The sequence below is a fragment of the Selaginella moellendorffii genome, unplaced genomic scaffold, assembly GCF_000143415.4.
Source record: "Selaginella moellendorffii unplaced genomic scaffold, v1.0 SELMOscaffold_0, whole genome shotgun sequence".
NCBI lineage: Eukaryota > Viridiplantae > Streptophyta > Lycopodiopsida > Selaginellales > Selaginellaceae > Selaginella > Selaginella moellendorffii.
Window position 1 is genome coordinate 5,706,193 of NW_003314261.1, and position 60,948 is coordinate 5,767,140.

Consider the following 60,948-nt stretch of genomic DNA (forward strand, 5'->3'; position numbering starts at 1 on the left):
GAGGCTAGCTATGCGATCAACATTTAGTCAAAACTAAAGTGAAGACCATAAGATGGACTCATATCGGTACACAACCTCCTCATAGACAAAACTATAGTATAGATAAAAGTCAACTCTAACCCCCTTCACTAGTTTGTATTGGCTTTTGAAATGGAATGGTTTTCGGGCAAAGTGATCAACAGATAAGCCATTGGAAAAGTCTAAGAAAATTTGTAGAAAATTTTCCATCCTAGAGAAAGAATGACTCTCAGTCCAGGAATGCAAACTTTCAAAACTCAACCAACTTCCTCTTACCAACAACTTCACAAAAGTTCACCTTAACATCAATTCTCATGACCCAATAGTATGCTTAAGCATTGAACATCTTTGCCCATCTAACCGATATCCAACACTGACATCCGCAAAGTGCAAAATGAACATCCAAGGCTTGATCACGAAGACCACATCTTTGGATATCCACATTGCACTAACACTTTTCTTCAACCACCTTCAAGATCCAATATGAAGCCAAAACATTAACAAGAAAAATGATATGGAAAATCAAGGTTTAAGGAGAATTCCTCATCACTCGAATCAACAATGCCACTTCCACTAACACAAGTGCTAGTGATGTCAATGCCTCAATTACACACCTTCTCCATCCAACTGTGAGACACAAAATCCCTAGGCCCCAAAGTGGAGCCGGAAGGGTGCCACGTGGTAGTGGCCGAAGTGAAAGCCAAACAAGCGTAACACGTTTGGACTAAAAGCTCCAACTTGATAGGTCGAGAGTGGGAGTGGAACTCCCAACAAAGTGCTCGAGGAATGAGCACGAAGCGAGCAATAAGCGAGGCTCTAAAACGGGACCCAAAAAAGGGACTAACACATGACATGTGGAAGTGTTCGAAATGGACCCGAGATAGAATCCGAGATGGACCCGAGGTGGAGTCCGAGATGGATCCGAGATGGAGTCCGAGATGGACCTGAGATGGAGTCCGAGATGGACCCGAGATGGAGTCCGAGTTGGACCCGAGATGGAGTTCGAGATGGACCCGAAATGGAGTCCGAGATGGAGTCCGAGATGGACCCGAGATGGAGTCCAAGATGGACCCGAGATGGACCCGAGATGGACCCGAGATGGACCCGAGATGGACCCGAGATGGAGTCCGAGATGGAGTCCGAGATGGACCCGAGATGGACCGAGACGGAGTCCGAGATGGACCAAGACGGAGTCCGAGATGGAGTCCGAGAAGGACCCGAGATGGAGTCCGAGGTCGAGACTGAGACCGGGGCCGAGACCAAGACCGAGACCGAGACCGGGACCGGGACCGAGACCGAGACCGAGACCGGGACCGAGACCAAGACCGAGCCCGAATCCGAGTCTGAGTCTGAGTCCGAGTCCGAGTCCGAGTCCGAGTCTGAGTCCGAGTCCGAGTTTGAGTCTGAGAGGGTGAAAGCCCAAAGCGTTTGTCTCCCAAACCCTGGGGGGTTTGGTGAGCTCCAAAAGTATAGTAAAGGGGAGGACTGCAGTGGAGCCAGTTTGGCCAGGAAAGGCCAGTTTGGCCCAAGAAGGCCAGACCCAGTATTGGGTGATGAACTAACCACTGGGAAGTCCAAGACTAGAGTGAATATGAATCGACAAGCAGGGTAGCTTAGTGAAGTGTTCAAGAGCCGGCTCTAGTTTCCCCAGGGAGATCGACTAGCCGATGCTCTCAGTCCAAGTGTGGGTGGCACTACCTACTTGGATATCTGGTGTGGCTCAACGGAACCTCACTCTAAGCCTATGGCTAGAGCATCTAAAGGTGGAAGGTGGGAAGAGTACCCACGGGGCTCGCGTAGGGCCACGGTGTTCCGAAATGTTGTCCCGAAGTCCCAAATGGGTGTAAGGAGGAGGAGCAGTCCTCTAGTGTAGTGATTACAGATACGGTCACATGGTGAGGAAGTCCCAGAGGATAATGGGACTTAGTGGCCAGGCCTGCGGGCCTTGATCTAGTGGCAATGTTGGTGAACATGGCCATGGACAGAAAAGGGACTTGGCAGGAACTGACAAAGGGATGTTGGGGAAGGCTATTCCCCATGTTTGTGGGCATCCTAAAGATGCTAAAGAGTGGATCTGGGATGACCACTCATGGACGGACGGCCCAGTCTTGGAGAGACGGGATTGTGATGCAAGTGGTATTGGACCACCAGTGCGGCAAAGGTGAATGGGTATAGCCTTAGCGTAACGAGCTGATATGTCAGTGGTACTTTTGGGTGTCGGTCTTGGGACTGGACACGTGGAGCACTTGGACCAAGTGCAAGGGATGAGTGGCATGGATGCCATTCTCGGGACTAGCAAGTCCTAAGTCCTGAATTGGACTTAAGGAGATTGTGAATGAGACTCCTCCAAGTGATCAGAGGTGTGGTTAAGTGACTAAAGTAGAATGGAAAATTTAGTCGCTTACAACTTGGTATCGGAGCTGTTCCTTAGTCCGACTTTTATTGGTGCTCAAGTATATCACCATTAACGTTGGCATCGGAAAGTCCTAGGAGTGGGCCTATCCTTGAAGAGTAGTGTGTCGAGAGGACATGGCTCTCCACTCAAGTTCATGCGTGAACTTGGGCACAATGTGGTGGATAGAAAAGGGCCAATAAGGGAACAACTTTGGGATCTTAGGAACAGTATAAGGGTTTCCTCAGAGAGTTGAGGATGTGATTCAGATGAGCATTTGACTTAGGAAACTGGTTGATGTGGTTGTGGTAAACAACTACAGTTGGGATCATGGGAAAGATGTAGACTCCAAAATAATAAAGGAGTCACAAGATTACGCTTATATAGTTGAGGCTGGTACTCATAAATTTGAGACCGGAATTTGTGACCGTGGCCTCAAAGGAGTCCTCCCCAACATGGAGGGCTGCGCGGGTATCACTCTTGAGGAGATGCGCGCCGCGGAGGGGATCAACACACAAGACACTCAAGAGGCCCGAGGTGGATCCTCCGCCACCGTCTCACAGCTGCTCTCGGGTGACATAACCAACGATCTCAAACATGTGGTCTTAAGTTGTAACGAACTATGGAGTCCGCACACTCCATGGTCCTAGTCGTTGGTTTCTACAAGGGAAGCTTTGTCTCCGTCTCTGTCTCGTCCAAATTGAAGTAGTTCGTCATGTCACTTCCTCCGAGTCTTATGTTTATGCTCCTCCTTGTCGTCTGGGAGGTCAAATACAGAAGAGGGCACCAGTCCTTGAAATGGTAGCCGGGGCTACCTCTAATAAATGCTGGAACAACCCAAGGAGTTGGGGGTGTACTTAAAGATGAGTTGCTATTCTCATCACATGGACAAGTAGTCCTAAGGGGCAAAGGTTAGCCCCAAGAAAATCATCAAGTGTCAGAGTAACACTTGCAAAGATTGTCCTTGTGAGTAGGACAGGAATACAAGAAGTTGTATTCCAGCGAGTTGGCACCTCGAAGACTAAGATCTCGTAAGGTTTTGGATTAGTAAAGTCCAAAATGCTAGATGACTCAAGTGGAGTCAGGGAATGGTCCTAAAGGATTGGTTGAAGCATTTGGACTGAGGTGTATGGTGCCCCATGAGGTATGGGGAGGATCATAAGATCCAAGTATGAGAACAGTAGATATCTCATTAATGGCAGAATGTCCCATACTAAAGTTGTGGGAAAAATGTTCCCAAAAGGAAGCAACTTTGGCCCAGAGTTGGGTGCAAACACTATGGTGCGGTGTTAATGGATAGTTAGCATAAGGAACAACTATATTGGTCTTGGCAAAGACCTAGACATTAATAAGTAGTGTCATAAGGATAGACTCATGGGGCCAATGGTGTAGAGACACCAAATGTGCCAAGATGTGATACCTTGAGGTTATGTTGGTGGGTTCATAAGAACCCCTTGCCAAGGGAATCCCATCAGAAATGGGAATGGCATAGCCTGAGCTGGAAGGCATGTGGTAAAGTGTGGTGACCAAAACAATGATGGAGGTGTGGAAGCATCAACAATGGATTATAGGATTTGACAACTATGAGGCAACTAAGCAAAAGGTGGAAAATAATTGGTTAAACTGGTAGAAGGTAGTTACCCAAGACTTTTTAATGGTAGAAGGAAGTTAGATATACCCTTATAGGGGATAAATTGCTTATGTTGCGATATAGTAAGTCAATATCGTAAAAAGGGAATGTTCATTGTCAAAGAGGCCATCATTTTGGGACATCAAAACACTCTAGAACACTAGGAGGTGGTATTTGAATAAATAAGGCCCAAGGGACTAAGTCCCTAGCGAAGGATGGATAGAATGTGCTATCCAAATGTCCAAGGTTGCGGAGATAGGAGAAGACTGTCTACCCAAATTGGACAAAGCCAAAAATGGAATTTTGGCAAGGCTAGTGATGTGCATGTAAGGGCCCATAACCAACAACGTTAATCCCGGTGTGTGGGATTATAAAGTGAGCATAACTGGATTGAAGAACCACTCCCTAGGCTATCGGGTCGGTTCATCCCTAAGAATACTTGCTAAAGCATGATAGAAAGTGCAAAGCTATCCTCCTAGTCTAGAGGAGAATGACTGAAGGAAAGGTGTGAAGCCAAAAGCAAGTAGTAAGGGGATAGAACCAAACCATAGGAATCGAAGGGCATAACCAAGGGTGGTTATGCCAATTGGGAGTGAAGAATCAAATGGGGGCTCGAGGGTGTTGTTGCTAGCAACCTTGATGTCATGGAGAGTCTAAAATATGGAATTATCCATGTTAGACTATATGGCAACTAGAAAGCTTGCGAAAAGGGAGGCCTTAGCAAGCTAAAGGACAGAGTTCCTTCAAAGTTCCCAAAGACGATTCTAGGTAGCTTAGTACCTAGAAAGCCGAATGTAAATGGTTTCTAGAGCGCACGAAATTAGAGTGGTGCAGTAGAAGCATGGTCTTGAAGCTGGCCATGAGGCGAGGCTATCAAGATTGGGGAAGTGGTTCCCAAGTGTTCAAAGAGAGGGCTTTGAATGAAAGTCGATGGTTAAGGACTTTCACGTTTATGCATGAACCATGTTACGGTGGCTGGATAACTTGCTAAGTGAGATTGGCAAGTCAGGGGGACAAATCCCCTAGTTGAAGGTGCTAACTTCAAAAGGGGTGGCCCATGGGGCCGAGCATAGAGGAGTCCATGCATGATCACAGACTTGTCAAGTGAAAGGACTTGGCAGTGCGGAGGAACTAGGTTCCTAAGCTGTGATCTATAGTGCGCTTTAAGTATAAGTTGGTGCACCAGCGTGGGGAGTCACGCCAGACATCTAAGGTGATGCCGTCCGTAGATGCATATACGAAGGTTGGGTTCGAGTCCCAACCCTTTAGTGCTTGGGTTCGAGTCCCAAATCACTAGGGCGTGGTGATGGTTTGGAATATGAGGACACTCATATTTTGGTGGTCATGGACTCTCAGTGAGGAGACTGGTTTGGGCACACTGCCAAGCAAGGGATGCCTCATAGTCGTGATGCACAGTTAGATTACTTAGAGTGAAAGCTCGGCATATCTAACTTGAACACTTTGGTGCAAAGGGCACCAAGGACGTGGTGAATGAGATGGGGACACTCAGTCTCAATTGCTATGGATCCTTGGCTAGAAGGGCTAGTTTGGGTGCACTGCCAAGTGTGGGGGATGCCCCCGAGGTCATAGTCAACAACTTAGAAGGGTTTGGAAGACCTAGTTCCTATTAGTAGACCTATTAAGGGGTCAAGATGAGATCACTAGGTGATCTTGTGGCTAAAAAAGGACAAAGTCTTTGTTTAGGTTAAGGAATATGATTCCTAGTTCAAAGTGTTGATTTGAACTATTGATAATGGTGTGGCTTGGTCAAAGTGACCAAGTGGGAAAAACACCTAAGGGAAATGAGCTATATCAAATGTTGCGGCATAGTAAGTCCGAAGAAAGTAGTTGCTATAAGAGATCCAAGGGAGGGTCTCAAAAGCTGGGCTGTGGATAGAGCCCACAGTAGAAAATGTTAAAGAGACGTACTAAGGGTGAACACCCTCTGGACTTGGCAAAGCAAAGTGTTTGCTATGGAACTGAAAGGAAACCTCGAAAATGGAGGTAGCGATCCTATATTGTTGGGTGCAACAATCAAGGATAGGAGCAAAAGACTAGTGGCTAAGAAAAGAGCCATGGGAATCATGGGAAGGAATCCAAATGGCAACGTTAGGCCGAAAACACTAATGTGTTAGGTACTAACGGATTGTGGGAAAGGCAATGTTTCCCCAAGGGGGGATTCCCAACCACTCCGATTTGGTGAAAGTGGACGCTCCAAAGGGGGGAGCGGTAAGGTAGCTAAACAATAGGGCTGTGGGTAGCCCTAGCACCAATTATGATAACTGGAACTTAGTGCCAAAGGTGGCATGATATCGGAGAGAAGATGATGGTACCCTCAACTAAAGAGCTTCCTAGGATGGGAAGTGAAGTTGCACAATATGTGCAGTGAAAGGTGTCAAAGACACCAAAGAAATTGACTTCAAGAAGTCAAAATTAAAAGTTCCAAGGTGAATTGGTTATGTCAATAGAAGTTGGGACTACTCGAGAATGAGTAGTGGAATTGAGTTAGAGAAGGTGTCTCTAACGGGTTTAGCGAGAACTAAACCAATAAAAGGGAGCAAACCACCCCAGGTGGCTGAATGAGTCTCTATATTGGAGAGACTATACCCCTTAGAGGATGGACAAGGTATGGTGATCCTTCGGGGTCAAACCATAGACAAATATTAGCTGGGTGCTAAGGGCAGAAATGGTAATACCTGCGGGTGTTACTTTGTGAAAGTGTTTACCATTCGATGAGGACATCGAACTTCGTCTATGGGTGGTGGAGTTGTGAGACACAAAATCCCTAGGCCCCAAAGTGGAGCCGGAAGGGTGCCATGTGGTAGTGGCCGAAGCAAAAGCCAAACGAGCATAACACGTTTGGACTAAAAGCTCTGACTTGATAGGTCAAGAGTGGGAGTGGAACTCCCAACAAAGTGCTCGAGGAATGAGCACGAAGCGAGCAATAAGCGAGGCTCTAAAACGGGACCCAAAAAAGGGACTAACACATGACACGTGGAAGTGTTCGAGATGGACCCGAGGTGGAGTCTGAGATGGAGTCCGAGATGGATCCGAGATGGAGTCCGAGATGGACCTGAGATGGAGTCCGAGATGGACCCGAGATGGAGTCCGAGTTGGACCCGAGATGGAGTCTGAGATGGAGTCCGAGATGGAGCCCGAGATGGACTGAGACGGAGTCTGAGATGGACCCGAGATGGAGTCCAAGATGGACCGAGATGGAGTCCAAGATGGACTTGAGACGGAGTCCGAGATGGAGTCCGAGGTTGAAACCGAGACCATGACCGAGACCGAGACCGAGACCGGGACCAGGACCGGGACCGAGACCGAGACCAAGACCAAGACCAGGACCGGGACCGAGACCGAGACCAAGGCCGAGACCGAGCCCGAGCCCAAGTTCGAGTCCGAGTCCGAGTCCGAGTCCAAGTTTGAGTTTGAAAGGGTGAAAGCCCAAAGCGTTTGTCTCCGAAACCCTGGGGGGTTTGGTGAGCTCCAAAAGTATAGTAAGGGGGAGGACTGCAGTGGAGCCAGTTTGGCAAGGAAAGGCCAATTTGGCCCAAAAAGGCCAAACCCAGTGTTGGGTGATGAACTAACCACTGGGAAGTCCAAGACTAGAGTGAATACGGACCGACAAGCGGGGTAGCTTGGTGAAATGTTCAAGAGCCGACTCTAGTTTCCCCCGGGAGATCGACTGGCCAATGCTCCCAGTCCAAGTGTGGGTGGCACTACCTACTTGGATACCTAGTGTGGCTCAATGGAACCTCACTCTAAGCCTATGGCTAGAGCACCTAAAGGTAGAAGGTGGGAAGAGTACCCACAGGGCTCACGTAGGGCCACGGTGTTCCGAAATGTTGTCCCGAAGTCCCAAATGGGTGTAAGGAGGAGGAGCAGTCCTCTAGTGTAGTGATTACAGATACGGTCACATGGTGAGGAAGTCCCAGAGGACAATGGGACTTAGTGGCCGGGCCTGCGGGCCTTGATCTAGTGGCAATGTTGGTGAACATGGCCATGGACGGAAAAGGGACTTGGCAGGAACTGACAAAGGGATGTTGGGGAAACCTATTCCTCATGTCTATGGGCAGCCTAAAGATGCTAAAGAGTGGATCTGGGATGACCACTTGTGGACAGACGGCCCAGTCTTGGAGAGATGGGATTGTGATGCAAGTGGTATTGGACCATCAGTGCGGCAAAGGTGAATGGGCATGGCCTTAGCGTAACGGGCTGATATGTTAGTGGTACCTTTGGGTGTCGGTCTTGGGACTGGACACGTAGAGCGCTTGGACCAAGTGCAAGGGATGAGTGGCATGGATGCCATTCTCGGGACTAGCAAGTCCCAAGTCCTGAATTGGACTTAAGGAGGTTATGAATGAGACTCTTCCAAGTGGTCAAAGGTGTGGTTAAGTGACTAAAGTAGAATGGAAAATTTAGTCGCTTACACCAACAATCTACTCCAAGTGCTAACAAATAAACTGACAAGCTATAGCAAATGAATGCTACAACCTTTTTCCAACACCTTAATGGGCAAACTCAAGGGAACAAAGTACCAACTTAAGCTTATCATAATGGACCACCATTGAGAATTCAGTCAAAGCTACTACAATGTGTAAGGAAGTGTCGCGAATGTGACTTCAGGTATCGACAGGTCCTTCGGATATTCTTGAAGTCACATTCGCGACAGGAACCGACTCCCCAAGATGTCGTAGGCTAAAGGATCCCCAAAAAGCTTGACCGAAATGACAAAGAGTTCATCGGATGGGACCAAGTCGAGGATCGAGTCCAAGACCGACTCTAGGACCGAGTTCGAGATAGAGTCCGGAATCGAGTTCGAGACCGACTCGGGGACCGAGTTCGAGTCCGAGTTCGAGAACGAGTTCGAGACGGAGTCCGAGATCCGAAATCGGGTCCGAGACCGAGTCCAAGGTCGAGTCCGAGGTCGGGTCCGAGATCGGGTCCGAGATCGGGTCCAAGATCGAGTCCGAGACCGAATCCGAAGTCGGATCCGAAATCGGGTCCGAGATCGAGCTAGAGACTAAGTCCAAATACTAATACGGGTCAAGGGGTGAAAGCCCAAAGCGTGCGTCTCCCAGGGCGGGGGGGCTGCAGGGGGTTCCAAAAGTATAGTAGGGATAGTGAGGTCCAGGAACCAGTCTTGAAGGAACTGTCCAGTGGTGCTTCCAAACTGACTTGAGGTTGAGATTGGGGCCGAGGGGCCTTGGGTGGGAGTGAGCATGGGCTTGAGTGGTGCCGGAGGGGCCACCCAGGGAAATGCTCAAGAGCAGCTCCCACTCCCGAAAGGGAAACCGACTGCAGTGCTCCCAGCTCAGGTGGAGTGGTGCCCCACTTGAGTACCTTGTGGCTCATTGGTCCTCGCCCTTCCTAGGGGCTTGGGCCTTCCCTTCGGGATGGAAGTGGGGGGGTAGAGGTACCCATACCGGGCCGTTAGGCCACGGTGTTTCGCCCTGACGTCCCGAAGCAAGTGCTGCACCTAAGGCTTGGGATTTAGAGGGTCCCATGATCAAATCTTGTGGTACCAAGGGGTGTTAGGAATCTGGAGGCTTGGTGTGCTTGGCTGCTTGTGCCTGCGGGGAGTGTAACCGAACCTTAAGTCCAGTCTAACCCGGGGAGGGGGATTGGGAGAGATTTGGGAATCCGTAGATGGATGGCTAACACTCCGTTACTCGTGCAGTGAGTAGCTGAAACCAAGTAGGACCAAGTAGGAGCTGGTACCATAGGTGAGAACCTTGGCGAGGGAACTTAGCACAAGCCAAGGCAGAGCTGGTCGGATAGACGAGGTAAGCTGGCAAATTGGAAAGGAAAAATTTGTGGCTTACACAATGCTACTTCATGCAAGTAGACTAGCTTCACTATCAACCACTTTGGGGTTGATCATCATTTAACCAAACAACTTTGTAAACACATTACTCACTATCACATGGATATGAAATAGAAATCACAATGACTTGATCATCAATTGAGCAACACCACGAGTAATGCCCATGTCACTACTACAAAGGTTTATGTGACTATCAAGTGCTAACTCAATTAGACAAAATGCAATATAAATGCGACACTCTACCGATAGAGACTTACAACACCCAACACCACTAACTTTTGTTCACAATATGGATAAGCTCATGCCACTCTCCAAGGACAAAGGATCAAACACGTAAATTATTTTCTCTTCTTGAGATATGATTTGCAACGAAGTGTGACTCATTGCTTGTGTTCACATTATGCAATCAAGAGTCGCTACATTGATGCATATTGGAAATGATGGTCTTACAAATGGTAAGTTGTGGGATGGATAGCGGTGAAGCGCTATACCATTTTGTCTAAGCTTGCTATTGGAAGACTTGAGTTACAATGCTCAATTCTTTTCCGGGGAACCTTGCTATTGCTCCTTGAGTAGCTTGGTGTTGGATTAATTTTGAGTTTGGTTGGAAAACTCAAAGTGTAACCTTGAGTTGCTAATGTGCCTCACACACGAGCCCAAGCGTAAACTCATGCTAATATGGAACAACTCAATCCCTCTTATGAGCCCAAGAGCAAGCTCACATTATTACGGTACAAAAAGGTAACTAAGTCTATTACCAAGGAACAAATGCGAAGTCTTAGTACCCAAATGTGTACCCACTCGAATCATCATTTTCATCTTTGCGTATGCAATGAGACTAATTGTCCAATCTCATTGGATAGTACTCGCTGAGACTCTTCCTTTGATACCAAATGTAGCACATGTGGTTTTGACCCTTTATCCTATGGTGATTTACCATAGGATAGCACCACGAAGCGGAACTTAAACCCTCATTGTGCCACATGACAGATGCCACATGTCACATGCCACGTGTCCAAAGGACAATGGTGTGGAACCCGAGTTTCAGGGCTTTAGGCCACTGAACGAAAGAATGGTGCCAAACTCCCAAACATAGTGCCAGAGAGTGATAGAACCAAACCATAGAGCAACTCCCGAGCATATAGCCCAAAGAGTGAAGGGACAGGGGCACGGAGTGACTTGGAACAGTCCTAGAGTAACCAGCATCCCAATGCTAGGTCCAACACACAAAATGGAGCCAAATGGAGCCAAATGGAGTTTGGCACTATTCCAGCATACTGGTGGCATAACGCGAGGATATGGGTACTCCACCAGCTAGCATGGAATGGAACTTGGGTTTAGACCCAAGCCAGACGCAGAACAAGGATAGGCACGCAAGCGGGAGCTAAACTATGCCTCAGGTTAGTTAGTCATGCCCGACCTACCCACTATCCCTACTATACATTTGGAACCCCTCACAGTCCCCCCCCCCCTGAGGAACACACGCTTTGGGCTTTCACCTCAAACCTCCTTTAGTATCAGGAGTTAGTCTCTGGGACAAGCTCGAAACTTACTAAATATGGAATGGCGCTAGAACGCGAATTTGGACACAAGACGAACACCATTGTGTTCAGGTCAATCTCTACATTCCATAGATATGCCAAATGAGCAAATCTAAACACTTTTCATAAATTATATTTGGGACCAAAAGGAGACTAACACAAAGGGCATGATAGCGAGGGTGTTTGGCAGACATGGTAAGCTATCATCTAGTGATATTGAGGGACCAATCTCAATATCATGGGGGTTCTTGATACCAGCAAGTGCAAGCCAATGATAGAAGTTTTTCAAACCGGGCCGAGTATGCTCAACAAGAAACACATAAGAGTTCTTACTTTATGTTTATCTGATTTAAGTACATGGTCAATAACTAGTTTCTCAACTAGCTCAAGTGGGAACTGATAATGGGTTCAACAATACCGACTTCCTGCCGTCGTGGCAGTAAGGAAAGAATATCCAAAAGGACTAGCCGATAGGTAACTTTTGATACTTGAAGTCACATTCGCGACAAAAACGCAATGATGTAGCTACCGAGCCATATCCACAAATCCTACATGTTAGTAGCAGAAGCAGAGAGGCACACACGAGGAGGAAGAACTATATATATATAACTGTATATGATTGTGTACATATACATAAAGCTACTACCATGTGGGCATAACTACTACCACATCATCTCTACCTCTAACACTCCCACTCATGATCAGGTGGCTGATTCAAGTCTAAATTTAAGCCTGAATCGTGCCTAGCTAGTCTAAGATGATGAGCATGGAGAGCTGATAAGAAAAACATACAAAAAACTCATCAATCAACTACCCAAAACTTTGTTCTTGGTCTTGGTCTTGCTTGCACACACTCTTGCTTTATGCTACGGTCTCAATCTTGCCTCTAGCATGTGGTCTTGGCCATGAACTGCCAGGCTCCCACTTCTCTGCAACTAGGCACTTGAATCTCCATAAGCATCCTTCCCAATTGCTGGAAATTCCTGCAAAGAATTGCTATGCAATGTTCTTGAATCTTGACCCAATTCTTGATGTGGGTTGTTGAAATCTCTCAATCTCCCACTAGCTTTGTTCTCTGCTTGCTGCTGCTTGTTGCTCAACACCTCTACACAGCCTGGTGCCTTGGTGCAACGCCTCAAGCGTCCCAAACATTGCAAGAGGGATTGCAATCGAGAGGCTCATCCTCCTCCTCATCATTGGCCTCCTGGCCAGCAAGTACCATTCTCAGGATCAAGGAGCCCAAGGCTCCGATACCATTAGCAGCGGAGAGACGCACACACGAGGAGGAGGAACTGTATATATATAACTGTATATGATTGTGTACATATACATAAAGCTACTGCCACGTGGGCATAAGTACTGCCACATCATCTCTACGTCTAACACTACATGGTATCTAAGAGGTCAGATCCTCATGGCTCACCACTGGCGCCCAAAAAAGAACCGTAATGACGAGGATGAGTGAGAACAGTTGGAGAACGTTCCAGGAAAGACCCTAGACAAGCTCTATTCTAATCTCTGGAGCAAAAAACAGGCACGACCTCCTCAGATTCTGCTCGTGATCAGGCTTTGTTCATCGGCAAGAAGTCAGGAAATGGAAATGGCAAGAAGCGTGGGAATTCTCGCGGATTTGCCAGTGCTCCTGCAACACCAACACCTGGCTCCACCACAAATGGAAACAGGAAAAAGAAGGGGCCATGTACCTACTACGGGAAGATGGGGCACATAGAGCGAGAATGTCGAGCTAAGAAAGCAAACACCCAACGGATGCTGACTCAAACAGACTCGTTGCTGACGATGGCCGTGGCCTTGTCACCGGTGTCTGGTTTAGATGTCCTCTGGTTGGACAGTGGTGCTTCTTACCACATGACTCCTCTTCGTACAGCATTCCACACTTTCCACGAATTGCTTTCCCCAAAACAGGTCTTTGTTGGAGACAAGTGACTTCTCGACGTTGAAGGCCGTGGCATGGTGCAAGTCAAGTTGCCCGATGGATCTCTCAAGGAAATCCATAACATGCACTATGTGCCCAGTGCAGGCCAGACTGTCCTAGCACTAGCATGTATGTCTCTAGATAAACAAGCTCTGCGTTGAGGCGATAGAGTGTATTGTACCTCACTCCAGTTGCCACGGTGGTGCCATCTGCTCCAAAAATAGTACATCCTTCTGCAAAGAATGTAAGCGAGAACCCTTGATCGGAGGCGACGCCAACCGAAAGGACAGTCTGGCCTGCACCTGGCACATAGTTCATGTTATGGATTTCCTTGAGAGATCCATCGGGCAACTTTACTTGCACAATGCCACGGCCTTCAACGTCGAGAGGTCGCTTGTCTCCAACAAAGACCTGTTTTGGGGAAAGCAATTCGTGGAAAGTGTGGAATGCTGTACGAAGAGGAGTCATGTGGTAAGAAGCACCACTGTCCAACCAGAGGACATCTAAACCAGACATCGGTGACAAGGCCACGGCCATCGTCAGCAACGAGTCTGTTTGAGTCAGCATCCGTTGGGTGTTTGCTTTCTTAGCTCGACATTCTCGCTCTATGTGCCCCATCTCCCGCAGTAGGTACACGGCCCCTTCTTTTTCCTGTTTCCATTTGTGGTGGAGCCAGGTGTTGGTGTCGCAGGAGCACTGGCAAATCCGCGAGAATTCCCACGCTTCTTGGCATTTCCATTTCCTGACTTCTTGCCGATGAACAAAGCCTGATCACGAGCAGAATCTGAGGAGGTCGTGCCTGCTTTTCGCTCCAGAAGCTTGCGCTCTTCTTCCAAGAGATTGGAATAGAGCTCGTCTAGGGTCTTTCCTGGAACGAAGGAGAGCATGGAGGAAGATGGTTGGAGTTCAGAAGAAACCGAATAGAGAAGGAAAGCTTTGGCATAATCGTCTGAGACAGCCTCCTTAAGCTCTTGCATCATCCCCTTAAGCTTGCCAATGTACGATGCCATCGTGTCTGTTGGCTGCATCCGGAGAGAAAGGAACTTCTGGGTAAGGACGATCTTGGCATTTGCTGCTTTCGCAGCTTTCCACGCTGGCTGGAGAGCGGGCTCAGCTGGTTCAGCTTCGGTGCCGTCCACGATTGTCCAGCAATCCTTTGCCATCAAGATGAGCTGGACCTTTGTTCTCCAGGTTGCGAAGTTTTCTCCTGTGAATTTGCAACATCCCAGTTGGCTGGGGTTACGGCAGCCGAGGAAGATGCCCTAAAGTTAGCGCTAGAAACAGAAATTTTGCGTCCACAAGCACTACACTGTGGGCAAAGCTGCTCGTGGCGTTTCCGGTCGCGGATCTTTTTCTCCACTCTAGCAAGGACAGCAAGAGCCCTTGCACGTTCTCGCTCATCCTCGTCATTACGGTTCTGTTTTGGGCGCCAGTGGTGCACCATGAGGATCTTACCTCTCTGATACCATGAAATGGCTTTTTAAAAGGAAGATGGGAGTGTGGAGCGATTCAAAGCCAGATTTGTCGCTCGTGGCTTCTCGCAAATTCAGGGAGTTGACTATTCTGAGACTTACAGTCCAGTAGTTAAACTAACCACCATCCGCTTGCTTCTGGTTTTAGCAGCCGAGCTTGATCTTGAGCTCCATCAACTCAATGTGCACACAGCATTCCTCAATGGTGATCTTGAGGAGGAGATGTGGCACAGTCTCAAGGTTTTGTCCTTCCAGGCCAAGAACACCTCGTGTGCTGGCTGCATAAAGCTCTCTATGGGCTGAAACAAAGCCCCAGGTCTTGGTATAACAAGATTGATGGTTTTCTAATTTCTCTTGGCTTCATATGCAGCTCAGCCAATGGTAATCTCTACATCTACTTTGAAGGCGAAGGATTTCTCTTCCTAACGCTTTATGTGGACGATACCATCCTCACTTCTAACCAAGTCTGGCTTATTCACAAGATTAAGACACATCTCTCTGCAAAATTCGAGATGGCAGACCTTGGTGAGCTGCATTACTGCCTTGGAATCTAAGTACGACGCAACAGGAGACATGGGACTCTCGAGCTCTCTCAAGAAAAATACATCCTGGATGTACTTCAGACTCTATGCTCGATGCTAATCCTGTGGCCACTCCAATGCCCTCAGGCCTTAAGCTTTCTAAAGCTTCTATATCCGAGACATAAGAAAAGCGCCAGAACTCTCTACCGTTCGATGGTCAGCAGCTTGATATATCTCGTGATTTCAACAAGGCCGGATTTAGCCTGGTAGGCTGCGTGGCAAAGTACTTGGAAAATCCATCACAAGAACACTTTGCTGCTGTTAAGAGAATCCTGAGGTACATTGCTGGAACTAAGCACTACTCTCTTCAATTTTCCAGAGGAGAGAGCTCCACCACGAGCTTGGTTGGCTTCTCTAATGCCGACTGGGCGGGAGACGTAGATGACAGGAGATCAATGACAGGCTACGGCTTCCTCCTGAATGGGAACGTGGTGAGCTGATGCTTGAAGAAGCAGGCTATCACAGCCATGTCCTCAACAGAATCAGAATACGTAGCAGCAGCAGCAAAAGAAGCAGTGTGGCTGAGCAAGCTGCTTGAAGACTTGCGAATCTGAGTCCCTCCCATCAAGCTTTGGTGTGACAATCAGTTTACCATTGCTCTCACAAGGAACTCTTGGTTCCATTCAAAAACAAAGCACATCAAACTAAGGTTCCAGGAACTCATCAACAAAGGCAAAATTCTTGGAATTTTTCCTACCAACACAATGCTGGTGGACATTCTGACCAAGGCTCTACCTCATGTATAGCATCAAGTCTTCCTAAAGACACTCGACCTACGTGACGGAAATCTTGAGGAGGAGTGTCGGGAAGCACAAGGTCCATGTCATTAGCCACATCACATATCCTCACCAACCGTCAAGAGCCGCCACATCCACCACCAAAACGCAATGAAGTAGCTATTGAGCCGTATCCACAAATCCTACACCCCGGCCTTGTGGAAACCCCCACGAGTGCTTCTTTCTCCTCCTTGATCGTCCGCGAGAAGAGGTAATCCACTATATCTTCCATGCAGCCCGATTATGTCATCCAGATCTAGCCTCGCTTGCATGTCATCCCTGCCTTTTTCTAGAGAATCCATCTATAGTTTCAGGCGATCAAGAGCTCCCCAAGCTAGATGTGTTCTCATCCATGGTGCTGCAGACCTGGGATTGCCTTTGTCGCCCACATCGCCGCGCTGGATCAGGAAATCGATGGAGCGCTGGATCGAGAGATCGATGAATCGATCGAAAAAGCAAAACCCTAGAATTTGATTACATCGTCCCTCGCTTTAGGGCTTTATGCAAATGCTACAACAGCCCAGTGTCTCCTCGCTTCTCCTGGCGCTCAAGGAATGCGGCAGCGCGCGGGATCTCCAGCGGGGAAGGGTCGTCCATGGCGATGCGATCCAATCCGGCCTCGCGGCGGACATCTTTGTCGCCACGACGCTGGTAAGCATGTACTCCAAATGTGGCAGCATGGCCGACGCGCGCAAGGTCTTCGACGCCATGCCCAGCCGGAATCTCGTCTCCTGGACCGCTCTCATGCTGGGATACGCGCAGAACGGGGAACCCGAGCTCGCGCTGGGACTGTTCCAGCAGCTCCAGCACTGTGCCACTTCGCTGGATCGATCGACTCTCCTAGCGGCGCTTACGGCCTGCCGGAATCTGGCTGCCAAGGGACAGGAGTGCGAGAGCTTGAGAAGGAGCTGCTTAGAGAAGGGGGCGGAAATCCATTGCCTTGCTGCGAAGAATGGATTAGAAGAAGATATCTTCGTGGCGAGTAGCTTGGTGGATATGTACGTCAAGTGCGGGAGCTTGGTGGATGCTCTTCGGGTTTTCCGCGGGATTCCACGCAACAATGTGGTCTCGTGGACTGCCATGGTTTTCGGCTACGTGCAAAACGGGGAGTTCGCGACTGGATTGGCGCTCTTTGCTCGGATGCAGCTGGAAGGCTGTGATCCAGGAGATCAAACTTTCGTCGCTGCGATCAAGGCGTGCAGTGGCTTAGCAGCGAAAGAAGAAGGCCGGAAGAGAGATGGTTGCAAGGTGGTTGTGAAGGTAAAATCGTTGGAGAAAGGAAGAGTGATCCACTCTCAGGCAGCCAGACGCGGGTGCGACCCATTCGTTACGAGTAGCTTGGTGGAGATGTATCTCAAGTGCGGGAGTGTGGTGGATGCTCGTCGAGTCTTTGACGAGATTCCACGTAAGAATGTGGTGTCTTGGACGACGCTCATCCTAGGATACGTCCAGGTCGGGAAACCAATGGTAGCTTTGGAACTCTTTGCGCTGATGCAGCAGGAAGGTTGCTCTCCGGATGCTAAGACCTTTGTTGTTGCGTTGCAGGCCTGCGCGAGCTTGGCAGCTATGGAAGATGAGGACGAAGGCAAGACGAAGAAGAGCTCGAAGTCATTGCTGCTGAGAAAAGGTACGAGCATTCATTTTCAAGCTGTTCAAGCGGGTTTTAGTTCTGATGTTTTCTTGAGCAGCAGCTTGATCAACATGTACGCGAAGTGTGGAAGTATCTTGCGTGCCCAGGAGGTGTTTGACATGATGAAGTTTCATGACGTTGTTTCCTGGACAACGTTGATCCTTGGGTACGCTCAGAACGGAGAAGGTGAGCATGCGTTACTTCTCTTTCAAATAGCTCTTGACAAGAACTTGGTAAACTCTCAGAGCTTCGTTGCAGCTCTGAAGGCATGCACGAGTCTGGCTTCGCTGGAAGAGCTGGAGGACGCTGACGGGAAGCTGCTTAAACTCGAGAGAGGAATGGCCGTCCACTCCGAGGCCGCTCGAAGAGGCTACGAGCCGGACATCTTTGTGGCGAGCACGCTAGTCGACTTTTACGCAAAGTGTGGAAGCCTGGAGGATGCTAGCCGTGTCTTCAACCGGATGGAGAAACACAAGTCGGTAACTTGGAAGGCAATGCTACAGGCTTGCGTCCACAACGGAGGAGCAGAGACGGCACTACACTTGTTCGCGTGCATGGACTTGGAAGGCTTTGTGCCGGACAGCGGGGCATTCAGTGTGGCTCTGAAGGCCTGCTCGAGCACCGGAGCACTGGAAGTGGGACGAAGTCTACACAGGGAGCTTCGGATTTCTGGCCTGATGGACGACACAATGGTGGCGAACTGTCTGTTGGACTTCTACGGCAAGTGTGGCAGCATGGTGGAAGCTCAGGAGGTATTCAACTCGATTTCTTCCAGAGATGTGATAACTTGGACTTCGCTGATCGCAGGATACAGTCAAAGAGGCGAGATCGACAGAGTTTTCTGCCTGCTCCGCGACATGAGAGACGATGGCTTGCATCCAAACAAAGTGACGCTCCTGGCAGTCTTAAGCGCGTGCAGTCATGCCGGCCTGGTTGACAGAGGTAAGGAGTTTTTCTTTTCCATGGGCTCCAAGTATGGGCTAGCTCCAGAGCTTGAGCATTACCACTGTGTGATAGATATGCTGGGAAGAGCCAACCAGCTCGAGGAGGCAGTGGCGATGGTGAAGTCGATGCCTCACAAAGCCAACGTGGTTACATGGACGACTGTACTGACCGCCTGCCGGAAGTGGAAGAACGTAGAGGTGGGAAGAATTGCTTTTGAGTCGCTACTGAGATTGGATTCCAGGAACACAGCGGCTCATGACTTGATGGCTAACATTTTAGAGAATACCCAAGACAATGCTGCTGGGTTCTAGATCTGGAAGAACCCAGCGTTTTTCTGTTTAGATCTACAACTTGGGTATATGGAAACTTTCTCTTGCTTCTCTCCTTGATCGCTTAGCTTGAATAGCATTCCAGGAAGAGAACGAAAGCACCTCTTCTAGCTACTTCTATACAAAATGGAAGAGCTCCTTGTAGTCGGAGGAAAAGATTTCTTGGCTCTCTGCGAGAGAGAATCAAACACTCACTGTCGAGGACACTCTGTGAGATGATTCTATGGGGAAAAATCTCACGAGGAATGGCCCCAAAGCATCAGTCTTCGCTCCCAGCGTATCAGCGAATGCCACGAGAGGCGCTGCATTGTGATCATTGGGGAGCAAGCATCCTTTTAGGGTTAGCCCTAAATTTTGCCCTTCTAAGTCAGAGGGGGATTTAGGGCTCTTGGGCTATGGCGCACGCTGCCGTGGAGGGTTTGGAGGTCGCGGCAGCTGTGGCCGAGCTCGCCGATGCCGCCATGGGAGCATACGAGCGTCGCAAGCACCACGCCGTGGCGGTGCAGCGGGATGCCGAGGAAGCGCTGGTGAAGGAAAGGGCCGAGAATGACAAGCTTCGCTCGGCGCTCGACATGTACAGGGATGTGATCCAGGAATTCTCGTCCAGGGGATTGCTGGAGCATATGCATCAGTTGAATGGGATGGATCCGGATCAGGTTAGTCGATCTCTCCTGTTCCCTTTTGGAGAATTGAGACGAATTGGGTCATTGTGGTTGTCAGCTGTGTGATAAACTCAAAGAGCGAGTCGATTCTCCCGAGTTTTTGGAGAAACTGGGAACGATTGTCTTGTCCAAAGACAAGGAGGATGGCGAGAAGGAGAACACTTGGGTTGTCTTGGATGGGATGGAGGGGGCCGAGGATTACGTTGTGATCACTCAAGAGGATATTGTCGATAGCATTGCCTCGTACATGGCAAAGTACCTCGCAACTCAACCCAAAGCTCAGGTAACGCTCTTGCAAGTTTGTTTCTCGCGATGGCTTCTAACTTCTGGAGGTTTTGCTAGAACATGTCTCCGGATGAACTGCAAAATGGTAAAGCTCGATCGAAATCTCTCGTTTCTGTGTCTTCTAATTCTCCTTTGCCGTGTGTCTCAGCTCTTAGCAAAGCGTTTTCCGCCAAGGACAAGCCGGGATTCTTTCGGAGGCTTTGGGGAGCCGGCAAAGTAATGTACACGATCGCGTCTTGGACTGCCACTGGCGTGGGGTAAGCCATGATTTTAATTTTTTTTGCTACTTCTTCCTGGACTGGAGCTAAAACTTTCCTTGCTACAGGCTATACAGAAACCCGGTCCTTGTTCGAGCAGCTTTCATGGCAATTCGAACAACAGTGACTCTTCTCCTCAGACTTCTTCGCTAAAAGGCGAGGAACAAAATTCGCAAATCAATCGAGCCGAAGCTAAAAAGCTTGTAAAAAATCTGTACATTATGATTTCTTAGCGGTTACAACGATGAAAATGGACGATGAATGGAAGACTAAAAAACCTTAATGGATTTCTTCTTATAAAACCCTAGGGTTTTAATTGTGTTTTCGAATAGATAGCTATGCCGGAGCTTCCCGAGGTAGAGGCCGCGCGGCGGGCGGTGGAGCTCCACTGCAAGGGCCTCATTTGCCGCGCCAGCGTCGCCGACGACACGACCGTGATCGAAGGCATGGCGCCGTTTGATATGCAGCGCCGCCTTGTGGCCAAGAGGATCGTCGCGGCGCATCGCAAAGGCAAGCAGCTGTGGCTGGAGCTGGACGAGCCCCCAAGCATTTGCTTCCAGTTTGGTATGTCGATTTCCTGGGCTACATTTTCCTTCCTCTTTTTTGTTGTGTTCTTTGTAAATTTCCTAGGCTACGTTGGATTGTTCTTTGCTTCCTTCCTCATTTTTTGTGATAGCATTTTTTCTAGTGAAAGTTTTAGTTCTAGTGTTTGCTCTGTGCAGGCATGGCCGGAGCTGTGTATGTGAAAGGAGTAAAGAGCACGAAGTATGTGAGGTGAGTGGTGGTCGAGTTTCTTTTTCTCTTTTGCTTGCAGCGCTTACATTTTTTGTTTTGCTGCTTGTAGGTCCGCTGTGAAGGATGAAGATGAGTGGCCCTCCAAATACTCCAAAGTTCATCTCGTGGTGCGTTTAGCTAGATGAATGTGCAATGTGCGAAACTTATCTTTGTTTCACCAGCTGGACACTGGTGTGGAGATGTCGTTCACGGACAAGCGCAGGTTTGCACGGGTTCGACTTTTACAAGATGTACGTAGCTCGTTTTTTTTATTTTGGTGGTTTCTCTGATGACTTTTTCGGCCTTGAAGCCACGCTTGTCTCCGCCAATATCTGAACTGGGACCGGATGCTTACACAGAGCTTCCGGATGAAACTACTTTCGCCGACTCTGTTGCGAAAAAGAAGACGGCTATCAAGGCTGTTCTACTTGACCAGGTGTGGCGATTTCCTTGTTTTGTTTTTTCTGACTGTTATCTTTGTTCCAAACAGAGCTTTATCGCGGGGATTGGCAACTGGATTGCTGATGAAGTACTCTATCAGGTAGGCAAAAACTTTGTGTGCTGTTTCTGGTCTTACAGTTGTTATGGCAGTCTAGAATACATCCTGAGCAACCAGCGTCCACCTTAACAGCTATAGATTGCGAGCGACTTCGTGGGGCTATCAAAGAGGTTAGACCACATTCCCAGTTTTTCAATCTTTGTTTTTGCTTACTGGTCTTTAATCCCAAAGACTTAGAAAACTTAGAATTCAAGTGCATATACATGTAGGTTGTGATGACTGCGGTTGACGTTGATGCTGATCTTGAACGCTTTCCTAGAGATTGGCTTTTTCATCACCGCTGGGGTAAAAAGCCTGGCAGTGTAAATGGTGAGTTTCCTAAGAGTTTTAATATTGCGCATATGGCAGGTTCTTGAAACGGCCATCGCTGTGGAAGGCGATTCGTCCCAGTATCCAGACGACTGGATTTATCAACACCGCGAGAAGAAATCTGGTGCTACTGTGAATGGTCTGCATTCTCATGCGTGCATATCGTTGGTGTTTTTTTCTTTTCTTTTTACTTTTTCGTTTATCCACTTTGTTTTTAATCTCGGTTGGCACTTTTCCAGGGAAAAAGATCGAGTTCATCACTGTTGGCGGAAGGGTATGTGAACTTTATGTCGTGAGGCTCTTGGTCACAGTGTGTTTTTGGCTGTCAGACGTCTGCTTATGTGCCGGAGCTGCAGAAGTACGATGGGGTTCCAAAGAAGAAGACGCCATCGAGGAAGAAATCTATCAAGGGGAAAGTGGACGACGAGAACGAAGTGGAAGAAGAGGAGGAAGCCGCGCCAAAGAAGAAGGCTGTCTCCCGGAAGAAAAAACCCGTGGACGACGACGGGGAATCTGATGGTGATGACAAACCAAAGAGGAAAGGGGGTGCAGTGAAGGCAAAAAGCGATGACGTTGAGCAAGAAGCACCAAAGAAAAGGGGAAGGCCTGCAAGGAATCAAGCAAAGGTAGGCACTGTTCTTCCGGGTAGCGATGAGGAGCAGGATGAGAAAGTCAGTTCGGGAAGAGTTAAAAGAGGCCGGGGGGGCTCCAAGTCGCAAAGTGGGAAGAAAAAAGCGAAAGTGAGCTCCTCTAAGCAGTCATCGTGAAAGCGCGTTGATGGGCTTTCCAAAGGTGGTGAGGTTTGATTTCTTCGGTCTTTCTTTTCTAGCTGTGGTTCGAGAGTAATAGTCTACTAGAGCTGTGAAGTTATCTCTCAGTTTTTTCGATTCTTACTGTTCGTCTTTGTGCAGGATGAGGCTAAGTTGGACGACGAGGACTTGAGCTATGGCCTCGGAGCAAAATGCGTTGGTGGTGGAAGTGGATTAAATCCGAGCACAGTGGCAGCAGCAGTAAGATCGCAGTGGTCATCGTTTCTCGGTAAGTTTCCGAGATTCAAAGAGGCTTGCCCCTCTTTGAATTCGTATCCTTATAGTCAGCAGCAGCAGCAGGAGTGCTTTACGATCGGGATTTCTAGCTGTAGTAGCAACAGGTTAAGTGCGTTGAATCGCATCGTCTCTCGAGCTCCTTTGAGAGTAGAAGGGCGACTCGGGATTAAATTCCTGTCCTACGTTCTCCGAAAATCCGCCTACTTATAAGCAAATACAAGTTTTTTTTCTAAGTTCTCGTAGTCTCGATAATGTGGTGTGAAATCCTGTCCGTTGAGATAAAACACCATCCCAATCGTTGATTTGCTAGGGTTCTGGATTTAGGGTTCTAGTTCTCTCCAGCGCAGGCGGCTATGGTGAGCGCCATTCTTCTCTTTGCTCGTTCTTAGCCGGATTGTGTCTGTGCAGGCGAAGCGCACGAAGAAGGCTGGAATTGTCGGCAAATACGGTATGTACCATCGAATGCGCTCTTGTATTTTCGTGTGCTGATTTCTCGTGCGCGCCAGGAACTCGCTATGGCGCCAGTCTGCGTAAGCAGATCAAGAAGATGGAGGTCAGCCAACACTCCAAGTACTTCTGCGAATTCTGTGGCAAGGTGAGAAAAAGAGAGAGATTTGGACGAGGTTTTGATCTATTCCTTGGTCTTGTGTAGTTCGCAGTGAAGAGGAAGGCCGTGGGAATCTGGAACTGCAAGGATTGCGGCAAGATCAAGGCTGGCGGCGCTTACACGCTCAAGTGAGAGTCCCTTTCGCTTTTCTTTTGTTGCCTGTTTTGATCGAGATCCATTTCTCGCTGCAGTACTGCCAGTGCCGTCACAGTGAGGAGCACGATCAGGCGTTTGAGGGAGCAGACCGAGAGCTAAGTAGAAATCTCTCTCGCTGTGTTTTGTTTTAATCCGGAAGGAAAAATTTCAAGAGCCCTCTTTTAACTTGGAGTAGCTTGTCTCCCAGGAATCTATTTGATAGAAGATTGCAGTGATCATCAGGTCTAGAGGAGGCTTGCTCCTCTTTGAATTTATCCAGCCAAAATCCAAGTGATCATCGCTTCCAGAGGAGGCTTGAATTGATCCAGCGTAACTCGCGAGAGAATTGATTCGCGAGAGAAGCTCGAGCTTCTCCAGAGATCCGTAGAACGTTTTTCCAAGTTCTCGTTATTCTTCCCATACTTTGTTCTCCAAATCATTTTCTTTCGACCACTGTCCGACTGTGTAATGAATTTTACTGCGAACGATTCAGACACCTTAGATTTCCCTGGGCCGTTGGATGGGCGGGATCCAACGGCCGCGCGGGACCCAACCGAGGCCGTTGGATGTGGGCAAAGAGAGAAAAGAGCGCTTGTTCGTAATCCAAAGCTATGGCGGGGGAGTCGAATCCAAGGCCACCGGCGAGGCCGCCAGCGCCCCCGCTGCTCTTCCAATTCCCGACGCTCAGCCCGCAGCCCATCTGGTCGATTCACGCCCAGGGGCAACAGCAGCAGCGGCAGCAAATGGCCGCTCCATCGATGATGCTACCGCCTCCACAATCGCTGGAGTTCCACCAAATGCCGCAGCAGCGCTTCATCGCGATCCCACCGCAGCAGCAGCAGCAGCAGCAGTATCATCTCCAGCAGCAGCAGCAGCAAGGTGGGTTTCGTGGAAACCTAAATTTCCAGAGACCATCTCCAGCCCCCGACTTGAACAGCCCGGCCTCGCCATCGCCGGCCCAGCTCGGATTCTATGCCCGACACCACCAAAAATCGCAGCACATGGTCTTCCTCGAGCGCGCCGGAGCTCTCGTGGATCAAACGACGTTCTTGAAAGAAACATCGCCTTTGGCGCCTGTTCTTCCGCCTCCTCCGCCTCCTCCTCCTCGAGCTCAGTGCCAGCAGCTCCAGCAGCCTCTCGATCTTTCCAAGCGCCATTTCTCCTCCAAGAACGAGGCGAGACAGGCAAAGAAATCAAAGAGAATGGAAATGCCGGCTGTGCAAACTCCGCCGCCGCCGCAAAGATCGAGCCCCTTCGGTAGAGAGGACCTGGAGCAGCCGGAATCGAGAGTTTATCCGGCTCCACTCGCGGATCATCGAGAAGTTGTCGCGGACGAGAAGCTCTTTCTCAGCACGCTCTCGAAGTTTTACGAAGCCATGGGTGGAACTCCACTCCGGTAAGAGCTTGCGATCATAAAAAAAACATTCTTTTTTCTATTGCTCTCGAGACTTTATTACTTGGTTTTCCTGGCAGGCTTCCTCGCTTCCATGGCAAAGACTTTGAGATCCATCGGCTGTATTGCGAGGTCTCGGAGCAAGGAGGCATGCTTAAGGTTTTCTTCTCGCGAGAAAGAGAACAATCCCGAAACTAGCTTCGTGTCTTGCAGGTTATCAGGGAGAAGAAATGGAAAGATATCGCCACAGCATTTGATCTTCCTCGAAACGTGACGAACCCCGTGTTTTTCCTGCGTAAAAACTACGAGAAGTTTCTTCATCACTACGAGCAAGTGTATTTTCACAGAAAAACTGGAGCACACATTCCACCACCCGGTAAACAAAATTCTTTGTTTTTGTCGCAAAGCTGATCTGATCATTCTCAAACAGGACCTTTGCCAATGCCAGCTCCAGTTTCAGAAAACATCAAAGACCATGACTCGAATAACGATAGTAGCAAATTGAATCAAACTCCAGGTGAGTTATTTTCACGAAATAAAATAAATAAATAACTGTGACAATCTGGTATCTATGTGTGTGTGTGTGTTTTTTTTTGTAGCAAATCCAGCATCTTCACTCGGCCATACTGTAACCGGAGCCATCGAAGGAAAGTTCGAGCATGGATACTTCGTCACAGTCGTGGTTGGATCAGAGAAACTACGAGGTGTGATCTACAGTGTTCCTCAAAGTCTGGCCGAAGCACAGGAGCAATTCGCAGATGTAGAGAGCAACACTGCGGAGAATCCGCAGTTGCTGGATCCGCCCGACAAAAAAGCTGGTAACATAAAAGCTCGTCCTCGGAAGAAGGAGAAACGAAAGCGAAGGGTGGAGGGAATCAAATCAGTGAGGAATGGATACAACTTCTTCGTCGGGGAGCAAAGACAGAAACTCAAAGGAGGAGGAGGACGAGATGAAATGAGTAAGATCATCGGGGATCTCTGGTCCAAACTCTCGGAGGAAGAGAAAGAGGTTCGTCTTCCACTCTTTTACGGTGTTCTTTCGATCTAAGATAGTTGTTCTTCGTTTTTCAGCCTTACAGGGAGATGAGCAAGAGGGACAAAGAACGATTCAGCCGAGAAGTGGAAGAAAAGAAGCAGCGAGAGCTTCGCGCTTCAGAGAGTCATTTGGATTCGGGTCTGCAAGACGATGGTGGCGACGACGACGACGAAGACGATGACGAAAAGCAAGCTAGGAGCGAAAATGCGGTCGAAAGATACAACGTTCAGCTCAACACGAACGAGCAGCAAATCGAGAACTTTGCTCCAAACTATTTGGAGCATCCGATCGATTTCACTCAGCACCAACAAGCCGATTTTACTCCAAACCATTTGCACTATCAACAAGCTCGTGTACAGGAGACGTAAGATTGGATAGAAAACTCACAACTCTAACTAGTTTTGTTCTACCTTTTTTCGAAGTTTATGTCCTTCGTGTTTATTTTTCTCTTGTTCCTGTAAGTCAACTTCTTCGTTTCATCCACACGCATTGGCTGCCGTCGATCCATGGGCTTGATCCAAGGGCTGCGAGGGGTTGGTAATGCTAACGCCGGGCTCGTGGAATGGAGGCTATATAGAAGCTGTGCCCATGCATTGCAGTGCTGGTGGCTTTAGGGATTTATTTTAGGGCATCGGGTTCGTGGATGGCGCTGGCGCTGGCCATGGCGCCGTGCTGCCGCTGATCGATGCTGCTGCTAGGTCACTCAAAGTTGGCCCATTCTCACGAGATTTCAGCTGCTGCGTGCCGTCTAAGGTGAGCGATGCGCGGCGCATGTCGATCTTTGGTGCTCATTCTGTGTTTCTCGTACTACGTCAGAAGCGCCAAGCCGACGGGAAGAAGAAGAAGCTCCGGTGAGGTAAGAATGCCGCTCTCTCTGTCTCTCGAGTATCTTTGCCTGCGCCGACTCTAGATTTGTGAAAGAGAGCGTGAAATTTCGGGATCCGGTGTGATGTCCGCAGGTAGAAAGATGCCGTCTGAGGAGCGTGGAAACGGGGGAGAGGCCCCCAACGAAGACCCATCACCGGAATGTAGTAACGATGCTGCTGCTGCTCCTGCCGTGGATGCTACTACTCCGGCTGATGCTGCTGCTGCTGCTGCTGCTGCTGCTGCTACTGCTGCTACTGCTGGTGATGGTCCTCCAGGTAAAAACTTTTGCTTGAGGACTTTGGTGCTTAGTTCGGATTCTTTTGCAGTGGCTGCCGACGCTACTCCGGCTCGATCTCCTCCTGTCGATGGCTCCAATGAGTAAGCTGTTTGGTGCTCTCGATATTTAGTCGCCTTGAGTGGCATATATGGAATTTTTTTCTTCTCTTTTTCTTAAATGTTTCAGGTACATCACAGTGTACTTAAGCGAGATTCGAAAGGAGATGCAGTGTCCCATTTGTTTGGGTATTTCACACGGCTACCCGCAGTTTGGCTACAGTAACTTGTGGATTTTTGTTGCAGGTATCATCCGGAAGACAAGGACGGTTATGGAGTGCTTGCACAGATTTTGTAGAGAGTGTATAGACAAGTCGATGCGTTTGGGGTACGATGAGCGTTTTTCTTTTTCTTTCATGTTCGTGTCTAATAACTTGGGCGATTGATCTACAGGAACAATGAGTGCCCTGCATGTCGTACCCATTGCGCCAGTAGGAGGTCTTTACGGGATGATCCGAATTTTGATTCATTAATTGCGGCGTTGTACCAGGATATCGACAAGTATGAAGAAGAGGTACGAAGCCCAACTTCTATGTTTATGTGCTAAGCTGTATGTTTTAACAGTATCAACTTTTCATCTAGGAAATGTCTTTGCTCGAAGAAGAGACGTGGAAGAATAAGCAGGTAACCATCTCGGTTGACCCTGCATCGCTCGCTGGTTGTTAACGTCGAACGGCTTCCAGATCCAGGCTGACATCGCGGAAACCGCCAAACGACAGTCCGAAGCACTTGCCAAACGCAGAACAGCTAAAGCCACTGCTGCTGCTATTGTCAGAAAGGCCCACGGTAAGTTCAGGCCTGTATCAGGTCGAAGGGGGCGAGGCGGCTCCAGGCGGAGAAGTTCGAGAAGAGAACTTTCGCCTTTGGAAGACGAAAGTGACTACTATATGGAGAAAGACGTTCCTGTGGAGCCAAGGAGAACATCTACTCGCAAGAGACAGAGACCTGTTACGTTTGACTCGTCGCTAAGTGTCAGCATTGAGGAAGAAAGTAACGACAGTGACGACGAAGTGGACGATGTCGTAGCTCGCAGAAGGCATGCATCTCCAGCGACAGGAAATGGAGACGCTATGGTAACCTGGGCAAGAGCTGGCACTCGCAGTCACACACGGTATGGAAGCGTTAGTACTGGCGCTGGAAACAGTGCCAGGCACCTGCGGTGTATGCGTGCTACAGTTCTACTTGAGTCTCTGGCCGCTGCTACGTACAAAGATATCAATGAGGTTTGTAGAGTGACCTTGTTTTCTCGTTTTGTTTTCTTAGCAAAACTTATAACGAATTTTTATTTTGCAGCTTGATGTCCAGTTCAGTTTAATGCCAATGATGGATGACTCGAATGCCGCAAACAATCTTCCAAGTCTCGAGAGGCCTCACTTGTGCTGCTCACCAAAACTGTCTATCCAACAAGTTTGTTCGGTATGCTGTTACAAGTTTCCTTGTTTTAGGGAATCAGTTACTGACTGCTATCACTTGCAGTTTCTTATGAGTCACGACTTGTTCCCAATGGATACGGAACTCGAAATTGTTGCGGAATGTGATTGCAGAGATCCCCTCGTCCGTGAAAAGCTGCAAAACAAGGAGCCCAGTGCCAATAGCGGGAAATTTGTGGAGATTCTCGACATGAATGCTACTCTAGGCGACGTTTATACTGCTTACTGGAATAGATACAACAACTTGGTAAGTCATTAGCGTCATTCTTCTTTGTGTAGTAACCTATATCTGTTGCTCGCAGTCCTTGCTGTACCGGAGAAAGTGTCAATAACTTGTAACCCGTGACGCGTGAGCAGTGTACCATAGCAAGCACACTTTGTAGTCAGTTAGAGGAGATTGAGCTAGTTTTTTGCATGTATATTGACGAGGAAACACTTTGCAAACACATTTTCTTCCTCGAGGTATGGATTGTCCACTTTGTTGAGCTTTAAAAGAGTTTTCTCCGCAGGTTTGAAACTAGATATGGATTTTTCTATCAACAAGGTTCTTCCCCACTCGCCTGCATGGCGGGGGAAAAGCGTGCTGTTTGATAAGAAAGTAGAAGTTACTAGGGAGGAGCCCCTCGACTTTTCAACAGCGTGGAAGCAGGAGGCTTTCAGAATGCATCTCCGGTGTGGGGGCATTGACCAGGCCGAGAAACTCTTCAGCAAGCTCCACACGCAGGATGTTATGCAGTACACCCTGCTCATCTCGGCTCTGGTCAGGGAAGGAAGATTTCACGACGCAGTCGGCTGGTTCCAGAGAATGCTGCTAGAAGGGAGAAAGCCAGATCGAGTTTGCTTCGTAGCAGTTGTGGGTGCTTACGGTGGGATTGGGGACTTGGACAAGGCAAAGTTTATCCATGGCTACCTCTACAGGTCTGGCTACGAGGCTGATATCATAGTCGGGACTGCTCTCGTCAACTTGTATGCCAAGTGCGGTAGCTTCCGGAACGCTCGGCTCATGTTCGGCAGGATCACTTCGAGCTCGACAGTGCTGTGGAACGCGATGATCACTGCGTATACCCAGAGCAGGTATGTGGAGCTCTACTGCGGCGAGGTTGTCAGCTTGTTTCAGCGGATGTGCTTGCAAGGGATCAGAGCGAACCAGGTGACGTTCGTCGCCGTGCTAAACGCCTGCGTTGGCCCGTCCATGGCGGAGGAAGTAGAAAGGATACATGGGCTGGTGACCGAGAGTGGTTTTCAAGGCGAGCTTCTCGTCCAGACCGCGTTGATCAAGGCTTATGGGAGAGCAAAGCTCGCGGGGATTGCTACGAGGATCTTCGAGGGGATAGTGGAGCGGGACATCGTTGCCTGGAACACTATGGTGGCGGCTTATGAAGCCGCGGGTCACTTCCGCGAGGCCGTGCACACCTTCTGGCAAATGCGAGCCGAGAGCCGAGTAACTCCAAACAGGATCTCCTTCGCGGCCGTGCTGAGAGCTTGCGCCGGTCTCCAGGACTTGAGGCAGACCGAGAGAGTTCATGGTCTTACGATGGAGTTGGGGATGGCTGGGGACGAAGAGGTGCAAGCGAGCCTCGTGGATGCGTATCTGGCGTGCGGCTCTCCAAGCGGAGCTCTCGGGATCTTTGGCTCGATGGTATCGCGGCCTCCTCGTTCGTGGAGGTCGGCCTTGCGAGCCGCGGGAGACGTGGTGGTGTTTAGATTGATGATGCTGGATCAAGGGTCAGCAGCAGTGGATGGAGTTACGCTGGGTGCTGCGCTTGGATTCTGTGAAACACGGGCTGACGTAGAGCTCGTCCGTGCGTGTGCTAAAGAAGCCGGGCTGGACCTGGACGAGGAACGGGCTTGGTAAGATCCTGAAACGTCTGCATGAGAATTTTAAAAAGCTCTCTTTAGTAAACCTTTCTTTATCTTTGTCGTCAATGTCCAAATGCCAGTGAGCTAGCAAGACAAAATAGGTGTCAATTAACGAAATTCTTGTCTTTTAAGGAAGAATATTTATTTTAAAATGTTTTTATACTTGCTTTATTCCATGCTCTTAAAAAACACTTTCACAACAAACAATGCTGGGGTAAATAAAAGATGGGTTAGATGAAATTGCATCTATAGCTAAGTCATGTCTAACCAATTAAAATTTTCTATTTTCACTATAGTTTCTTTTATATTGGTGAGCAAATAATTTTTATTATGTTTTCTAACCCATTTCTTCTTTGTAGTGGATTAATATTTTTGGTTATGGGGATGAATGTAATGGGCAATTTAATCTATCTTGTAGTCTTTTGACATGTATTAACAGGTATTTAACAGCTTCATGTTTAACAACTGATCTCACCATTAGTGTTCAAACAAATATCCAAATAGAAAATTGTGTTCCAGAGGTAACAAGTTGTAGTGTGGGTAATGCTGGTGAGTTTACATGTGTGGATGCCGGAGGTAATGAGATAACTCAAGAAGTATTTTGTGCAATTGTAAATACTAATGGTCAACTCTCCTGTGTACCACATGATCCAGAGGAGCCATTTACTTGAATAATAAATAAAGTATTAAATTATTCTATATTTATTATGTATGGTAGTAGATATAATAGTTTTTATTGTAGTATATTTTTAAATTTCATCAAAGTTTTAATTTAACCAAAATAATTATTTCATTAAAATGATATTAAAGTTAAACTGATTAGCTTATTACTATTATTAAACTACTGATAATGTTATTATTAACCACTCAACATCTCCCTAGTGAGTGTTCTTCACTGTTTGACAAAGATCTCTTTGATCTAATTAGATCTAGGATAAATCAATTGAGCTGGTGGGATTGAGCAATAGTTTCTTCTCAGTCAGATTCAAAGAGCCATTGTAAGTGTTGGAAGCATTTGTTACCGAGATTTCAAATTATATTATGCTCTAAATTGAATTCTAGTTAAATTCATATAATATTTGATTAAATGCAAAAATATAAAGAGAATATGGTTAAGGTACCACATGCTAAACCATATGTTATTCAGAAGAATGAAAGATATAGAACTTTTGCCAATGTTTCTTCATGCTCTGAACTTAATATGGCTCTAAGCCCAGCTCTAGTGTTTGGAATAATAGTGACTTCTTTCCTGATTCCTTAACATGCACAGGCAGAAGAGATAAAACCTGGAGAATATCCAGGCATATTCCTGGATATCCCTTAATTATTTCTGATGTTAATATTCTTTTATCAAAGCCTACTTCCATAGAAGAACACCTTGGTGGTTTGTATACCACCTTCGCACTAACTTCTACTAGTAGCTGGAGGGCCAATTTGGCCTAGGATTATGCCACTTTCCAGGCGGAGGTGTTTAAGAAGCAGTTCAAGCTAGGGTTTCTTGGCTTGGTCTTTATCTCACATGGTAGTGGCTAATCCCACTTCGCCACGAAGCACTTCCGGAGCATCACTGCATGGGCAATGCTGGCTGGATAGATCCACTGCGTCAGGGTCATGCGTAATGTAGGGCTCTGGTGTTTTTCTCACGTACTTGCAAGTGTTATCAAGATCAGGCCTCAACACCGAGATCATGCTCACAAGCCCCAAGTTCGAGATGATCTCTTGTCCCTCACCCCAAGCTCGACGATCACGACCAGGAGCCTCAAAAGCTCGTCCATTTTTTACAAAATCTTTGACTAGAAGGTGGCATTCCTGATCTTCGAGCGCTAGCGGGAGTATCTGGTTGAAAATCAGGCCAAACTCTCGAGCTTTGTCAGTCAGCTGCCTCATAGCCAGCTCCCTCTGCAGAGGCGTGCCATTCTTCACCTTGAGTAGTAGCTTCATGATCTGCCTCTCGATCATGTCTCATTCTCAGACATGTCCTCCTCCTTGTATTACTTGACATCCTCAGCCTTCATCAGCAAACCATCCAGATTTTTCGTCAAAACACCATACTCCTGACTGTGATCGTCTACGCTGGAAACCAGAGTTGGAGTTTCCGCAAGCACAAGGTTCCAAGGTGGCAAGCATAGTTGGGGCTGACTTTGCTAAGATGAGAGGCTTAAGACTTTACCTTTTTAGATTAGCAAACCAAGCATTTTCTTAACAAATAGTTTTGCCCTAAACTCTCTGCGCTAGGTCATGGCGGATCCCTCCGTGATTCAACAGGTGAGTAAGTCTGGATGGAGAGAATGCAGCACTCCTCCTTGGACGCTTTGTGCCTCGCAGGCTGTGGAGCAACAGGTGCTGACAGTTGCCAAGGTGATCGAGGAGCAGCTCGACGATGAGATCTCCAAGCTCGACAGGCTCGACGACGACGATCTGGAGAGGCTGCGCGAGCAGCGCCTGGCGCAGATGAAGCAAATGGCCGCCAAGAGGCAGCAGTGGCTCGCCCTCGGCCATGGCGACTACCAGGAGATCCACTCGGAGAAGGATTTCTTCGCGGTGGCCAAGGCCAGCGAGCGCGTCGTGTGTCACTTTTACAGAGAAAACTGGCCCTGCAAGGTACATTCTCCTCTTCTTCCCTTTCTCTCTTTCTCTCTTCTGTTACGCAGCATTTCTTCCTTCTCAGGTGGTGGACAAGCATCTCGACATCCTCGCAAAGCAACACCTCGAGACGAGATTCGTGAAGATCCATGCCGAGAAGAGCCCCTTCCTCACGGAGAGGCTCAAGATCGTCATGCTGCCCACGCTGGCTCTCATCAAGAAAGGCAAGGTCGACGATTACGTGGTGAGTATAAATAAGCTCTGCCTCCATTCCATGCGAGAGCTCCAAAAACTTTTGCCTCGATCGATCAACAGGTTGGATTCGATGAGCTCGGTGCCACCGATGAATTCAGCACGGAAGAGCTGGAGGAGAGGCTCGCGAGATCGAGCATCGTCATGGCGGACGGGCAGAGCTCGCTGGACAGATCCAGAGAGACAGTCCGGCGAAATGTTCGTCAAAGCAGCCGCGACAGCGACTCCAACTCGGACGATGACTGACGGCTTAGCTAGAACATAACAGAATATCCGTAGCACTTGTCGGAATATTCTTTCCTTGCTTATCTATATATCTGGGGTTTAATCGTTTTCGCTGCCTTTTGGGGATTTTAGGGTTCTTGAGGAGCGATGGGAGAGCGCAAGGTCTTGAACAAGTACTACCCGCCGGATTTCGATCCGGCGATTCTTCGGCGGCTGCCCAAGACCGAGAAGAAGCAGATCAAGGTGCGTATGATGCTTCCCATGAGCATCCGGTGCAACACCTGCGGGAATTACATCTACAAGGGCACCAAATTCAACTCTCGCAAGGAAGACGTTGTGGGAAAGGTATGTAGAGTTCTTGGGATTACTCTCTTTGTATTTTTCTTTCTTTCCTAGCTCGATCGGACACTCTACTTAGTATCTTGGGTGTACTGTGCAGACTTACCTGGGCATACAAATCTTCCGCTTCTACTTCAAGTGTACCAAGTGCTCCGCGGAGCTGGCTATGGTGACGGATCCTCAAAACAGTGACTACGTGATGGAGTCTGGAGCGAAGCGGAACTTTGAGCCGTGGCGGGAGCAGGACGAGGCGATGGAGAACGCGAAGAAGCAGCGGGAGATCGATGAGATGGGCGATGCGATGAAGGCGCTGGAGAACAAGACCGTGGATTCCAAGCAGGAGATGGACATCATGGCGGCGCTGGACGAGATGAAGTCGATGCGAGCGAGGCACGCTCAAGTGGACACGGCCGCGATGCTCGAGGTCCTGCAACGCACCGCCGCTGCAAACATGCAGAAGAGGATCGATGAGGAAGACGAGGAGATTCTACGAAGCGTGGTTTTCAGAGTAAGTTCTTCCTTGTCGTTTTTGGTTCTAAGCTTTGAGTTTCCTTAGAACTCGGAGGGCTACGTGAAAAGGCTCATGGACGACGAAGACGACGACGAAGATGAGCCAAGGAAGAAGCAAAACGTGGAAACGAATCCAGTGCCTAAGCCGCCATTGCCAGCGGCTGCCAAGAAAGCAAGTGGCGGCCCAAAGTTCATCATCAAACCTGTCGAGAAAAGCATCAAACCAGTCGAGAAGAGCAACGTAAGTAGTGCTGCTCCTCAAGCTAACGGTGCGCTCTCCTCGCTTGGGGCCTATGCTTCGGACGACGACGACGACGAGGAATAGCTCCAGAAGCCCAGGAGAAGTTCCCAGATTATTGGAGCTAGCTGCTAAGCGAAGATCATAGATACTTCACCGCAGCTCCATCGTCACAATCACGGTGGGAGAAACAGTAAATGATTCTATAGTTTGCTACTACTGAGAGTGAGAACTTTTCCAGGGTCTTTGGAAAGGACACACGCATCACTTCAGTTTGACTCCTATAATCCTAAATTCTATCTTTTTTCCACCGGTAAAGAGTTTCCTTCTCCAAAATTCCTGGGTTTGAAATGTACAGTTCTTGGTCGTTCTTCCTGTTAGAATCCAACTAGAGCAAACGCTGTTAGCAAGATCACTCGCTCCAATCCCGCCGGGAAGCTGTTCAAGCTGCTGCTGCTGCTGCTGCTGCTCGGGGTGGCGGTGGAGTTTTGCGGTATGATCGAGTTGACGCTGCCAAAAGAACAAATATCCATGATCCAATCCAAGTTCCAAGTTCCAAAGAATGAGATTAAAGCTCACCTCCCAGACGAGTAAATGCAACTATTATAGCCTGCAAGATCACGCAAGTTATAGCGATGGATGGATCGATCGAAAGAAAGCATAGATTTTTCCAATACACTTACTTGGATCGGTGCTGGTGAGCGTGGCACAGCCATTGAAATCGCAAGTCCCATTCCCTTGGACGTTCCTCTGGAAGTAGCTATTGAACGCATAGGAAGCGTGCGATGCCACCGAGTCGGGCGAGTAGCAAGCCCCTCCCTGCTGGATCGCGGAGCAATCGGCATTGCCGATTCCACACGCCCAATTCAGCGCGGACTCGAGATCCTTGTCGCTGGCTCCACTCCTGGCGACACACCACATCTTGGCGATCGATCCATTCCCAGTGGAGGAATCGCGAAGCATGGTCACGCCCGAGACGTCGAGCTTGTAGACGGGCGTCTGGTTGGCGTGGAAGAGCCCCCACAATCGGCCGCCATCGCCACCGCTCTTGCGATCCTCGCTGTAGAGCTCGTGGATGTACGTGTCCACCTCCAACCCGGGGCGCATCGGCGACGCGCGGTTGGTGAGGACGTGCTCCACCAGATTGGTGTTGAAGATCTCGGCCTTCTCGATCGTGGCGTCGGGCGACTCGCCCTTCCACGGCCACCCCGCGGCGCCGATCACCAGCGGCACGTCCGTGTGGTTCATCGCCGCCATGGCGCTCAAGGCCGCGTCCACGATCGCGTCGAAGAGATTGGTGTAGTTGAGCTGCGTGGTGGCGTCGGTCGCGCCGCGGTTGGGCTGGAAGAGCGCGTACTCGATCGGCGTGATGCTGGCGCTCTGCTCGTAGATGGCGAGGGGATCCAGGTCGAGCAGGAAGTAGGAGTCGGTGGCGGCGAGGAAGTCGAGCATGGGCGCGAGCACCGCGTCCGCGAAGGAGAGGTTGAAGAAGGCGCGCGAGGGCGGGAAGGCGCCCATGAGGATGGTGCTCGAGTGGGCGCTGGTGATCTTGATGGAGCGATCCAGGCGGCCGGCGTGGACGAGCGCGCGGTGGAGGGAGCGCATGGCGGGGACGAGCAGCGGCGCGGCGATGGGGTAGCCGGTGAGCACGGCGTCGCCCACGACAATGCCGGTGATGTTGGTGTTGGGGAGGAAGGCGAGGACGTTGTTCTTGAGCCAGGCGGCGGCGGCGGCGGGCGAGGCGGCGACGCTGTGGATGGCGTTGTTTGGCAGCGCCACCAGGACCCGGATGCCCGAGCCCGCGAAGGCGGTGAGAGTGTCGGAGCTGGCGTCGTAGAGGCGGACGTGATCCACGCCCATGCTCGTGAGGAGGTCGCAGACGTGCTCCGGGCGGGGGAGATTGGAGACCGCGGTGCCGAAGCTCACACCCACGAACGCACCTAAACTCCATCCATCCATCCGCGGATCGATCGATCGAGGACGAGGAAAACGAATATGAATCAATCGCGCGGTGATCGTAAAGGGTTGCTTACCTGAGGCGGAGTGGAGGAAGAGGGTGACAGCCAAGACGATCGACGCCATCGCCGGGAGCTTCTTCTTCTTGGCGGAGCGCGCCTCCATTGCTCGAAGGGATGGATGAATGCCCTCTTTTGGAGAAAAGACCAAAAGCCCAAAGCCTGTCCTGGCGCTGGCAATAACTCCACGAGACTCTCTCTCTCTCTCCATCCCTCGCTCGCTCGCGCACAGTGACAGAAGAATCTGTTAGGCTTCTTAGTTCATGGCGAGAAATGGATTATAGCTGGATTGCTCCATGGATTCACCACCTATTTGTTCACCTTGATCGTGGAAAATCGACCGTTGTCACTCGCAATCCTGGAAAGAGACTCCCAGACACGAGATGATCAAAGAGCTCTCTCTTTCTTTTCCTTCCTTGCACACACACACACACACACAACCCACACAGGTACAATACATACAAAGCGCTCTTTTTCCATTTTATTCTTTCTTTACTGGCTTTGCTGTTACGTACGATGGAGAATAATCCTGCAATAATGCCTCGCAATACCACATCATTACCATTACTGGATCGCAAATCCACGAACCTCGAAAACAATAGCACACCACCGTCGTTTGATCGATCGAAATCAATATCATACGTTTGTAATGGTCTCAACGAATTGTATTATTTCATTATTACATCAAAAACCATATTTTATCAATCTTATAAGCTATTTATTATTATTAATATTCAATATTATTGGTATTATCCGTCACCTCACTGGATTGTGGCACGGAAGTTTGACTGCAACGTCCGTCTTGTTGCGCTGCGCTGCGCTGCCTGTCCCTGGCTCGACTGGCTGGGTAAAACTTGCCAGGTTTTTGATGTGAAATGTTCTGTGGTACTCGATTACCAACCCAAGTTGCCCTCCGGGACCAATATTTTCATGAATGAATGAGATGTCTGCCATCTTTTCTCTCTCCTATTTCTCCTCGGGAACTTTTGGCAAATGTATGGCTCTTGGAATTTCTTGATCAAAAAGATTTCTTTGTTTGTTGTTGTTGGCTTATACAATCTCTTTTCTAGAAAGTATACAATTCTGTCACCCTGAGTGGCTGGCTTTTGGTTTCGTGCACTAGAGAGAATAAGAACCGGGGAATCTCTCAAACTCAAAGACGCACTAACTGACTTGGAATACGATGGATGATTAACTCCTCCATGGCGGGTCTCACACTTCTGCCTCAAGCCAAGCATTTGTTATCGCCCCAGCCATTTGTTCTTAGCAAATGCCACTGCCAGTACAGGCATTGCAAAAACCAATTTACAAAGTGGGGCATTGCGAGAATCGAACTCGCGGCCTCTCGCACCCAAAGCGAGAATCATACCACTAGACCAAATGCCCATTTACACAATAGTTAATCGTTCTATGTCAATCTTTTTGGTGGTGGCGCGGGGTCTGGCAAATGCGAGCCGAGACTCCAAATAGTATCTCCTTCGCGGCCGTGCTAAGAGCTTGCACCGGTCTCCAGGACTTGAGGCATGGCGATGGAGGTGGGGGTGGCTGGGGACGAAGAAGTATCTGACGTGCAGCTCTCCAAGCGGAGCTCTCAGGATCTTTGGCGTGATGGAATCGCGGCTGCCTCGTTCGTGGAAGTTCTGCATTGAGAGCCACGGGAGACGTCGTGGTGTTTAGGTTGATGATGCTCAATTAAAGGATGGAGTAGGATTCTGTGAAACACGGGCTCATGTGTGTGCTGTAGAATTGGATGAGGAAACGTTTTAAACAGCTTGGTAAGATCCCAAGAGATGGTGAGAAAGGAAAAATATCTTGAGAAAGGACAATCCAACGTCCATTTGGCATCCATCAGTCTCATGCTTCCAGCTGGGCACCGCAAGACTATCATAGCAGCATATAGATAGATAGAGAGATAGATATTCTCTGCTTATGTAGCAATTAAAGATGATTTGAAGATGCTTGCTGGCGGAAGAGCTCAAAATGATGGTAAACCATTCTTCACGTGGCTTAACTTCAGCTTGGTATTTTTTTGAGATTGATTTTCTCTCAACATGTATACAAAAGAGATTCTTGATATTTCACAAGATTTTAGCTTGAGTAAGTAGCTTGAGAAAGATTGCACTCAAGTTTTTGCTAAAAATCAAATTGTAATGTAAGTATACAAAGAACTAACAATAAAGGATTTTGTAATTAATTTGTATTAACTAATCACACATAATAAGACAAAACCTAATTTAATTTAAAAATTAAAATTTTTTATTTTAAAGTACTTTTATATCTTTATATTAGCTAAATCCTATGCTCTGTACTTAGAAAAGCACTTCCATACAAGCACTTCCATAAAGAATTAGATTATTTATCATTTATCTATAAAATATTTTGCTAAGTAATGTTCAAGAAACTAAATATTTTTCTTTTCCTCATAATATACTCTTTATTGGTGAGTAAATAAATTTTTTTTTTCTAACCCATTTTGTATGTTCTCTAATCGACTTTTCTATCATATCCTTAGTGGACTAAAATATTTGCTATTGGGGATGAATGTAATGGGCAATTTCTTGAATCTTGTAGTCTTTCCACATGTATTAATGGATATTTAACAGCTTCATGTTTAACATATGATCCATTAATAAGTGTTCAAACACATATTCAAATAAAAGATTGTGTCAAAGAGGTAACAAGTTGCTCTGTTTTTGGTATTGGTCAATTTCTATGCGTAGATGCTGGAAATAATGAGATAACTCAATTAGTAGATTGTGGAATTATAAATATTAATGGTGAGCTTTATTGTGCACCACATGAACAAGAACCATTTAATTGATAAAATTTATTAAGATTTTCTATATTCTTAATATTGAACATAAAATAAAATTTTGTAAAATAACAAATTAAATGTGTTATATTATTACTAATCTTATGTTATATGTTTTCAAATAAAAGATTATGTAACAAATTGCTCTGAAGAGATTACTCAATTAATAGATTGTGAATTTATAAATTCATTAAGCTCAACCGTTTAATGTTACTATAAAGAAAATAACCATTTTTATTGTGAATTGTTTTTTAGTTGTTTATAAGAGGGTGAATTTCTGGGGGCATTGCGAGAATCGAACTCGCGGCCTCTCGCACCCAAAGCGAGAATCATACCACTAGACCAAATGCCCATTTAGACATCATTAATCTGTTTTAAATGCTTAGTTTTCTATTTCAGCCAGTGGAAGGGCACAAGTTTGAGAGCAGCATTATGTATGGCATTCCATCACCCGAGTCGAGCTCCACAATCTTCTCGACTGCTCGCACACCTTGCTTGCAATCCACATGAAGCTTGCAAGCCGCGAGAATAGCTCTCAGCGCAAGCTCGTCCGGCTCGAAAGGCATGCTCATGACGAGCTCCTCCGCCTCCGCCAGCCTCCCTGCCCGCGCTAGCACGTCCACCATGCAAGCGTAGTGCCCGGCTTCGGGCCTTACGCCGTGATCCACCTCCATGGACACGAACTCCCGCCAGCCTTCGTCAGGGGCGCCCGTGTGGCCGCACAGCGCGAGCGTTGTCATGAAAGTGATCGAGTCGGGAGCGATCCCTTCCAGATTCATGGCGAGGAATGCGTCCACCGCCTCTTGGAAGCCGCCGCGCTGGGAGTGAGCGCTGAGGATCGCGTTCCAGGCGTGAGTGTCGGCTGGATGATCCTGTATCAAGCTCGAGTCCCCGAGCCTTCCAAATGTGTTGGTGAGCGCTGTTCTGACTGCCGGATCGCCCAAGTGATCGTTCTCCCGGAGCAGCGAGTGGATGGTCTTGGCTCTTGAAAGGGACGAGCAGCCAGAGCACACCTCAAGAGCGGCAACGAGGGTCACCTTGTTTGGACGGACACCGTCGAGATCCATAGCCTGGACCATGCCGAAGGCTTCCTCGTGTAGATCGCACTCGAGCAGTGCCGATATCATCGCGTTCCAAGCAGCAGCGTCTCTCTGGTCCCGCGGTGCTCGATCGAACAGCAGCTTGGCATCTTCGATCCGGCCATTTCTCGCCAGAGCTGCCGTCATGATCGTCCAGGTGACGATAGACCACTCTGGCAGCTTCTCAAAGAAATCCAGCGTCTCGGAAATGTCCCCTTTCCCGGCATATGCAGAGAGCATCGCAGTCCAGTGGCTTGAATCCTTCTCGTGAATCGAATCGAAGATTCTTTTCGGAAAAGTATGGCCTTCCATGTTCCCGGATGACACGATCATCGCATTTTGGGAAATCAAGCTCCACCTAGGCATCTTTCTCATCAGCTCCTCTGCCAATTCAAAATCCCCAGACCTGGCATTTGAAGATATCATTGAATTCCACGACGCCTCGTCTCGTTGATCCATTCCATCAAACAGCTTCTTTGCCTCGCCAAGAAGGGAGTGATCCGAGAGCCCACTGATCATCGCATTCCATGAGACGACATTCTTCTCCGGCATCGATTCGAACAGCATCCTCGCCTGGTGGATCTCCCCGTTCTGGGCAAGCGCAGCAAGCATCGCAGTGGATGAGATCACATCAAACGCGGGTATGAGATCGAAAACTTGCCTGGCGATCGCGACATGCCCGCCCTGCGCGAGCGCCGCGATGATCACAGTCCAGGAGACAATGTTCCTGTGCGCCATTCGATCAAAGAACGACCTCGCCTCCCGCAAATCCCCGGCCCTGGAGCACGCCTTGAGAACCGCCGTGGCCGAGACAACGCTCTGCTGTGGCATTCGATCGAACACGTCCCGGGCCTGGAGAAGGCAGTCATTGTCGCCATAGGCGGAGATCAAGCTGGAGCACAAGAATGCCGTTCTTCCCCAGGCCCTATCAAACGCCGCCCGCGCCGCCTCCACCCAGCCGCATCGGCCATAGAACTGGACGAGAATGGCCGCCAGGAACGCATCGCGGTCGCGGCCGGCGCTGGAGATGTCGGCGTGGACGCGCCGTCCGCCCGCCAAATCCCTCGCTGCGCTACATTGCTGCAAGCGACGCGCGAAAAATTCCCTCATCCATGATTTTCAGTGAGACGTAAGCATATTTTTTGATCTTGGTCAATATTTAGGGTTTTGCGTTTATATATGGACGCTCAAGGGGTGAAAAATGGTCAACGGTCATAGTTTTGCATGGCGGCCACTTGGCGCGCTTCTTGATCGCCTAGGGTTTCAATCTATCCTCCGCGTTTGTTGGTCCGAGAAGATCGAGAGATGGCATCGCCTCAGCCCAAGCCCCCCGCCAGGCCACAGCATGGTCCCGCCGCTGCTGTGCCGCCGCCAAAGAAGCCGGATGATTTCGCAGGGCGCCGAATCTCGCCCAAGATCGCCGCCGCCAGGGCCGCGGCCGAGGCTTTCCACAAGAAGCACTCGCCCAACGTACTTCGCGAGCTCACAATCGGCCTGGCCTTAGGGTTCGCAGGTAACTGCCGTGGTGATGTTGTTCTCTCTGGATTCTTCTCTCCCAATCTGTGCAATGTAGGTGGTGCCCTCTGGAAGATCTATCACCTCAACTGGAGGAGGCACTGCGAGGAGTTCTACGTTGGGCTGGACAAGGGGATCTACACCACGGTCGTTCGTCCCAAGACCAAACTCGCAGTAGAAGCTTGATCCGATATATCGGAGGTTAGCTTTTGTTTCTCTTAAATTCCAGTCTATATCTATGAACGTTTCGGAAATCTTGGAGAGCTTTGAATTGTCTTTGTGGATCAAATTTAAGATTTGATCTTGTCATTCCAATCTCTTGACTTGTCTTTGATTCTATCGTTCAAATGCCTTGACTTTGTCTTTGATTTTGTCATTTTAATCTCTTGACTTGTTCTGACTGGCATCTTTTTCAGATTTTTGAATGTTTTGTAACGCAAACGATGCCAGAGATATAGGAATTTAGAGCAGCTTTGAATTGCTTGATCATCGTCCAGCTTTACAAACTTCTTCGCGTACGTTATAAGCAATCCTCCAAATCTCTCTAGCTTTGGAGCTCTTCCTCGGGCTCCTCCTCCTCGTACTCGTCATCGGCGCTCGCGTCCTGGTACTGCTGGTACTCGGACACCAGATCGTGCATGTTGCTCTCCGCCTCGGTGAACTCCATCTCGTCCATCCCCTCGCCTGTGTACCAGTGCAAGAACGCCTTCCTCCGGAACATGGCCGTGAACTGGTCGCTCACTCGCCGGAACATCTCCTGGATCGACGTCGAGTTCCCGATGAAAGTCGACGCCATCTTGAGCCCGTTGGGAGGGATGTCGCACACGCTCGACTTGACGTTGTTCGGGATCCACTCGACGAAGTAGGACGAGTTCTTGTTCTGGACGTTGATCATCTGCTCGTCCACCTCCTTGGTGCTCATGCGGCCACGGAACATCGCCGAGGCGGTCAGGTATCGGCCGTGGCGGGGGTCGGCGGCGCACATCATGTTCTTGGCGTCCCACATTTGCTGCGTCAGCTCCGGGACTGTGAGCGCTCGGTACTGCTGCGAGCCCCGGGACGTGAGAGGGGCGAATCCCACCATGAAGAAGTGGAGGCGAGGGAACGGGATGAGGTTCACCGCCAGCTTGCGGAGGTCCGAGTTGAGCTGGCCGGGGAATCTCAGGCAGCAAGTCACTCCACTCATGGTAGCCGAGATGAGGTGGTTTAGATCTCCGACTGGATCAAGAGAAAGAAAACTTCTTAGAAACAAACAACTATGGTAAGAGACCGAAGCTTACATGTTGGAGTGGTGAGCTTGAGCGTGCGGAAGCAAATGTCGTACAGTGCCTCGTTGTCCAGCACCATACACTCGTCCGCGTTCTCCACGAGCTGGTGGACTGACAGTGTCGCATTGTATGGCTCCACGACTGTGTCGGACACCTTTGGAGATGGAAACACCGAGAAGGTGAGCATCATCCTGTCCGGGTACTCTTCACGGATCTTGGAGATGAGCAACGTCCCCATGCCGGAACCCGTGCCGCCACCGAGTGAGTGACAAACTTGGAATCCTGTTTAGAAAGAAAGAAGAACGTGAAGAACAAACTATACAATTCAGATTTCTCCTTACCTTGCAAGCAATCACAGCTCTCGGCTTCCTTTCGGACGACGTCAAGAACTGAGTCGATAAGCTCGGCTCCTTCTGTGTAGTGACCCTTCGCCCAGTTGTTCCCTGCTCCAGTCTGCCCAAAAACGAAATTGTCGGGCCGAAAGATCTGCCCAAACACCCCCGAGCGGACGCTATCCATGGTCCCAGGCTCCAGATCCATGAGCACAGCTCGCGGGACATAGCGCCCTCCAGTCGCCTCGTTGTAGTAGACATTGATCCGCTCTAGCTGCAAGTCGGAATCGCCGTGGTAGCACCCCGTCGGATCGATCCCGTGCTCATCGCAGATCACCTCCCAGAACTTGGCACCGATCTGGTTGCCGCATTGGCCGCCCTGGATGTGGAGAATCTCACGCATGATGATCGGAGGCGCTGAAAAGAAAAGAAGCACGATTCCCGTTAGAAATCTCACAGATCTCCCTCCTCAGAGGATATTTCGATCGATCGAGCTCGTAGGTTGCGATCTTCGATCGAAATGTGGCCTACATTGGAGCGAATCGAGATACCTGGAGTGTCGAAGAACGCTTGGCGGCGAGGAAAGAACGGCTTGGCGCTTGGAAAAAGAGGGAAAGCCCTCGCAGCACCCACGCCAAATATATATCAGGCCGGCTGGATTTAGCCGGATTGGATTGAGGGATGGCGTCCGTCCATCGAATGTGATAGCGATGCTCACGTCCGGTGGAGAGGGAAAAAATATCCACTGGAATTTGAGGGCGGCGTGAGGTCCGGGCGGACGCTAGCCTGGCGGCAGGAATCGAACCTGAGATGTTTTGTCGTGTTTGCTCCCACCAAACTTCTCTTTTCCAATGGGAACGTGAGAGCAAACGCAGACACACAGGATAGGTGAGGTTTCACATCGATGTTGACACACATGATATCTCTTCCTTCTTTAAGTTTTTTCTACTCGGATTTTCAGATCACGGGGAGCTCTCGGGGACGAATTCTAGTGCTTTTATTTTCTTTGATTCAACGCTTGGCTTGCTTGTGATTTCAATGTAGGAGGGACATTACGATCATCAAATTGCACTTGAACTTTTCAAAAGCTTGATCCCATTGTGGTTTAAAACTTCCTTGCATGTGAGAGGTTGGGAGGTTGGGATTATTTGGGAGAGAGAAATGGAATGGATGACAGTGGAAACGAACCTGGAATTTGCTGTAATTGGCTCATCCTGTAAAAGGAATATGTATTGTTGCAGCAACTCTCAATACAAAAGAAACGAAAGATTACAAAAAGGACAATTTACTTGCAAATGAAAGATTCAAATCAAAACTATTTAAGCATGGCACTATCAAGTTGAAGATATGATTTTATATAATCTGGTGTTCTATACAGTAAAATAATTGTATGATACAGAATTTTTTTTTTCTGAAAGATAGAAAAAACCACTTATTTTTTCTGAAATAATTTATTAAATTATTTTAACCAAACCTATCTCTGTTGAAGGACTTAGTAATTAATTTATAAATATATTATTATTTCCATACTGTTGATCGTTATATTATAAATCTAATTGTTCCATTTATTTATTATATCAATTTTTATTAAAAAGTTAAAATTTATTTCTTTAAATACAACTATCTTCATTATTATAATATTATATATTTTAGTATATCTCAATCTTCATCACAATCACACAAAGAAAAAACTTTAGTTTAAATTATTTTTCATTAATAGTGAAATAAATTGTAGGATTAAGCAATTGATAAAAGTTAAAAACATTGTTTTGTAAATACTTAGTTAACATAAAAAAATAAGTTTGTAATATTTTTATATTTTTATTTATATTTTAATATCTCCCACTATATTCTCATTACCTTTTTTTCTGAAGTATTAATCATTATTTATATTACAACCTTAAAATGCATTAATTTTTTAATTAAAATAAAACATTAAAATTTGTAAAAATGTTTTAAATACTTTAAATTATAAAAAAGTATTTTTAATGAATGTAAACACTATGTTTGTTTCCTATGTTATAGCTGAAGCTGTCGAGCACTACGCAATTTAGGTAAGTTGTTATCTAAAAAATTATAAATAAGTGTTTAATTTTGTTAACTTCAACAAAATATATTTCATCTACTATAAACATATATTAAATATAAGTTTCAACTTAATTATTGTAAATTTTATTTTAATTAACTTAAAGGTGGGGATTTGAGTATGACATATTAAGTCTTAAGTATTATTAAAATTTATTATGAGATATTTTATTTTCTTGGGGGTTTATTTATTTTTCACTATGATCGTAAAAATAAAGGGTTTGATATCTTTAAAAATTTTTAGTTATATTTTATTTTGGTTTAATTCACAATATCAAATAAAATGACAATATGAAAATTGTTATAATAGAAATATTTTTACTAAAAAAAAGTAAAAACTCTCACCCACTTTTTTATTGAATTGATATAACTATTTTATTATTATTCTTATTTTATATATTTATATATAATCAGGTAATAAAATATTTTGTTTTAACTTGTGCTAATTTTGCACATTAATAATTAAATAATTAAATTTTTATTAGTTAAAGTGTATTAATGTTTCACAATTTTTACTTTAAAATACATTAATGAAATGAAAATTCTATTCATTATAATAAAATCTCGAGGTTTAGGGTTTTAGGTCCCAAGAATGTGGGCGAGAGCCCTTTGCCTGGCGATCGATGGAAATGCGGGGCTAGGCCGCAGGTTCTCCTGCTCCACGCGCATACACGCTTACGCCCAGGTACTCTCCGAATGAATTATTTGTAACCTTTGGATGTTCTAGAACTTAGGTAGTTCGCGAACGCATCTAGAGTTTATGTCATGGCTAAGAAGGCGCGGCGAAGATATGAACAGCATTGCTGTCGCCATTGGGATGTCTAAACACGGGAGGTATGGAGAAGAAGACTATCGTTTTCTTTTTGCCTTCTTCTTTTGACTCGATTTTGTTTTCGTGCAGGGCTTTGTTCGCTCATCGACCAATGTGTGCCGGCGAATGTATGATCAAGTTCTCACAAAATCTGGTATCTTTCACGAGAGATAACAGTAGCTCTTGCGCTCCAGGATATACAAGTGTTTTTAACTCCAAAGGCAGGTGCTTACTCCTGAAAAGCTTCCTTGCGAAGTGATTGCCTTGTTGGATCAAGCAAACGAGTTTACGCGGGTCTCACTTCTTGTCATGGCCGAGAAACGCAAAGGCCAGGTAATTGGTTCCTGTTTTTCTTTTTTCTTTTCTCTCTTCTACGTTCTTATCGTTAAAAATCTCCATGAAGAACTCGGCGTGGGCACCTTACATCGAATGTCTACCGTCCTTCGGTGAAATTCACAGCACTGTAAGTCCCGCTGCTGCTTGCAACTTCGTTAAACTTGGAAGTGTATGCATAGATCTTCTGGGACCCGAAAGAGTTGGCTTGCCTCGAATGCAGTCCTATACATCGTGGGACGGGCGAGAGAAACGCCCTCTTACAATCGGAGTACAGGGAAGTGAAAAAAGTAAGATAGGTTTCTCTAGTCTTGTCTGTGTTTTTCATCTTATACTACCAGGTTGTAGAGTCTTGTCCGCATTTATACGATCCAGATGTGTCGCTTGAACAGTTCAAGCACGAGTATGCAACAGGTTAGCTTCTCGAGCTAGATGATTTTCTTCCGTGATATTTTTTCTGTTCGTCTTCCAGTTTCTTCTCGCGCTTGGGGTCAAGGGCCTCACAGTGACATGACAATGGTATCTAAATCTTTCCTTCGAGCATGGACTGAAAGTTATCACGTTTGTTTGCAGATTCCTCTTGTCGATTTTGCCAATCACGATCCGCGGTCCCGGACACTCTTTTCACACGCAGACGACAATTGTACAGTAGTAAGGCTCTCCATTCTTTTGATGTTCTTTACCTCACAGATCCTTTTGGTGTGTCGCAGGTCGTAGCATCTCGAGACTACCAAACTGGAGACGAAGTAAGTGTAACTTAAGACACACATGTTTTTCCGGGCTAAGAGAACTTCCACCTCAAGGTTCACATTTGTTATGGTGACCATTCAAACGCAGTTTTAGCACTGGACTACGGCTTTGTTGTTCCCGACAATCCTTTCGACGAGGTTTTCCTGCTTCGATTTCTTGAAACTAGCTCATATATCTTTGCTTCGTTACAGGCTGAGATCTTCCTGGAGATCCCATCTGAAGACCCTCTTCGCGAGATCAAACTCCAGTACATGGCGCAAAACAACATGAACACATTGCGGGATTCGAATGGCACTCAAACCGGTGGACGGCCGTTCACTATAATGTAAGGTGGTAAGCATTTGCAAGATTTCTCCGAGTCACTCTCTAGTGGATTTTTTCGAACAGGGAGGTGACCAGCCGAGGCGGGAAAGAAGTGGTAGTTCCTTCCGCTGCGCGTGCGTTCGCTCGGATCATCACGTCGGATTCTTTGGCTGGTAAATGTTGCTGGAGCGTTTTCTCTCTTTTACATCTCTTGTTTTGCGCACTAGACTTGCAGGAGCTAAACAGAGAATCGGAAGTTTATGGCGTTGTGCCGTTCGCATCCCGGCCAAGGCATGACAGAAGAAAAGAGCAGCGAGCTACGAACTTACTTCTCGCTCTCATTGAGGCTCACGCGGATGAGCACAAAAGAGCAATCCAGGCAAGTTTCTTACGTTCAAGTCTCTAGTTTTCCTTAACTGGATTTCTATCCTAGAGTCTGGAAGCTACTGCTTTGAGACCAGAGCGCCGGTACATTGCCGAGTGTGTGTTACAAGGCGAGCTTTCTTTGCTATTGAAGGCCTCCACCTCAGAGATCGAGAGGTATGGAAACAATTCTTGAGGTAATTTATTCATTTGGTTACAATTTTGTTTGAATCCATACAATTGCAATGCTTAGTTCTTGTTTGTGGTGGTGTTGCAAGAACGATTGTCTCAAACTTCGTCCAGTGGTATTCTCTTTTGCCGGATCATTGTCGATCATCTTTTTGATGAGGTCCTGGAAAATAGATTTTGCGCGAGCATGAAATGCATAGCACATCGTTCTTGACAAGTGAAACCATCACTCTTTTAGATAGGAAGAATTATTCTAATTTGAATTGGTAAAGCTCACAAGTTGGTAAATCTCAGGCAAACCCGCGTGTTTGGCGGATAAACGTAGTCCGGGTGATTGAACGGAATGTCTAGCTCGATCTTGTTCCCGGCCAGCCACTCGGCAAACAAGTCCCCTCGGCTCTCGAGCCTGGCATAGACGAGATCCGTCCGGAACGGCGAGTCGAGCTCCTCGAGCGCGCTCCTCACCGCCAGCGCGCTCCTCGTCTCCCTGTGCTTGCCAAACCCCGTCACCACCGTCGCCATGGCCGGCCTCCTCGCCGGCTCGTTGCGGAGCTTCTCCCTGCTGATGAGCAATCCCTGCTTGAGCCCCACAAGCGCCGTGCCTTCGTCCATGTCCACCAGCCATATGAACCAGTGATCGTTCGCGTTCTCCCACAGGTTCCTCCGGAAGAGCCGGGTGGCGGCCGCCGCCGCGAAGATCTCGTGCGCCTCCGCCTCGTAGCCATACGTCTGGAGGTAGTGGACGAGCGCGTCCGCGAACTTGGACGCCCACCCCGACCTCTCCAGCCTCAGGCTGTCGAAGAAACGCTGTGACACCCTCCGGAGCTCCTGGAGCGGGACTTTGCCTCCCAGGACGTCTTCCAGAAACTTATCCGCCGGGTGCCCCGTCTTGCGCATGTAATCCCGCAAGAGATCCACGTACTCCTTGCAGCACTCGCAGTAATAGTTGAAGAGGTACGTGTAAGTTTGTAGAGTCGCCTTGACACCCCACCCCGGCATCGCGTCGAGAATGCCTGCCACTGGCTCCAAGTCGAGTGCTTTGATGTAAGCGTCGATGAGAGCGTTGCACATCTCGGGACTGGGAGTAATCCCCCGGCTCCTGGCCTTGTCGAACCATTTCTTCGCATCAGGAGCACACCCCTGCCTGGCCCAAGCGCTGATGATCGTGCAGTATGAGAACTTGTCCGGGACCAGGCCGGCCTTTTCGATGTCCTCCACGGCCCACTCGGCCTCCCGGCAGCGACCCGCAAGGCCGAAGAAGAGAATAGCGTTGTTGTAGACGTATAAGTCCGGCGGCAAGTTGGAGTTGAGGTACTCGCAGTAGATCTTCTCGGCGAGCATGAAGTTGAGCGACTTTGCGTACATGTTGAGGACGATCGCGTAAGTCACCGTCGAGGGACGGATGCCGCAAACTTTCATGTAGTCGAGAGCCTCGTCGGCCAGGCCCAAGTCTTTCCACTTGCTGAAGTTGGCGATCATGCTGTTAAAGACGTACTCGTCGGGCTTGAGCTTCCTGGACTGTAGCTCGAGGAAGAGCTTCCTCACTTCGCTCACTCGCCCAGCTTTCCCCAGCAAGTCGATGAGAAGAGCATACGTGCAAACGTCCGGCTCGAAGCCAAAGTCCGGAAATTCCCTGAACAAGTCCATGGCGTCGTCCATCCGATTTGCAGAGCCGTAGCACTTTATCATGTTGTTCACCGTGACGAGATCCGGCTTGAGGCCCTTCTCACGCATCTCGTCGAATAGTTTTCGACCCTGTGTGTAGTTCCCGCAAGTTCCCAGCACCCGGATCATCATCGAGTAGTTCATCGCGTCGTGCTTGAAGAAAGGGACCGACTTGGCCCATGTAAAAAACTCGAGAGCCACTCGCCAGTCTCTGACTCGCTTGAGCACCTCGCACACCTGGTAAGGAAGAATCTTGGCGTGCTTGAACTTCTCCAGTGTCGCTACTTTGTCTTTGTTCCAAGTTCCTCCAGCGTTGAGGATCTCGGACAAGCTCGCAACGATCACTGCTCCACGCCCAGGAATAAGCGGAGGAACCTCGTAAGTTGGCTTCACGACCGCCAGCTGAGTGGTAGTACCACCACTCTCCACGGCTTCTAACTGCGACGGTGAAGAGGCTTGTACCTCGCTAGGATGATCCTCAAACCGTGGAACCAGCTTCTTGACGTATCTCTGGAACCTGTCAAACCGCCGGTCCTCTCGAGCTGACAATTCTTCCTCCGTCCTTGGAGCTTTTTGTCTCGCTCCTTCGTCCTGTTCCTCTTCTACCCCTTCTTCTTCTCCCTCCTCCAAGCCACTCTCTTGCTGGTGATCTTCACTGCGACTTGGATTGTCCATCTCCTCCGGCAGCACTCCGGTGTATACAGCATTCAAGTTCCTGGGTCGCTTCACCCACAGAGAATGGAAAGGTGGCGGTTGTATCCTCTTGGGCTTCTTCCTCCTCAATCGCTTCAAAATCTCTGGCGATCGCCAGGGGACCCTCTCCTCCTCGTCATCCGACTCTGGCAAGCCTTGCACCCGCCGGCTATATCTCTTCTCCACCTCACTCATATTCTCGGCCACCTTCACAGCCTGCTTCTCCCTCTTCTCCTCCTTGTAGAGCTCCATAAGAATGTAGTCGCGCTGCCAGCGGCGGAGCTTATCGGGGGCCTCGCGGCTCCACTTGTGTCTCGCGTTCTCGGCCTCCACGACGCTCACGTCGTGCCGGATCGTCGCCATGAGCCTCGCGTGTTCTTCCAGCTTCTGCTGCCGCGTCCGGTATGGGAATGGCATGTTGGCGGAGATGAGGCAATTGTCACGCTCGGTCGGCCCTCCAGGCATCGCTCGCGTGCTGATCATCCGCAGCTCATCCAATCCTTGCTCCTCCAGGAGCTCCGCCGCCGGCATTGCCTGCCACTGGTAGATTGGCGGCTCCCCAACTAGCTCTCGCTTGCGCCGCAGCTCGTGATGGCCCCCCGCCCTCTTCCACTTCCTCTTCTCCGCCTTGGTCATCCTCTTCCTCGTCGTGTCCACCGTCTCCGGGAACTCTTGGCGGGCCTCTTGCTGCCGCCGCGCTCGCCTCGCGGCCAGATGCTCCCGCCGCCGCCGCTCGATCAAGGATTCCTGCGGCTGCTGCTGCTGCTCCGACGCCGGCCATTCCCGGGGCGATCGCGCTGCCGAGTCGTGGAGGAACTGGCGAGAAATCCTGGAGCGTACCTGGCGGCTCGAAATTTCCCTCAGCCATACCCACATCCCACATTCTCGCTCAAACCCTAAATTCTGGAATATGCTCCATTTACATATTGTCACCTTTATAATCTAATCTTCAGTTTAGGACACGTTGCCCTAAACTACCGGGAAGTTCTAAACCCTAATCCCTCTATTCTTCCAAAAAACTGGATCACGCAGCGCAACGTCTCAAGCATTCGTTTTTGTTGAGGTCCAAGCGTCTTAAAGAGGAGCTCGAGGTCTTCATCTGGGTCTTCGAGCCTGCTCTTTTGATCGAAGGGCCAACGATCGTTCTTCCCATTTCTGTCAGGCCCACTTGTTGGTTTGCCGGAGACGCCTCTTGGTTCCACTCTTGCCAGGAACTCCTCGCTTGCTCTTGCATTTGCCGTAGAAGAGCGTGTTCCCTCCTCCAGCCATGTTGAGCCTGGGCGTCACAAACCTCTTCTTCTTCTTCCCTTTGCCATCTTCTTCTTCCCTTTCGGATGGTTCTTCGTCAATCGCGGCATCGGCACTAGCGGCGGCAGCGGCAGCCTCGGCCTCTTGGATCAGAATCGGCTTGGTCTGCGCGAGGCCTCGCCGCGAAGCCATGCGAGAGACGTACGCATGGAGGACCTCCTTGTGGAGCTCCGGGGGGACGTTACCACACTGGAGCTTGAAGAGGAACCTGTTCATGGTCTGGAGCTCCCGCTTCCAGTAGAGGCAGAGATCGTTCTCGAGCTTGTGGTCGGGCTTGTTGAGGAGGTACTCGTCCAGCCCCCCGGCCTTGTCGATGCAGCGGAGGGCGTGGGTGGTGACGTGCACGCGGATGAATCTGTCAAGGCTGAAGCTGTAGAGACGCTTGAGCCGAACGTTGGGTTTCCATGTCCGCCGAGTCCTGCGAAGGAAGAAAAGTTTGAGATCATCAGCCTTTGTGAGAAATATGAAAGAGCTACAATCGGAATGACTAGCTAGCACTGATAATCGTCAAAGGTAAACCAAGCAAAAGGCCGATCAACTTAGATGGTTCTGCTAAACAATGCAAAGAATGCCACACACGAACATAAGCGAGACTGATAGGGATCAAAAGTACTCTTTTGATCGTCAAGAGCGCTTTTAGAAATCCTCCTAGCATCAAAACCAATTACTCGAAGATACACTACCAATGCACACTAGCACAAATTCAGCCAGAAAGCAGAAAAAAGAAGGGACAAGAACACAATGCCAAAACTTCCAAAAGCACTCTTCTGATCGTCAGGAAATCCTTTAGAAATCCTCCTAGCAAACGACAAATCTTTACTCCAATGCACACAAGCAACAGCCACACAAATTCCAGAAAGAAGAAAAAAGAAGACCAAGAACACAATGCAGGGCTGTTACTTACTTGTTACCCCCCTTCTCGCTCACTTTGTTCCCAAACTGGATGTGGCGACCAGCGAAAATGCCACGCTTGGCCCGGCCCATGATGATCTTCTCGCCATTCAGCACAACCCTGGCCCTGTTACTCTTCATCCGGTTGCGGCACATCTTCTCCGCCGCCTTGAGCAGCTGATCCTTCCAGAATCCCGATCTCGGCATCGAGGCGTCGTCACATAAACCCTAGAAATATTTTGACAAGAAATTTAGGGCTCTTCCCATCTGGTCGAGAATGAAGTACCAGATCTCCCAGACGGCCTACGTCAAGCTCGCGCTCCACGCCCTCAAGCACAGATCGGCAGCTGTGAATGGGATTCTAGTCGGCAGAGTAAGCGGCGGGGGCGGCGGCGGAGGGGCGGAGGAGGATTCCGCCGCTACCGTCTCGATTGTGGACTGTGTGCCCCTCTTTCACGGTCAGCTGGGTTTGCTTCCCATGCTAGAGCTTGCTTTGACACAGGTAAGCGATTCTTCCTCCAGAAAGAATGGTTTTTTTCTACTTTTGATCCTAGATCGAAGAGTATTTTTCCTCCCATCAAGAGGGTCTTAGCATTGTTGGATGCTACCATGCGAATGAGCGATTTGACGACTACGATCTGAGTGGAATCCCTCGAAAGATTGGCGATCACATTGCTCGCTATTTCTCCTCGGCTTGCGTCCTTCTGGTGAGGCTATGATCCTTTGTTTTTCCTTCTGCCTCGTGCTAGAAATTTTCTAACTTCTCTTCAGCTAGACAACAGGTTGCTAGAGTCTCTCGCTAAAGCCGGAAAAAAACCGGCTGTCCAGGCAAGTTTCGTCGATCCTTGTCATGTGGCTTTGAGCTGAGATTGAAGAGTTCTCACAGCTTTTTACACGCGATTCCTCTCGAGGATGGCGCTCGGCACCAGGAAGCAGTGATCTCGTCCTCGCCGAATCCACCGCGAACGAGATTCTCTACGATTACATCCTGGAAGGGAGGGAGCAAAGTGTCACAGACTTTGACGATCATTTGGACGATATAAGCAAGTAAGACGAGATGGTTTCATTTGTAGCTATCAAAATTTTTACAAAATTTTTCAGGGATTGGTTGAACCCAGGCTTGTTCGATTGATCAGCAAAAGTACTACAAATTTATAAATGGCCCATAAAAAAAACTCCTTGTTGCGTTGTCAACGCTCGGTCAATGTGGTCAATGAGGTCAACATTTTTCTTGCATGAGATAGTCCGCCAGTAGACTATAGGCCGTGGGCCGTGGACCGTGGACTCTCCCTAATAGTGTTGGTGACAAAGAAGCACGCAGCCCTGGCGATGGCGGCAGCCATGCTCTTCCCGATTTCCTCGCCCGGATTCTCCCACTGGCGAATTGGGCGCTGCGATTTCCAAGAGCGCAACCGCAGCGTCAAGCTAAAATCGTCCAATGCGGCCCATCCAATCGCCGCCAAGGTAAAGCTCCAGCTCCAGTTAATCGATCCTTAGTTTTCTCCTCCTCTTTTTGAAGAACAACGGCCAATTGGATGGCGATCGCGCCGGGAAGGACGCCAGAGATGTCTTGGGCGGCGATCCAGCTGCTTGCTGCTCTCGGTGTGGATCCAGTGGCTCTGTGCAGTGCTTGACATGCTCGGGGACGGGACTGTACGTGGAGTCCATTCTAGAGAGCCAAGGGATCATCGCAAAAGTCCGATGTTTGGGTAAGCCTGGGACTCTTTTCTCGTTCTCGAGGATCTATTGCCTTGTCCAATCACAGGTTGCGGTGGCGCTGGAAGAATCATGTGTCCTCAATGTGGAGGGCGATGCCATGCTTGAAGATCTCCCATCTTTTTGTAAATAAACCATGGTTTTGCTAGAAATCTTCTCAAGAGATAACTATCAAGTTTTTTCTAGCGAAGAATAGTTTTTCGATCACAAGCTAAAGCTTGAGATAACATGGCGACGGGTGTGTCTTATCCACACCGACCACGTGGCAGCGTTGCTTCCCATAGCCTGGCTCTCTTTCCAGCGTTTAGGAGAGAGCTCGTATAAGCAAACCAGAGATCACTGCGAATATGCCGCAGATGTTAGATGAATTATTGTCAACCACAATTTCCCTTGGTCGCGGCTTCAAGATAGTGTTCTCCTTCCAAGTTTTTCCTCTCTTCCTCTTTTTTTCTTCTTCTTTGGTTGAAGGAAGAGGGCGATGGTGAACATTGAGGAGATCACCAATGTCACCGAGTATGAGGAGCTCGCCAAGCAGCGGCTGCCCAAGATGGCCTTCGATTACTACGCTTCCGGCGCCGAGGATCAGTGGACGCTCAAAGAGAATAGAACCGCCTTTGAGCGAATCAGGTAAATTCTCTCGAGCTGGATTGGGTGATTTCGATCGGTGGCACTCGAGGCTTGCCTGCGCTAGGCGGTGATTTTCCTTCTCTGAGATAATCCTCGCTGGGAATTTGTTCGTCGTAGGTTTCGTCCACGAATCTTGGTGGACGTGACGAATGTGGATATGACTACCACCGTGTTGGGTTTTAAGATCTCAATGCCCATCATGGTTGCGCCGACCGCGTTTCAAAGAATGGCCCATCCAGAAGGTAGAAAAACTTTTGTGAGATCAAGCTTCACAGTTTATGTAAACGATCGTGTATCATCTAGGTGAGCTTGCAACGGCAAGAGCAGTATCATCCCATGGAACTATAATGGTAACTTATCTCAAGAACTTGTTTTAGAACTTTGAGCTCGAGAAATTCTTCGCTCACTTTGGCTGGTGGTTTTTTCTCAGACGCTCTCGTCTTGGGCTACTAGTAGCGTGGAGGAAGTCGCGTCAACTGGTCCAGGAATTCGATTCTTCCAGCTTTACGTGAGTAATTTCTTTTTCTTTTTCTTGGTGGGAAACTTAGCTTTTTCTGTGGTTTTTCTTTTCTCTCCAGGTTTACAAGGATAGAAACGTTGTGGCTCAGCTGGTCCGACGAGCTGAGAAAGCTGGTTTTAAGGCCATTGCATTAACAGTAGACACGCCAAGGCTTGGACGAAGAGAATCGGACATTAAGAACAGGTAATCTCTTCAAGTTTTCAATGTGTTCATGATTTCTACACTCGCGGCTTTCTTTGCAGATTTGTTCTACCGGGTCACTTGACCCTTAAGAACTTCGACGGACTGGATCTCGGGAAGATGGACAAGGTAATAGTCAAAGAATTGGGAAGAAGCGCTAGAATTTGGTTTATGGTTACAGTCTCAAGATTCTGGACTAGCCACCTACGTTGCGGGACAGATCGATAGATCTCTGAGCTGGAAGGTGAGAACTCTCTTTGCAAACTATTTTGCTCTTTGTAATGGAAGTCTTCCCGGAACAGGATGTCAAGTGGCTGAAAACAATCACTAGCCTTCCCATCCTCGTGAAAGGAGTTATAACAGCCGAAGACGGTGAGCGAAAAGAAGAGAGAAATTCAAAAGAAGTTCGATCGGATTTTTCTTGGCTATGATGCAGCACACATCGCTGTGGAGGCTGGAGCAGCCGGGATCATCGTTTCAAACCATGGAGCTCGACAGCTCGATTACGTGCCGGCAACAATCAGCGCGCTGGAAGAGGTAATCAGGTTCTCCCTGGAAACTGAGATGAAATGATGAAATCTGCGCAGGTTGTGCAAGCTGCCGCTGGAAGAGTTCCCGTGTTCTTGGACGGAGGCGTTCGCAGAGGAACTGATGCTCTCAAAGCCTTGGCGCTTGGGGCTGCTGGAGTTTTTGTAAGAACTATAAATCTCTTCTTTTTTCCATTTTGCTTGCTAAGTCTCTTCCATGATCTTGTTGCTCTAACTTTTTTTCTGTCTATAGATCGGAAGACCCGTCGTGTTCTCTCTCGCCGTTCACGGCGAAACTGGAGTGAGAAAAGTCCTCCAGATGCTACGCGACGAATTCGAGATTGCAATGGCGCTGGCCGGGTGCACCAAAGTGAGCGAGATCAACAGGAGTCACGTTGAGACAGACATTGATAGAATCCGCATCGCTGCCAGGCTCTAGTTCTCTCTTTCTCTCTGTCTCACTATAAACAGTATCGATCGTGTTTCACAAGTTAAACAATGGCATCTAATAATTACTTGTGATATTGTTCGATGAATGATTGAATCATTATACTTCTTATAGTTGTGAGCAGTTAATTATTCAAATGATGATCAACCCTAAAGTAGTGATGTTAATCTACTTGAATGGAACATTCTTTGGAGCCGAGGATGTCCAGTCCCTCCTTGCTGTTGAGCAGCGGTCTTTGCCCATGTCACTAGATTTATTTGACCGGGTGGCTGGCACATGTCGACCGGCTTCTGCCCGACAGTAGCCCCAGTAGCACGACCCCGTAGCGGTAGACATCGCTCTTCGTCCGGTCATTGCGTACTCTGGAGCTACGTAACTGCGGCAACCAGAGCCCAGTTTCTCGGATGACAAGGAGCAAAACTACGCTTTTGAAAATCACTGCTTACCTGAATGTTCCTATTACTCAGTAGAAATGTGGTTCATCTCGTCAAGATCCACAGAGATGTTTATGCTAGGCACAAGCATATGCATGCATTCAGTGAAAGACAAAAGGAATACTGCTCGCGTGAGTGGCATACCCAAGACAATAGAATGCTACTACCAAGCATGACAATGCCAAACAATAAAAAACAAGCACCATTTCTCCAGGCTCCAGCGCATCAGCAATCCGCTTCTTTGTGAGCCTGATATCTCGGGAAATGTCGTGCTCGGAAACTTCTTTATCTTTTGTCGTGAGGCGTTCAAAGTGTCTACCTCCGCACTGTCAAGCCATGCGTCCTGGAAGAAAGGAGGGAAAAGGGAAATCAAAGCCAGGAGAAAGACTTTCTCACATACTAGAGCCTTGAAATTGGTCGCGTCCACATAATGGCCCATCGTAGTATTTCTTCTCTTTCGCATTTAAGTTGAATGGCTCCATCTTAGCTCAAACAGGTAACAAGGAAAGGATCGCTAACCATCTGTGCACTACGCAGGCAACAACGCCATCTAAGCATCGCCTCAGAGAGAGAAATCACTCCATTGAACTAGTTGATATTACATTAATGATGTCGCAGAAACGAGCTTAGAAGTGTTGGTACTGGAATCTCCTCTCTTTTGAGCTCCTTCCTTGAGAAGGCCTTGGTGTGGGGTGGAAAAAGACCATCTTTGCTGTGTTTCAACTTTGTTGTACTGGGTGTATTTATAGTTGATAGTGGAAAGAATGTGGCCTTCAATCTTGTTGCTCTTTTGGGGGTTGGGTAGTTTTTGAGTTGAGCTCAAGTTAATGAAAATCAATGAAAGTCAAAGGAGGTTAATATAATCCCCTAACTACCGAAAGTTTAATGGCATTACCTTTGAACCAAGAATTTTTTTTATATAAAATCTAGATGTTTAAGGTATTTCATAAGCTCATGTAGATTATTGGTTCGACACAAACTAATCTTTTAGTCTACAAAGAAAGAAAATAATATATTAAAAAAACATAATTTGTGAGTGCATGGAATATGGAAAAGGAATACAGAAATGTGCATCTCAATTAACCCAAAAACCCTAGCTTATATACAGGAGCGAGTGGTCCGGATTGAAACCAATCCGACGGCTACCAAAATCCACTACGCTAATATTAGTATACGGCATCGTAGCCGTACACTTGGCCCTCACATCATCCCCTCCTCTCGGAATAATGGAAGGCCGTCAGGGTTCTCTTGTAGATGGGCCGGGATCTGGAGGAACGTCAGGAGGAGGCATCGGTGGATCTGTAGACGGTATTAATTGCTCTTGATCCCTTTGTATGAAGCGTTTTAATCGCTACACATGCACAATCTCCGGAGGATCGGCCTACTGAACGTCATGCCGAACCTCATAAACTTGTGGTCCAACTTGCCGCAACACCCGATACGGTCCTTTCCACTGCGCAAGGAGCCCCTTAGATAAACCACGTACCGTAAGATGGGGAAAACGGACTAACACCAAATCATCCACTTTGTACTCCGCTGGTGGACGATGATGGGAATTGTAGCGCCGTTGTTGTCCCACTTGTACGCGGCCTAAGTGTTCAGCAGACTCTGCTCGGACAAGTGGAAGAATGCTTGTCAAATATTGATCCCATGACCTAGCATCAGGAGCTCATGGTAATCGCGAAGGTAAACCCAGCTCTGTTGGTAATATTGGATCATGACCATATAGAAGTTTATATGGTGAAGCACCAATAGAACTCTGCACCCCTGTGACATAAGCATACCGAAGAGACGGCAAATAACCATCCCAATCCGAATGTTGAAAGTTCACATACTTCGCAATCATCCCTTTGAATGTCCGAACGAGCCGTTCCACCAGACCGTCTGATTGTGGATGATAAGCACTCGTAAAAGTGTGGTGTATCCCCAACCGAGATGTCAAAACATGAAATACCTCAGCCATAAATGTAGGACCATTATCCGAAAGAATCCGTTCTGGACAAGAATGCTGGAACACCACTCGATTGAGGAGGAAGTATCCAACAGCAGTTGTAGAGGCACTAGCAAGAGCACCAACTTCCACCCAACGAGTCAAGTAGTCAGAAGCAATAATAACATACTCATTGCCAGCAGTCAATCGCGGAAAAGGTCCCATAAGATCAAACGCCACCAACTCAAATGGACGAGAAACTGCAATTGACTCCAACCGTCCTTCCGCAGCACAAGGGGGAGTATTACGAGCTTGGCACCAAACGCAGCTACGCACATACCGAATAATATCACGTCGCATCTCTGGCCAATAAAAAGATCTGCGCAGCTTCTCAGTGACACGACGGTGTCCCATATGCCCACCTAGAATAGGAGAATCATGGTAGGCATGGAGAAACCGCGGAATAAACACCGAAGGCACCACCAGCCGTAAATGAGCATCAGGATCTGTCCCCACAAAATAAAGAAGGCCATCTTCAAGGCGATATTGAGAATGTAAATGCCGAAAAGGCAAGTCATCAGCAAGTGATGCAGGATTCTCAAACCCATCTCGAAGCCTTCGAATCCACGGCTCAATCTTTTGAGCCTCGCAAACCTCATCCAGAGAAGGTAGATCTTGCTCTACGCCCTGTGGACACTGAACGTCAAGGACAGCAACCGCCGACGGCACAGAATCCTCATCTAGAAAATCCACAGATGCTGGAACAACAGGTTCGTCAGAAATATGAGAAGTGAGTGGAGAAGGAAGAGGAGCTCGAGAAAGGGCATCAGCATCAGCCATAGAACTCCCTGGGCGATGAACAACATCGAAATCATATATCTGAAGCTTCAAAGCCCATTGAGCCGTACGACCAACCAGGTTCTTCTGCTTCAATAATGAAGTAACAGCAGCATGGTCACCTTCAAGTAACGTCCGAGAACCATGTAGATAGGCATGAAGTTTCTCGAAACCCCAGACTACTGCTAAACACTCCTTCTCCGTCGTGGAGTAGTTCATCTCCGCTGGTTGTAATGTACGGCTTATGTATGCAATGGGATGGCGCTGACCAGGCACACTCGAGCTCTCTTGCATCAACACACCTCCAAGACCAATGTCAGAAGCATCCACGCGCAAAATAAAAGGTCGAGTGTAGTCAGGATATGCCAAAACCGGAGGAGTCGTCAATAGCTCTTTGAGATTCACGAACGCCCGCTCACAATCGGGAGACCAAATGAAAGATGACGTTGATGACTTCAGCAATGCTCGCAATGGTAAAGTGCGATCGGAAAGATGATCCACAAAACGACCGAGATACTGCACCTTACCCAAAAAACGCTG

General features: G+C 48.3%; 17 protein-coding genes, 1 long non-coding RNA gene and 2 other non-coding genes across 30 annotated transcripts; 14 read left to right on the plus strand and 6 right to left on the minus strand.

Annotated features, from left to right (window-relative positions):
• Nucleotides 1–16,674: 16,674 nt before the first annotated feature.
• Nucleotides 16,675–19,132, plus strand: LOC112348622 (pentatricopeptide repeat-containing protein At3g16610-like). Its single transcript, XM_024681495.1, has 2 exons — nt 16,675–17,640; nt 17,719–19,132. The coding sequence occupies exons 1-2, from the start codon at nt 16,675–16,677 to the stop codon at nt 19,057–19,059; spliced, it is 2,307 nt and encodes a 768-aa protein (XP_024537263.1). The 3' UTR covers nt 19,060–19,132.
• Nucleotides 19,133–19,411: 279 nt separating this feature from the next.
• On the plus strand, nt 19,412–20,583 carry LOC112349964. The gene is made up of 5 exons (XM_024685308.1): nt 19,412–19,733; nt 19,798–20,022; nt 20,082–20,109; nt 20,173–20,281; nt 20,350–20,583. Exons 1-5 carry the CDS (start codon nt 19,473–19,475, stop codon nt 20,432–20,434), a joined length of 708 nt encoding a protein of 235 aa, XP_024541076.1. The 5' UTR covers nt 19,412–19,472; the 3' UTR covers nt 20,435–20,583.
• Nucleotides 20,583–23,201, plus strand: LOC9642685 (formamidopyrimidine-DNA glycosylase). Of its 8 annotated transcripts, XM_024685072.1 has the most exons (12): nt 20,583–20,845; nt 21,004–21,055; nt 21,126–21,183; nt 21,238–21,306; nt 21,366–21,491; nt 21,546–21,596; nt 21,647–21,724; nt 21,824–21,916; nt 21,963–22,062; nt 22,163–22,197; nt 22,253–22,549; nt 22,835–23,201. In XM_024685072.1, the coding sequence occupies exons 1-12, from the start codon at nt 20,620–20,622 to the stop codon at nt 23,177–23,179; spliced, it is 1,530 nt and encodes a 509-aa protein (XP_024540840.1). In that variant the 5' UTR covers nt 20,583–20,619; the 3' UTR covers nt 23,180–23,201. The 8 variants fall into 8 exon arrangements, 7 of the variants coding, with proteins under 7 accessions (XP_024540840.1, XP_024540554.1, XP_024540502.1 ...); XM_024684786.1 differs by lacking the exon at nt 21,963–22,062 and having other exon boundaries at nt 21,824–21,923; XM_024684734.1 differs by lacking the exon at nt 21,824–21,916.
• A 27-nt stretch (nt 23,202–23,228) lies between these two features.
• LOC9642686 (60S ribosomal protein L37a-1) lies at nt 23,229–23,903 on the plus strand. The gene is made up of 5 exons (XM_002960541.2): nt 23,229–23,325; nt 23,378–23,417; nt 23,476–23,564; nt 23,622–23,704; nt 23,768–23,903. Exons 1-5 carry the CDS (start codon nt 23,323–23,325, stop codon nt 23,829–23,831), a joined length of 279 nt encoding a protein of 92 aa, XP_002960587.1. The 5' UTR covers nt 23,229–23,322; the 3' UTR covers nt 23,832–23,903.
• A 389-nt stretch (nt 23,904–24,292) lies between these two features.
• On the plus strand, nt 24,293–26,579 carry LOC9642687 (high mobility group B protein 15). The gene is made up of 6 exons (XM_024684666.1): nt 24,293–25,107; nt 25,185–25,263; nt 25,318–25,480; nt 25,535–25,621; nt 25,704–26,113; nt 26,176–26,579. Exons 1-6 carry the CDS (start codon nt 24,323–24,325, stop codon nt 26,506–26,508), a joined length of 1,857 nt encoding a protein of 618 aa, XP_024540434.1. The 5' UTR covers nt 24,293–24,322; the 3' UTR covers nt 26,509–26,579.
• A 148-nt stretch (nt 26,580–26,727) lies between these two features.
• LOC9642688 (putative E3 ubiquitin-protein ligase RING1a) lies at nt 26,728–29,264 on the plus strand. The gene is made up of 12 exons (XM_002960543.2): nt 26,728–26,893; nt 26,957–26,996; nt 27,100–27,282; nt 27,334–27,385; nt 27,471–27,529; nt 27,587–27,668; nt 27,734–27,854; nt 27,923–27,964; nt 28,024–28,563; nt 28,634–28,756; nt 28,817–29,017; nt 29,073–29,264. The coding sequence occupies exons 3-12, from the start codon at nt 27,108–27,110 to the stop codon at nt 29,100–29,102; spliced, it is 1,425 nt and encodes a 474-aa protein (XP_002960589.2). The 5' UTR covers nt 26,728–26,893; nt 26,957–26,996; nt 27,100–27,107; the 3' UTR covers nt 29,103–29,264.
• On the plus strand, nt 29,120–30,691 carry LOC9642689 (putative pentatricopeptide repeat-containing protein At3g01580). Its single transcript, XM_024685233.1, has 2 exons — nt 29,120–29,232; nt 29,280–30,691. Exon 2 carries the CDS (start codon nt 29,294–29,296, stop codon nt 30,623–30,625), a length of 1,332 nt encoding a protein of 443 aa, XP_024541001.1. The 5' UTR covers nt 29,120–29,232; nt 29,280–29,293; the 3' UTR covers nt 30,626–30,691.
• A 2,160-nt stretch (nt 30,692–32,851) lies between these two features.
• On the plus strand, nt 32,852–33,798 carry LOC9642691 (thioredoxin domain-containing protein 9 homolog). Its single transcript, XM_002960545.2, has 4 exons — nt 32,852–32,895; nt 32,956–33,231; nt 33,299–33,457; nt 33,529–33,798. Exons 1-4 carry the CDS (start codon nt 32,869–32,871, stop codon nt 33,709–33,711), a joined length of 645 nt encoding a protein of 214 aa, XP_002960591.2. The 5' UTR covers nt 32,852–32,868; the 3' UTR covers nt 33,712–33,798.
• On the plus strand, nt 33,773–35,095 carry LOC9632752 (coiled-coil domain-containing protein 94 homolog). Of its 2 annotated transcripts, XR_002990544.1 has the most exons (4): nt 33,773–34,035; nt 34,130–34,537; nt 34,586–34,958; nt 35,019–35,095. XR_002990544.1 is itself a non-coding variant. In XM_002960546.2 (3 exons), the coding sequence occupies exons 1-3, from the start codon at nt 33,838–33,840 to the stop codon at nt 34,862–34,864; spliced, it is 885 nt and encodes a 294-aa protein (XP_002960592.2). In that variant the 5' UTR covers nt 33,773–33,837; the 3' UTR covers nt 34,865–35,087. The 2 variants fall into 2 exon arrangements, 1 of the variants encoding a protein (XP_002960592.2); XM_002960546.2 differs by having other exon boundaries at nt 34,586–35,087.
• Nucleotides 35,079–37,198, minus strand: LOC9642692 (glucan endo-1,3-beta-glucosidase 3). Its single transcript, XM_002961196.2, has 4 exons — nt 36,811–37,198; nt 35,461–36,717; nt 35,357–35,387; nt 35,079–35,287 (listed from the first exon to the last, which is right to left on the minus strand). The coding sequence occupies exons 1-4, from the start codon at nt 37,001–37,003 to the stop codon at nt 35,155–35,157; spliced, it is 1,614 nt and encodes a 537-aa protein (XP_002961242.2). The 5' UTR covers nt 37,004–37,198; the 3' UTR covers nt 35,079–35,154.
• Nucleotides 37,199–38,106: 908 nt separating this feature from the next.
• TRNAP-UGG lies at nt 38,107–38,178 on the minus strand. Its single transcript has one exon. It is a non-coding gene; the product is annotated as a tRNA-Pro (tRNA).
• Nucleotides 38,179–39,884: 1,706 nt separating this feature from the next.
• On the minus strand, nt 39,885–39,956 carry TRNAP-UGG. Its single transcript has one exon. It is a non-coding gene; the product is annotated as a tRNA-Pro (tRNA).
• Nucleotides 39,957–39,974: 18 nt separating this feature from the next.
• Nucleotides 39,975–41,793, minus strand: LOC112348645 (pentatricopeptide repeat-containing protein At1g09410, mitochondrial-like). Its single transcript, XM_024681573.1, has 2 exons — nt 41,090–41,793; nt 39,975–41,041 (listed from the first exon to the last, which is right to left on the minus strand). The coding sequence occupies exons 1-2, from the start codon at nt 41,791–41,793 to the stop codon at nt 40,000–40,002; spliced, it is 1,746 nt and encodes a 581-aa protein (XP_024537341.1). The 3' UTR covers nt 39,975–39,999.
• Nucleotides 41,794–42,010: 217 nt separating this feature from the next.
• On the plus strand, nt 42,011–42,464 carry LOC9632753. Its single transcript, XR_002990555.1, has 2 exons — nt 42,011–42,196; nt 42,257–42,464. It is a non-coding gene; the product is annotated as an uncharacterized LOC9632753 (long non-coding RNA).
• A 187-nt stretch (nt 42,465–42,651) lies between these two features.
• LOC9632754 (tubulin beta chain) lies at nt 42,652–44,436 on the minus strand. The gene is made up of 4 exons (XM_002961198.2): nt 44,350–44,436; nt 43,808–44,215; nt 43,479–43,748; nt 42,652–43,416 (listed from the first exon to the last, which is right to left on the minus strand). Exons 2-4 carry the CDS (start codon nt 44,199–44,201, stop codon nt 42,743–42,745), a joined length of 1,338 nt encoding a protein of 445 aa, XP_002961244.1. The 5' UTR covers nt 44,202–44,215; nt 44,350–44,436; the 3' UTR covers nt 42,652–42,742.
• Nucleotides 44,437–46,458: 2,022 nt separating this feature from the next.
• LOC9642694 (fructose-bisphosphate aldolase-lysine N-methyltransferase, chloroplastic) lies at nt 46,459–48,920 on the plus strand. Of its 3 annotated transcripts, none has more exons than XM_024663626.1 (16): nt 46,459–46,568; nt 46,611–46,717; nt 46,785–46,848; nt 46,920–47,027; nt 47,098–47,157; nt 47,210–47,317; nt 47,369–47,441; nt 47,500–47,546; nt 47,601–47,678; nt 47,738–47,773; nt 47,831–47,914; nt 47,969–48,102; nt 48,165–48,253; nt 48,308–48,459; nt 48,514–48,640; nt 48,722–48,920. In XM_024663626.1, exons 1-15 carry the CDS (start codon nt 46,476–46,478, stop codon nt 48,637–48,639), a joined length of 1,359 nt encoding a protein of 452 aa, XP_024519394.1. In that variant the 5' UTR covers nt 46,459–46,475; the 3' UTR covers nt 48,640; nt 48,722–48,920. The 3 variants fall into 3 exon arrangements, with proteins under 3 accessions (XP_024519394.1, XP_024519287.1, XP_024519340.1); XM_024663519.1 differs by having other exon boundaries at nt 48,308–48,463; nt 48,722–48,908; XM_024663572.1 differs by lacking the exon at nt 48,722–48,920 and having other exon boundaries at nt 48,514–48,704.
• Nucleotides 48,921–51,924: 3,004 nt separating this feature from the next.
• LOC9642695 lies at nt 51,925–53,428 on the minus strand. The gene is made up of 2 exons (XM_002961200.2): nt 53,203–53,428; nt 51,925–52,716 (listed from the first exon to the last, which is right to left on the minus strand). The coding sequence occupies exons 1-2, from the start codon at nt 53,394–53,396 to the stop codon at nt 52,149–52,151; spliced, it is 762 nt and encodes a 253-aa protein (XP_002961246.2). The 5' UTR covers nt 53,397–53,428; the 3' UTR covers nt 51,925–52,148.
• A 12-nt stretch (nt 53,429–53,440) lies between these two features.
• Nucleotides 53,441–54,423, plus strand: LOC9632756 (ER membrane protein complex subunit 8/9 homolog). The gene is made up of 5 exons (XM_024663838.1): nt 53,441–53,691; nt 53,744–53,896; nt 53,961–54,017; nt 54,076–54,236; nt 54,291–54,423. Exons 1-5 carry the CDS (start codon nt 53,467–53,469, stop codon nt 54,319–54,321), a joined length of 627 nt encoding a protein of 208 aa, XP_024519606.1. The 5' UTR covers nt 53,441–53,466; the 3' UTR covers nt 54,322–54,423.
• A 40-nt stretch (nt 54,424–54,463) lies between these two features.
• On the plus strand, nt 54,464–55,091 carry LOC9632757. The gene is made up of 3 exons (XM_002960550.2): nt 54,464–54,653; nt 54,709–54,898; nt 54,955–55,091. Exons 1-3 carry the CDS (start codon nt 54,519–54,521, stop codon nt 55,011–55,013), a joined length of 384 nt encoding a protein of 127 aa, XP_002960596.1. The 5' UTR covers nt 54,464–54,518; the 3' UTR covers nt 55,014–55,091.
• A 163-nt stretch (nt 55,092–55,254) lies between these two features.
• Nucleotides 55,255–57,316, plus strand: LOC9642696 (peroxisomal (S)-2-hydroxy-acid oxidase). Its single transcript, XM_002960551.1, has 11 exons — nt 55,255–55,532; nt 55,650–55,774; nt 55,836–55,882; nt 55,963–56,040; nt 56,111–56,235; nt 56,295–56,361; nt 56,414–56,476; nt 56,535–56,604; nt 56,669–56,769; nt 56,820–56,924; nt 57,013–57,316. The coding sequence occupies exons 1-11, from the start codon at nt 55,384–55,386 to the stop codon at nt 57,196–57,198; spliced, it is 1,116 nt and encodes a 371-aa protein (XP_002960597.1). The 5' UTR covers nt 55,255–55,383; the 3' UTR covers nt 57,199–57,316.
• The last annotated feature ends 3,632 nt before the right edge of the window (nt 57,317–60,948 follow it).

What these genes read in the sequence shown, in the direction of transcription:
- LOC9632757 (XM_002960550.2), top strand. Translation starts at nt 54,519, where the DNA reads ATGGCGGCAGCCATGCTCTTCCCGATTTCCTCGCCCGGATTCTCCCAC. An exon ending in CCCATCCAATCGCCGCCAAG is followed by an intron (nt 54,654 to 54,708) that starts GTAAAGCTCCAG and finishes CTCTTTTTGAAG; the next exon opens with AACAACGGCCAATTGGATGG. An exon ending in CGCAAAAGTCCGATGTTTGG is followed by an intron (nt 54,899 to 54,954) that starts GTAAGCCTGGGA and finishes GTCCAATCACAG; the next exon opens with GTTGCGGTGGCGCTGGAAGA.
- LOC9632752 (XM_002960546.2), top strand. Translation starts at nt 33,838, where the DNA reads ATGGGAGAGCGCAAGGTCTTGAACAAGTACTACCCGCCGGATTTCGAT. An exon ending in AGGAAGACGTTGTGGGAAAG is followed by an intron (nt 34,036 to 34,129) that starts GTATGTAGAGTT and finishes TGTACTGTGCAG; the next exon opens with ACTTACCTGGGCATACAAAT. An exon ending in TACGAAGCGTGGTTTTCAGA is followed by an intron (nt 34,538 to 34,585) that starts GTAAGTTCTTCC and finishes GAGTTTCCTTAG; the next exon opens with AACTCGGAGGGCTACGTGAA.
- LOC112348645 (XM_024681573.1), bottom strand. Translation starts at nt 41,793, where the DNA reads ATGAGGGAATTTTTCGCGCGTCGCTTGCAGCAATGTAGCGCAGCGAGG. An exon ending in ATGATATCTTCAAATGCCAG is followed by an intron (nt 41,042 to 41,089) that starts GTCTGGGGATTT and finishes AAAGATGCCTAG; the next exon opens with GTGGAGCTTGATTTCCCAAA.
- LOC9642685 (XM_024685072.1), top strand. Translation starts at nt 20,620, where the DNA reads ATGCCGGAGCTTCCCGAGGTAGAGGCCGCGCGGCGGGCGGTGGAGCTC. An exon ending in GGGTTCGACTTTTACAAGAT is followed by an intron (nt 21,307 to 21,365) that starts GTACGTAGCTCG and finishes TCGGCCTTGAAG; the next exon opens with CCACGCTTGTCTCCGCCAAT. An exon ending in CTGCAAGGAATCAAGCAAAG is followed by an intron (nt 22,550 to 22,834) that starts GTAGGCACTGTT and finishes GTCTTTGTGCAG; the next exon opens with GATGAGGCTAAGTTGGACGA.
- LOC9642689 (XM_024685233.1), top strand. Translation starts at nt 29,294, where the DNA reads ATGGATTTTTCTATCAACAAGGTTCTTCCCCACTCGCCTGCATGGCGG.
- LOC112348622 (XM_024681495.1), top strand. Translation starts at nt 16,675, where the DNA reads ATGCAAATGCTACAACAGCCCAGTGTCTCCTCGCTTCTCCTGGCGCTC. An exon ending in TCCAGGTCGGGAAACCAATG is followed by an intron (nt 17,641 to 17,718) that starts GTAGCTTTGGAA and finishes GTTGCGTTGCAG; the next exon opens with GCCTGCGCGAGCTTGGCAGC.
- LOC9632756 (XM_024663838.1), top strand. Translation starts at nt 53,467, where the DNA reads ATGAAGTACCAGATCTCCCAGACGGCCTACGTCAAGCTCGCGCTCCAC. An exon ending in TAGAGCTTGCTTTGACACAG is followed by an intron (nt 53,692 to 53,743) that starts GTAAGCGATTCT and finishes TTTTGATCCTAG; the next exon opens with ATCGAAGAGTATTTTTCCTC. An exon ending in CATTTGGACGATATAAGCAA is followed by an intron (nt 54,237 to 54,290) that starts GTAAGACGAGAT and finishes AAAATTTTTCAG; the next exon opens with GGATTGGTTGAACCCAGGCT.
- LOC9642686 (XM_002960541.2), top strand. An exon ending in TCTGCGAATTCTGTGGCAAG is followed by an intron (nt 23,565 to 23,621) that starts GTGAGAAAAAGA and finishes GGTCTTGTGTAG; the next exon opens with TTCGCAGTGAAGAGGAAGGC. An exon ending in GGCGGCGCTTACACGCTCAA is followed by an intron (nt 23,705 to 23,767) that starts GTGAGAGTCCCT and finishes TTCTCGCTGCAG; the next exon opens with TACTGCCAGTGCCGTCACAG.
- LOC9642695 (XM_002961200.2), bottom strand. Translation starts at nt 53,396, where the DNA reads ATGCCGAGATCGGGATTCTGGAAGGATCAGCTGCTCAAGGCGGCGGAG. An exon ending in AGCGAGAAGGGGGGTAACAA is followed by an intron (nt 52,717 to 53,202) that starts GTAAGTAACAGC and finishes CTTCCTTCGCAG; the next exon opens with GACTCGGCGGACATGGAAAC.
- LOC9642688 (XM_002960543.2), top strand. Translation starts at nt 27,108, where the DNA reads ATGCCGTCTGAGGAGCGTGGAAACGGGGGAGAGGCCCCCAACGAAGAC. An exon ending in CCTGTCGATGGCTCCAATGA is followed by an intron (nt 27,386 to 27,470) that starts GTAAGCTGTTTG and finishes TAAATGTTTCAG; the next exon opens with GTACATCACAGTGTACTTAA. An exon ending in CTATCCAACAAGTTTGTTCG is followed by an intron (nt 28,757 to 28,816) that starts GTATGCTGTTAC and finishes TATCACTTGCAG; the next exon opens with TTTCTTATGAGTCACGACTT.
- LOC9642692 (XM_002961196.2), bottom strand. Translation starts at nt 37,003, where the DNA reads ATGGAGAGAGAGAGAGAGTCTCGTGGAGTTATTGCCAGCGCCAGGACA. An exon ending in CTTCCTCCACTCCGCCTCAG is followed by an intron (nt 36,718 to 36,810) that starts GTAAGCAACCCT and finishes GATGGAGTTTAG; the next exon opens with GTGCGTTCGTGGGTGTGAGC. An exon ending in TGCATTTACTCGTCTGGGAG is followed by an intron (nt 35,288 to 35,356) that starts GTGAGCTTTAAT and finishes TTCTTTTGGCAG; the next exon opens with CGTCAACTCGATCATACCGC.
- LOC112349964 (XM_024685308.1), top strand. Translation starts at nt 19,473, where the DNA reads ATGGCGCACGCTGCCGTGGAGGGTTTGGAGGTCGCGGCAGCTGTGGCC. An exon ending in CAACTCAACCCAAAGCTCAG is followed by an intron (nt 20,023 to 20,081) that starts GTAACGCTCTTG and finishes AGGTTTTGCTAG; the next exon opens with AACATGTCTCCGGATGAACT. An exon ending in TGGACTGCCACTGGCGTGGG is followed by an intron (nt 20,282 to 20,349) that starts GTAAGCCATGAT and finishes TCCTTGCTACAG; the next exon opens with GCTATACAGAAACCCGGTCC.
- LOC9642696 (XM_002960551.1), top strand. Translation starts at nt 55,384, where the DNA reads ATGGTGAACATTGAGGAGATCACCAATGTCACCGAGTATGAGGAGCTC. An exon ending in ATAGATCTCTGAGCTGGAAG is followed by an intron (nt 56,477 to 56,534) that starts GTGAGAACTCTC and finishes TTCCCGGAACAG; the next exon opens with GATGTCAAGTGGCTGAAAAC. An exon ending in TTGGGGCTGCTGGAGTTTTT is followed by an intron (nt 56,925 to 57,012) that starts GTAAGAACTATA and finishes TTCTGTCTATAG; the next exon opens with ATCGGAAGACCCGTCGTGTT.
- LOC9642687 (XM_024684666.1), top strand. Translation starts at nt 24,323, where the DNA reads ATGGCGGGGGAGTCGAATCCAAGGCCACCGGCGAGGCCGCCAGCGCCC. An exon ending in CAAATTGAATCAAACTCCAG is followed by an intron (nt 25,622 to 25,703) that starts GTGAGTTATTTT and finishes TTTTTTTTGTAG; the next exon opens with CAAATCCAGCATCTTCACTC. An exon ending in TCTCGGAGGAAGAGAAAGAG is followed by an intron (nt 26,114 to 26,175) that starts GTTCGTCTTCCA and finishes TTCGTTTTTCAG; the next exon opens with CCTTACAGGGAGATGAGCAA.
- LOC9642691 (XM_002960545.2), top strand. Translation starts at nt 32,869, where the DNA reads ATGGCGGATCCCTCCGTGATTCAACAG. An exon ending in ATCCCTCCGTGATTCAACAG is followed by an intron (nt 32,896 to 32,955) that starts GTGAGTAAGTCT and finishes TGTGCCTCGCAG; the next exon opens with GCTGTGGAGCAACAGGTGCT. An exon ending in GAGAAAACTGGCCCTGCAAG is followed by an intron (nt 33,232 to 33,298) that starts GTACATTCTCCT and finishes CTTCCTTCTCAG; the next exon opens with GTGGTGGACAAGCATCTCGA.
- LOC9642694 (XM_024663519.1), top strand. Translation starts at nt 46,476, where the DNA reads ATGTGGGCGAGAGCCCTTTGCCTGGCGATCGATGGAAATGCGGGGCTA. An exon ending in GGGATGTCTAAACACGGGAG is followed by an intron (nt 46,718 to 46,784) that starts GTATGGAGAAGA and finishes GTTTTCGTGCAG; the next exon opens with GGCTTTGTTCGCTCATCGAC. An exon ending in CCGAGAAACGCAAAGGCCAG is followed by an intron (nt 47,028 to 47,097) that starts GTAATTGGTTCC and finishes ATCTCCATGAAG; the next exon opens with AACTCGGCGTGGGCACCTTA.
- LOC9632754 (XM_002961198.2), bottom strand. Translation starts at nt 44,201, where the DNA reads ATGCGTGAGATTCTCCACATCCAGGGCGGCCAATGCGGCAACCAGATC. An exon ending in GAGCTGTGATTGCTTGCAAG is followed by an intron (nt 43,749 to 43,807) that starts GTAAGGAGAAAT and finishes CTTTCTAAACAG; the next exon opens with GATTCCAAGTTTGTCACTCA. An exon ending in CAAGCTCACCACTCCAACAT is followed by an intron (nt 43,417 to 43,478) that starts GTAAGCTTCGGT and finishes CTCTTGATCCAG; the next exon opens with TCGGAGATCTAAACCACCTC.